At 33.7% G+C, this 65,116-nt stretch overlaps 13 protein-coding genes across 19 annotated transcripts; 6 read left to right on the forward strand and 7 right to left on the reverse strand.

Annotated features, from left to right (window-relative positions):
• Window positions 1-1,960: 1,960 nt before the first annotated feature.
• On the forward strand, window positions 1,961-8,291 carry NPY2 (Phototropic-responsive NPH3 family protein). Its single transcript, XM_022293563.2, has 4 exons — window positions 1,961-3,145; window positions 5,312-5,381; window positions 6,050-7,231; window positions 7,383-8,291. Exons 1-4 carry the CDS (start codon window positions 3,084-3,086, stop codon window positions 7,950-7,952), a joined length of 1,884 nt encoding a protein of 627 aa, XP_022149255.1. The 5' UTR covers window positions 1,961-3,083; the 3' UTR covers window positions 7,953-8,291.
• Window positions 8,292-8,904: 613 nt separating this feature from the next.
• On the reverse strand, window positions 8,905-10,556 carry LOC111017627 (small ribosomal subunit protein uS14z/uS14y/uS14x). Its single transcript, XM_022293442.2, has 3 exons — window positions 10,395-10,556; window positions 9,196-9,295; window positions 8,905-9,102 (listed from the first exon to the last, which is right to left on the reverse strand). The coding sequence occupies exons 1-3, from the start codon at window positions 10,454-10,456 to the stop codon at window positions 9,094-9,096; spliced, it is 171 nt and encodes a 56-aa protein (XP_022149134.1). The 5' UTR covers window positions 10,457-10,556; the 3' UTR covers window positions 8,905-9,093.
• Window positions 10,557-11,958: 1,402 nt separating this feature from the next.
• On the forward strand, window positions 11,959-14,021 carry LOC111017700 (histone deacetylase-like protein). The gene is made up of 4 exons (XM_022293536.2): window positions 11,959-12,092; window positions 12,304-12,446; window positions 13,389-13,514; window positions 13,610-14,021. The coding sequence occupies exons 1-4, from the start codon at window positions 12,054-12,056 to the stop codon at window positions 13,737-13,739; spliced, it is 438 nt and encodes a 145-aa protein (XP_022149228.1). The 5' UTR covers window positions 11,959-12,053; the 3' UTR covers window positions 13,740-14,021.
• A 234-nt stretch (window positions 14,022-14,255) lies between these two features.
• On the reverse strand, window positions 14,256-16,811 carry ERV1 (Erv1/Alr family protein). The gene is made up of 6 exons (XM_022293534.2): window positions 16,507-16,811; window positions 15,843-15,914; window positions 15,187-15,234; window positions 15,026-15,090; window positions 14,763-14,840; window positions 14,256-14,517 (listed from the first exon to the last, which is right to left on the reverse strand). The coding sequence occupies exons 1-6, from the start codon at window positions 16,711-16,713 to the stop codon at window positions 14,394-14,396; spliced, it is 594 nt and encodes a 197-aa protein (XP_022149226.1). The 5' UTR covers window positions 16,714-16,811; the 3' UTR covers window positions 14,256-14,393.
• Window positions 16,812-19,450: 2,639 nt separating this feature from the next.
• Window positions 19,451-21,445, forward strand: LOC111017698 (transcriptional regulator of RNA polII, SAGA, subunit). 4 transcript variants are annotated; one of them, XM_088118970.1, is made up of 3 exons: window positions 19,451-19,648; window positions 19,764-19,859; window positions 20,026-21,445. In XM_088118970.1, the coding sequence occupies exon 3, from the start codon at window positions 20,096-20,098 to the stop codon at window positions 21,164-21,166; it is 1,071 nt and encodes a 356-aa protein (XP_087975096.1). In that variant the 5' UTR covers window positions 19,451-19,648; window positions 19,764-19,859; window positions 20,026-20,095; the 3' UTR covers window positions 21,167-21,445. The 4 variants fall into 4 exon arrangements, with proteins under 4 accessions (XP_087975096.1, XP_022149223.1, XP_087975095.1 ...); XM_022293531.2 differs by having other exon boundaries at window positions 19,451-19,859; XM_088118969.1 differs by having other exon boundaries at window positions 19,764-21,445.
• A 584-nt stretch (window positions 21,446-22,029) lies between these two features.
• Window positions 22,030-23,970, reverse strand: LOC111017770 (uncharacterized). Its single transcript, XM_022293640.2, has 4 exons — window positions 23,529-23,970; window positions 22,795-23,023; window positions 22,595-22,719; window positions 22,030-22,511 (listed from the first exon to the last, which is right to left on the reverse strand). Exons 1-4 carry the CDS (start codon window positions 23,871-23,873, stop codon window positions 22,431-22,433), a joined length of 780 nt encoding a protein of 259 aa, XP_022149332.1. The 5' UTR covers window positions 23,874-23,970; the 3' UTR covers window positions 22,030-22,430.
• Window positions 23,971-25,787: 1,817 nt separating this feature from the next.
• On the reverse strand, window positions 25,788-28,729 carry LOC111017741 (uncharacterized protein At2g23090). Its single transcript, XM_022293596.2, has 3 exons — window positions 28,522-28,729; window positions 28,320-28,360; window positions 25,788-26,173 (listed from the first exon to the last, which is right to left on the reverse strand). The coding sequence occupies exons 1-3, from the start codon at window positions 28,592-28,594 to the stop codon at window positions 26,054-26,056; spliced, it is 234 nt and encodes a 77-aa protein (XP_022149288.1). The 5' UTR covers window positions 28,595-28,729; the 3' UTR covers window positions 25,788-26,053.
• Window positions 28,730-29,936: 1,207 nt separating this feature from the next.
• On the forward strand, window positions 29,937-32,662 carry LOC111017697 (mediator of RNA polymerase II transcription subunit-like protein). Of its 3 annotated transcripts, none has more exons than XM_088119070.1 (5): window positions 29,937-30,193; window positions 30,566-30,745; window positions 31,948-32,016; window positions 32,093-32,205; window positions 32,305-32,662. In XM_088119070.1, the coding sequence occupies exons 2-5, from the start codon at window positions 30,568-30,570 to the stop codon at window positions 32,437-32,439; spliced, it is 495 nt and encodes a 164-aa protein (XP_087975196.1). In that variant the 5' UTR covers window positions 29,937-30,193; window positions 30,566-30,567; the 3' UTR covers window positions 32,440-32,662. The 3 variants fall into 3 exon arrangements, with proteins under 3 accessions (XP_087975196.1, XP_087975197.1, XP_022149222.1); XM_088119071.1 differs by having other exon boundaries at window positions 31,948-31,998; XM_022293530.2 differs by lacking the exon at window positions 31,948-32,016 and having other exon boundaries at window positions 29,942-30,193.
• On the reverse strand, window positions 32,637-36,021 carry LOC111017696 (myosin-2 heavy chain-like protein). The gene is made up of 5 exons (XM_022293528.2): window positions 35,673-36,021; window positions 35,157-35,315; window positions 34,897-35,069; window positions 33,012-34,752; window positions 32,637-32,900 (listed from the first exon to the last, which is right to left on the reverse strand). The coding sequence occupies exons 1-5, from the start codon at window positions 35,805-35,807 to the stop codon at window positions 32,844-32,846; spliced, it is 2,265 nt and encodes a 754-aa protein (XP_022149220.2). The 5' UTR covers window positions 35,808-36,021; the 3' UTR covers window positions 32,637-32,843.
• A 963-nt stretch (window positions 36,022-36,984) lies between these two features.
• On the forward strand, window positions 36,985-39,838 carry SSN2 (zinc finger SWIM domain protein). Of its 2 annotated transcripts, none has more exons than XM_022293435.2 (6): window positions 36,985-37,126; window positions 37,275-37,296; window positions 37,399-37,504; window positions 38,078-38,185; window positions 38,301-38,452; window positions 39,150-39,838. In XM_022293435.2, the coding sequence occupies exons 1-5, from the start codon at window positions 37,066-37,068 to the stop codon at window positions 38,400-38,402; spliced, it is 399 nt and encodes a 132-aa protein (XP_022149127.1). In that variant the 5' UTR covers window positions 36,985-37,065; the 3' UTR covers window positions 38,403-38,452; window positions 39,150-39,838. The 2 variants fall into 2 exon arrangements, with proteins under 2 accessions (XP_022149127.1, XP_022149128.1); XM_022293436.2 differs by lacking the exon at window positions 39,150-39,838 and adding an exon at window positions 38,693-38,959.
• Window positions 39,839-44,049: 4,211 nt separating this feature from the next.
• Window positions 44,050-47,333, reverse strand: LOC111017730 (uncharacterized). The gene is made up of 3 exons (XM_022293575.2): window positions 46,510-47,333; window positions 45,617-45,964; window positions 44,050-45,514 (listed from the first exon to the last, which is right to left on the reverse strand). Exons 1-3 carry the CDS (start codon window positions 46,966-46,968, stop codon window positions 44,891-44,893), a joined length of 1,431 nt encoding a protein of 476 aa, XP_022149267.1. The 5' UTR covers window positions 46,969-47,333; the 3' UTR covers window positions 44,050-44,890.
• Window positions 47,334-58,616: 11,283 nt separating this feature from the next.
• LOC111017729 (Gibberellin-regulated family protein) lies at window positions 58,617-59,429 on the forward strand. Its single transcript, XM_022293574.2, has 2 exons — window positions 58,617-58,865; window positions 59,001-59,429. The coding sequence occupies exons 1-2, from the start codon at window positions 58,781-58,783 to the stop codon at window positions 59,183-59,185; spliced, it is 270 nt and encodes an 89-aa protein (XP_022149266.1). The 5' UTR covers window positions 58,617-58,780; the 3' UTR covers window positions 59,186-59,429.
• Window positions 59,430-59,582: 153 nt separating this feature from the next.
• On the reverse strand, window positions 59,583-62,982 carry LOC111017727 (pumilio homolog 12). Its single transcript, XM_022293570.2, has 5 exons — window positions 61,921-62,982; window positions 61,645-61,810; window positions 60,976-61,145; window positions 60,625-60,892; window positions 59,583-59,879 (listed from the first exon to the last, which is right to left on the reverse strand). Exons 1-5 carry the CDS (start codon window positions 62,871-62,873, stop codon window positions 59,736-59,738), a joined length of 1,701 nt encoding a protein of 566 aa, XP_022149262.1. The 5' UTR covers window positions 62,874-62,982; the 3' UTR covers window positions 59,583-59,735.
• Between the last annotated feature and the right edge of the window lie 2,134 nt (window positions 62,983-65,116).

Consider the following 65,116-nt stretch of genomic DNA (forward strand, 5'->3'; position numbering starts at 1 on the left):
ATATACCATGCAGCTTTGATATTATTATAATATATGTAACATATGTCCTTTTGCTAACCCTAATTAAGCCGTTGACCCTCTCTCTCATGAATGAATGAGTGACTTTTGGCAACAGAAGTTCAACAAAAATCTCATCTTTTTTGAGTTTGAACATAGAGAAGTTCATAAATCTGCAGGAATCTTTTAGGGTTTTACATATAATTATATTATTAGTTTGAGATTAGTTGGTACAGTCAGCACCATGTGCTCAAGCTTTTGAATGAGCTAGCTTTGTACTGAGTGACGTCTTCCCTTTCAATTTTTTCAAAAAAATATATTTGAATAAGAGTTCTATATCCACCCGTTGCTTTCTCTCCTTCGTGAGGATTTAAACACACGACATTTTGATTGAATATATCCAAACGGGGGTAATTATAATGATATTATGCTATAATTGAAACTCTATGTATGATGTTAAGCTATAGTCTGAATTAATACACGAGGAGTTCCACTAAATACTACATTAATAAAGGTTCGGATGTAATATGTCAAACTTTTGGATTACGAATAAAGAATGAAAGTTTAATTTGGAAAAAGTGAAGAGAGATTTTTGAATTCTTGATGTACAAGTTCAACACATTGGTTCATTTGCTTACGGTTAAGTGTTTAAACGTCTATCTTCATGCTTACGACAAACAAAAAATTTGACACTTTTTCTTAATTTTTTGAAAAATAGAAAAAAATATATCTGTTATTTTTCTGTATTATTTCTCTCACTCTTATTTGTCAGTAATAGAACGATGGTGACCTTACCATCTCTTTGCATAATTATGTTAATTTTATGATATTTGAAAATACATATAAACCAAAGTTAGATAAACATATGTGTTTACTATTTTCTAATGTAGGGGGAAGAAATCATCCTATCTTATGCTAACTGCAATTAAATGTTTTAGAAATAAATAAGAGAACTGTAAAATCAGATAATTTTTTTTAAATAATAAAACCTAAATTTTTTTAATAACGATTAATATAGAGATAAGTATTCACCCGTCAGCACCTTATTAGGTTAAATACAAGAAAATATTAACCTCTTGTGTCTACCATGTGTTCCATTATCATAGTGCAAAATGGATTGAATGTTTCTTTTTCCTCATTTTTACTTTTCATTTCTTGGGAAAGTTACTAAAGGAAAACCAAATCCTCGCTAGAAAAAATCTGAACTTCCGATATTTTTTAACCCTCTTCATTCTTAATAGTCGAAATAATCTCATTCATATCTTCAAAACTTCACCTTTTTTCTGGCGAGAGAGAGGATATTTAGTGGGAACTTTGACAAGTATTGTAGCAAAAGGACATTGAATTTAGCAATTCCAAGCAAATGGGGGGAAACAAAATTGTGAAAATCCCCCATTTTACCTCAAAAACTGAATGATATGTAATTTCAAGAACTTTCTCGGGAAAATTGCAGAGAAAAACAATGTAACCTTGAGACAAACAACAGAACATGTACTTGTGGCACTGGTACAAATACAATACAACGTAATTTATTACATATAACAGCTTCGTTCAAGCAACATTGGTGTCCTTTCTTCTGTTGGGTTCCAAAATTGAAAACTTTTCATTCAAGTTCAATTAATCTTCCTCTTTTCTCTGGTCCCTCTGAAAGATTTTTGACCTTTTCAACAACCCTCTGTTCTCCAGACTTCAACAATTTAACAGTTGTCATATTAGATTTCGAGGTTTTGATATTACATACACATTATTGAAAACCCATCAAAATGGTTATTTTAGGAAAGTTGTTGCTTGAAAATTCTTACACGTGTTGAGTTTTTAATTGCTTGCTTCTCCTGAAAGGTTTCATCTTTTTCTAAGGCTTTGGTCTTGTGGGTATGAGAAATTCTAACTGTTCATATTGGCATTTGTAAATCACAAATTGCCATTTCTGTAGGTTTTCTTTATCTTGGGTTTTGTTGGGATTTACACGGAGAGTGGCTTGTGGGGAAGTTGTCTTTCTGTTTCCCATTTGATTAGGAGCCAATTTTATTCATGTGGGTTTATTGAGTACAGACTATACATAATTAAAAAGAAGGGAGAAGAAAAGATTGATCTTGATTCTTGACCCCAAATATTTTACTAGATTTTCCATGATATATTCTGGTAGATTCCTTAGATTTTCAGTCCAATTTTTAAACAGATTTTGTTGTTCGGTAGTTGATGTTTTGATTCATTCAATACTGTTATTAAATGACTTCTTTTCTTTTTTGTGATCTTGCTCATATTCTCACACTTGGCCAAATAAAAGAGAAGATACTTGTTGTCTACCGTTTTGGTGGTTCAATTAAACTGATACCAAGATGCTGTTTTTGGGTTTTAAAAAACTTGAAATAAGCTGAAACCCCATTGGAAGAGATTAATATTTATTATCATGTGAAACATAGCAATAACCAATAAGCAGGCATATGTTGGGTTTTGCAAATTGAAAGCTTTAAAAAAAGGGCTTTAAAAAGAGGAGAAAACGCACAGAGACAGAGTAATCAGAATTCAGAAATGAAAGAAGGCAGTGAAGATTAAAGAAAAGGAGAAAAAGGGGTGAGAGAGAGAGAGAGATGGAGAGTCAGATTTGCAAATTTTTTAGTGTTTAGAAGTCTGTTGGCTGTGTCTCCAGGGCTGACCCGGGCTCCGTGGGCTTTGCCGCCGACCAAGGAAACAGCCACTTTCTTAGCCCTCTTCCCATTTAAGAGAACCATTTTCTTTTAGAAAAAAATTCCACAAGTCCCATCTCCCAAGTCCCGAGTCCTATTTCCCCCTTCCCCCTCTCTCTTTTATCTAAGCCTTTGCCTCGGTTCCTGTCAAGATTCCATTACACCCCACAAGCATATATCCATTCCCCTCTTCAGAAATTTGGTCATATTCACAAAAACTTGGTCCCCACTCTGTCTTTTCCTTCCCATTACAGGAAGTATTTCTCTCTATCTCAGAGTTTTATGCATGTTTTCTCATTGGGGTCGTGCTGAAATTGAAGCTCTGAGCTCTTCTTTGCTGTAAGGGTTTTTTTTTTTTTGGGAGTTTGAGAAACTTCAAGCTTCTGCTCGGTCGCCGAGATGAAGTTCATGAAACTTGGATCAAAACCTGATTCTTTTCAGACTGATGGGACCAATGTTAGGTGAGAGATCTCTTCTCCCTTCTTCATTTACTTTTCTTTAATTCTAATTTCTCCACTTTTTGGTTTCATGCATTTCATTTTTTACTCCACTGTAAACTCACTCCCACCTCTCAGGTTTTTGCATTTTTTGGATGAGTTGGGGGTTCATCAACTCAACTGTATTGATTTGGTTTTCTTTTTTTCTTTTTCAAAGAAATGGCCTATTTGAAAAAGTGGGGGAAGGGTAACCGTTTGAAGCTTTGGTTATTGTTCACTTTTTGTTTTTTTTTTTCAGGATAACTGGCAAAAGCTTTCCAATTCATTTCTTTTTACTGCTTTCTATGATGGTATATTGGTTTAAATTTCTTACTTTGGGTCTCCACTGACTAAGTTCATAATTGGGGTCCTGATACTTTTTAATGGATTGATTTGAGTTCTCCTTTGTGTTGATTGTGTGTGTGACAAGCCCAAGTGCTCCTTGCTTTTCTAATCTGTCACTGTCATCAAGTCCAAATTAGTCTTATGCATCTCTGCTTGTATTGGCTTCCATTTAGATGTAAACAATTTCTTGATTTATAATTTGTTAGGTGGGTCCAGAAGAAATGGAAGTTATTTGATATTGTTTCCATTTTTTCTAACTAAATAAAAATGAATTAAAAATTTTAAAGTAACCATCATTGGAGCAGGTTTGGAGGCAATATGAGCATGAAAAATATTGTTTTTTTTTTTTTTGGATAAGTGGTGTTATCAAACATGTTTCGATGTTGCAGAGTAAAGTACAAAATCGTGGGGTCTAGGAAAAGCAAAAAATATCAATTTCTCTTTTTATCATCTTTGTGGGTGTCTAGCCCCCTCAATTGATCTCACAAGATAACCATCTGACTTTACTACCTTTGGTCGCCAATAAAGCTCATAGAGTATTTAAATCCTAGGTAGTTGGTGGTCACTATAGTTTGAACCCATTACCTCTAAGTTCATTTATTCTTTTCATTGGCCCCATTAATCACTAGCCCAACCATTTAAAAGAAAAGAACAATATAGTAAGCTAAAATGATTGATGTTTTATAAGAAAAGGCTAATACATTAAACACAATCCAAATTACCAAATACCAAGTAGCGTTGATATAATAAGAGGTTACTCTAACTTACAGCCAACTCTATCAACTCAACGATATGATCTTGTTGACTTGGTCTACTCAGCTGAGTCATATTTGGAATGAACAAACATATATCACAAATCGGAATCTGGCAAGATGGATATGACTCAGTAGTTGCTACTCAATTGTTTGTTACTCTGGAGCCTGATATCAAAAAATGATTATTATTTGAGATAGCTCTAGTTCAAGGATGTTACTCTTTTGTTAATCTAATTTAACCTCTACACATGATTGATATGTTGGTGTCCAAAATATTTGTTCCCACAAACTTGGAAACTGATTATAGATCGTTTGACGGTTAAATATATGTCTAGTGCTTATTTCAAGAAGAATACATTTACTTAAAGGTCGTCGTTATGTAGCTTAGAATGTGTAAAAATCTAAGGAGAGGCTAGATGCTATAGGAACGTAGCAACTCTCTAATATACATTTACTTAAAGGTTGTCGTTACACCTCTATGCCTACCATCCTTTAGGAAAAGAATCGCATCATATGCGATTGAATTAAGTTCACAACGCTTCTAACTAGTTCGAGCGACCACACGCTAGAAAGACATTTTGAAAAAGAAGTGGAATCCTGAGAAAAATGGCATATTCCCTTGCTGTGCGTCAAAACAGTCGAGAACACAATTATATAGTTGAGAGATTCCACATTTCATACAAGCTGTGGTATTGAATGATCTTTTAACTCAAGAATCACCTTTTTATCTCTGTTTTGTTATGGCAACAGTAAGAATCTTGTCACAATGGAATGCTGAATGGTTGTCTAGTTACAGCTCTCACTTCTTTTTTAAGCTTCAATTCATGAGAATTTTCTGTAGTGGATGGCTTAATCTGATGTATAGTAAGTTACTTGCTAATGCTTTGGATGGAATTTACTGCTATCTGTAGTATGCTTTTAAAGCTTAAACAAAATGCCTTCATGGTACTGAGATTCTAGAATTACCATTGAATAACATACGGTTAGATTGAAACAATCAGAACCAGGAAACTTTCTCATCATTTTAATAGAAGTCATATTTATTTTGCAGGTATCTTGTAAGTGAATTAGCCACAGATATCACTCTTATTGTTGGGGATGTCAAGTTTTATCTCCATAAGGTTTGCTATTTCTTAACTGTTACCGATATTCTTAGATTGTAACAAATTCTGTTTGGAATGGAACTAGGTAGTTGAACGAAGAATTTTTGCAAAATAGGCGTTCTGTCACCATTCTTATTGTGTGAAATTTCATTATTCTGTCACCATTCTTATTGTGTGAAATTTCATATTGCAATACAGTATTAAGTAAAAAAAGGGTAGTTCTGACTTGTATGGGGTACTGAAGAAGAACTCTTTCTGCTTACCCCAACACGAAAACGAAGCAACCCCTAAAAGTTTTGGCAGGCTAACATCTAATACACAACAAATTATCATGCTAATGATTCTCTTGATGTGCAAACCAGAACTGGCATGTGTAGAATGTTCAGTGAATTTCTATCTCAGGCTAAAGAATTCAGACAAAAAAAGAAGTTTGTACATACAGAGAGGGATAAAGAACTCTTTGTACAACCACTTTCATACCATATAAACATCAATAGTAAAATGTAATAACATATTATAGATGTTATCTTACTTGCAGTTTACTTACTTTAACTGCACGCTCTTTTGAAAATTAGCTTTTTATGCATCTAGACAGCCATAATACTGCATATCAATCTGTTATTCCTTGCACATAGCTTGTTGTGCTGATTACTTGTCTATATCGGTTTTTCTTTTTTTTTTGGCAGTTTCCCCTTCTGTCAAAGAGTGCTCACTTGCAAAAGCTGGTCACAGCTGCCACTGAGGAGCACAGTGATGAAATATACATTCCAAATATCCCGGGTGGTACTGCAGCATTCGAGATATGTGCCAAATTCTGCTACGGTATGACAGTTACTCTCAATGCATACAATGTAGTTGCAGCCCGTTGTGCTGCTGAATACCTAGGAATGAATGAGACAATTGAAAAAGGAAACCTCACCTACAAGATCGACATTTTCCTTAGTTCGAGCATCTTCCGGAGCTGGAAGGATTCGATCATTGTTCTTCAGACAACAAAGGCATTAATGCCATTATCTGAGGAACTGAAATTAGTAAGCAATTGCTTAGAATCTATTGCTGCAAAGGCCTCTGCTGATGTTTCTAAAGTTGATTGGTCTTACACGTATAACCGTAAGAAACTTCCCGAGGAGAACGGGAACAATCCCAATTGGAATGGTGTTAGGAATCGCAGTGTGCCGAAGGACTGGTGGGTTGAGGACTTGTGTGAGCTTGAAATTGATCTATATAAGCGTGTTATAGTGAGTATAAAAAACAGAGGAATAATTCCTAATGATGTGATTGGAGAAGCCTTGAAAGCGTATGCTTACCGACACCTTCCAGGCTTTAGCAAAGGCATGCTTCAATGTGGGGATCTAGTGAAGTATCAATCAGCAGTGGCAACAATTGTCTGGCTGTTACCTGCCGAGAAAGGCAGCGTCTCGAGTAGTTTCTTGTCCAAATTGTTGAAGGCATCCATTTTCCTAGCTTCCGAAGATGGGACCAAAGAAGAGCTTGTTCGGCGAATGGGACAGCAGCTGGAGGAGGCATCAGTGACTGATATTTTGCTGCGAGCACCGGACGGCGAAGCTACTATTTATGATGTTAATGCTGTGCAGAAAATGGTAGAAGTGTTTCTTCTGCAAGATCATAATACAGAAATCGAATCACTTGAGGAAGAGGGAAATGAGCTTCAAGAGCCAAGAGGGCCAGGAATTTTATCGGATGCTGCTAAATTGATGGTGGCAAAGTTGATCGACAGTTACCTTGCTGAAATTGCAAAGGATCCCAAACTACCATCTGTAAATTTCGTCAATCTTGCAGAAATGGTGTCTGGCATCACTCGGCCTTCCCATGACGGGCTCTATCGAGGCATCGACATGTATCTGAAGGTACTAGTTCCCAAGACTTAAAGCCTGAAATTATTCTGAAAATTTTGATTATCTATTCATTTGATGCGGTTATGCTAATACACTATAAATATTTGTTTTTCCAACCAAATTTCAAATAAAAGCTCGTTTTGATTTTGGACTTAATTTACAGGAGCATCCGGGGATCAGCAAGAGTGAAAGGAAGAGAATATGCAAACTGATAGACTGCAAGAAACTATCTGCTGAGGCATGCATTCATGCAGTACAAAATGAACGTCTCCCTCTACGAATGGTTGTGCAGGTACTATTTTTCGAGCAAGTCAGGGCCTCGGCATCGTCAGGCAGCAGCACTCCTGACCTATCAAAGGGCATCAAGGATCTAACAAGTGGGTCTCACGGAAGCTCAAGATCAGCCACAACGAACCCTGATGAAGAGTGGGATGCTGTTGCCATGGCTGAGGAGCTGAAGGCCCTCAAGGGGGAGCTAGCTTCCTTGAGGCTTGCAAATGGTGCAGGAGGAGGCAGTGAGAGAAATGGTGATGTTAAAAATGGAATCGACAAAGCAGCTCTAAGTAAAATGAAAGGCTTGCTCAAGTCAAAGAAGCTTTTCACAAAACTATGGTCAAGCAAAGGAGGATACGGTGAAAACAGCGGCTCGGATTCGTCGGAGAGCCTTGGCTCTGCTAACCAGGAGGAAGCTAAGTCAACACCTTCCAGGAACAGAAGGCATTCAGTTTCTTAGAAGTTCCATTTTGGGAATTCAGATCAGAAGAATTTTGTTTCCAGATGGGTGACCATTAGTGGCTAAAATGGGCAAGAATGAAGTATATATAGGTTCAAGAGTCTGTAGATTATATCAAATTAACATTACTATTTGAGGCCAGTGGCCACCCCCCAACAAAGAAAAAAGGGAAAAAAAGAATTGAAAAATCAAATTTCTTTCATGAATGGGGTTATTAAGAAGTAGACAGAGGCTTGTTTACACAGTAAAATCCCATCAAAGATGGATGAAATCATTCTCTAATATTATTCAGATGAATCAAATAAAGATCGTCTTTGCTTTTGAGAGCATTTTGAATTAGTCTATTGCCCTATTGTCTCCTAAAGAAGGTCCTACGCTTATTGGGTGCAAAGAATTTGTTTCAGAATTCAAGTCTCTTCATTCTCTTAAAAGAAAAAAGGAAAAGGAAGGCTTCCATTGGAGGAATCACAAAAATGTTCATTGAGATGCCAAATGTTCCCTCATGGCATTTTAACCAACCCCCTCGAAATAATCTTTAAGATTGCATAAATTGAAAATACAATTCTTTTATCTACTAAACTAAATCATGTCAATATATTCTTTTTGAAAATCAAACTATATGATTTAGAAATTATGGAATTCTTTGAGATAATACAAAATAAAAAGACGATTACAAGATGCATCTCGTATTTCGTTTACTATATAAATCAATATAGTACCTATATATTTAATAATTCAAACACCCATATAATTTAAAATTTTGCAACCCATGTGCTTTTTACATGTACCAACACCATCAGAATTAATTGGAATGGTTGCAGACTATAGGAGTGTTTGAAACGATTTCTAAAACACAAACATGATTTGACAAACAGTAAATCACAAGAATGACATTGTTATTATCTCGAGAATAGATCTAATGCTCAAAAACTGAAAAACAATAGAAAAAATATTAGTCAATAATATCAAAGGGGAAGCTCAATTAAGAAGCGTTAAATAAAGTAGTTCTGAACAAAAGAGTCACAATTGTCTTTCTAACAGTCATTTCATATTCAATGTAAACAAGCGCAAAAACATTGCAAAACATGGGAAAATCTTCATCAAATTCAACCCATCTTCTCTTCTAGGGGTAATTAGCCTCTTAGCGGTACTGCACAAATGAGAAAGTTGAAAATTTAGAAAATGGAGGACGAATCTGTGGCGCTGCAAATAATCAACAGTGGATACCACAAAAATAACTTGCCTTAATGAAGCCAATTTCCTTGGCATTGCTACGGAAGCATTGTCTGCAACACATTAGTCCATACTTCCTGATCAACCCATGGGGATTTCCGCACACACGACTGAGAAGAGAATTCAGAAGAAAGGAATTATTGAAATTCAACTTTCTCAAAATTCAATGATACTAAATAAAAACATTAATCACTAAGACATCCGTGAAAGATAATAATGTGTTCCATTTGCCAAATAACTTATGGGTGATTGACAAAAATGATCTAATCTTAATGGGGTTATAGCCTTTCAGGTTTTAACCCACCCTTCAATAGAATAAGAGTATTAGGCTTTTTTTTCATGTAAAGGTATAAATTTACTATTATGGCAAGCATTTAGGAGGAACGGTTCTTCATCCAGATAGACGTGAACATTCAAAATGACTCAACCAAGCAAAGAACAATCATTTTAGTTGGTAGAATAGATAAAATGCTAAAAATCCCAGCTGCTTATAATGAAGTAAAGAAACTTTGTCTAAGAACATAGAAAACAAAATCCCAGGTCGGACTGCGGGTCAATGAAAAATTTAAGGCAGAATAGATTAAGACCATGATCACTCCCTAGATTTAATATCCTACAAGTTTCCTCCGCGACCAAATAGAGTGACCAAAGATTAGTCAAGAAAGTAAAAAAATCCCATAATCAAATAATTATTATTATAACTTTTCACCCGAAACTATAGCTTAAATAATCTCTGATAAAGTCACTCCATGTAAACTCAGGTTCATACTAAAAAATTCGCGAGCAATTGTAATGAATATTATAAGCAGTAACAGAAGCCCCATAAACATGTACACAATTTAAGCGTCTCGAAATATAATTCAAATTGGGAAAACCTCAAGGACGATAGCTTAAATTTGTGTTAAAATAAAGAAATCAAAAAAAAAAAAGGTATCTGATTTTCTGTTTGATCCTAATAAAACACGAAAAGTAATACGTAATACATAATACATTCTCAACCGCACCATATTCTTCAGGTCCCATTACATGTTGCGCAAGAACTCACTTTAGCAAGGGAAATATACTTAAATATCGGTTACTCAGTAGATGAACTCCCAATTCATAAAAAAAAAAAAAAACTGACAAAAACAGATAATAGTAGTGTTTCAGTTCCTTCCTTCATGAATCAATTTCCTTGGGGAGCAGACGAGTGAGAAGATATTTGCTTACCAGGTGCGGGATCCAGGGCCGTAGTTCTTGGGGTGAGAATTCCACACGTTGGAGTGCCCCATAATTGTGAGCTATTGAAACGCTTCGAAATCCCAAAATGAAGCAGAAATTTTGCAAGGAAGAACAAGTCGGCTAAATGGGTTGATTTTATATGAGAATAAACCCTAATTCTGGCTATTTGAAAAAATATAAAAATACCCGACCTTGTTGGGCCGGGTTTTCACAGTTCGGCCCATTCTGATTTTCACCCACTTTAAAGAAAAAATGAGAGCAAACAATTTCTTTTTTAGTTCAGATAACAATTTTTTTAAATATATTACGTCACAAATATAATATAATGGTAGATTCGAACTTTTTTTTTTGTTTTGTTTTTAAAGGGAATTCGAATCTATCACCCTTTCAAAATTAAAATAATAATAATAGTTTGATTTGCTTCGAAAAAATATTATTATTATTAATATTATTCTTATTATGAGCGATAAATTGAACGTAGACATGGACAAATCACCACAGAACTAACCCTATTGACGAAAATCGGCCGATCCAGAAGTCCGCACGTGTCTGGCATGGAGCATGGTAGAGAACCCACGTTTTTTTACAAGAGCATAATCGCGAGGGACATGCTGGCAAATGGCGGAGCACGATCCCGCGCTTGAAATGTTCCCTAATGACCTGTCAAGGGATGTACAGAAGAGAGGTCCACCACGTCCAGCATAGATCATCTTATTTGAATACCTTCACCACCTATAAAATGGAGGAGACATCCATTCTACTGGTAAGAGGAACACACTACTAGAATATACTAAAGCTCTCTATATCGTCTTCTATCTCAACTACTAATTTGAGCGTTTGAGGATATTTGACAAGGCACTCCTTGCATGAGAATTTCTTCTGATGTCGTATTTTGTTGGATACGTCAGCAGACTATATTTCGGCATCGATAACAATAATAAATTTTGGTTATATTAACTATATATAATGTCCCCAAATATGGCTTGGCTAATTAGAGTATGAGTATATTTCACGAGTAACCTATGGAGTAACTCAAATTTTTGTCTTAAAAAAATAAAATTTTGAATGTTTATTTCTATATTTGCGTTGTTGAATTTTATAAAAACAATTTTAAAAAATTAGATTTTTTTTAGGATGATAGGATGTTAAAATTATTTTGAAATAGAAAATAAAATAAATTTATTTGAGCAACCTTCGAGGGATAAAACTCTTGAGTTATATTAGCTTTGATAGTTGATTGTGAATTAATAACAACAAAATCGTTATATTTAACCATAATAAAATGCTCATAAGTAGGTACAAATTATTAATTATAAAAAAAAATTAGAACAACTTATAAAACAAATATGTTCAAGTAAGCTCGTAAATGAAAATTTAACTAAACAAAATATAATATAACATCATATTCAAATTTAAAATTTACTTTAACAGATCAGAATTTTAAAATTAAAATTACATTTTCCATTTGTTATTATCCAATTTTTTTTTAGTACATTTGTTATTATCCAATTAAGTATGCCTTAATTTCTTAAAGGACTATATATTATATATATAAAGTGTAATTATGAAACTATGCATAAACACAAACACAGAGTAAAGATTCTGCAAGTCGAAGCAAGCAACTCTTGAAATTCCGTCTCCTCTTCCATGGCGAACGAAGCCGGCTCCTCCTCTTCGAACCTTCCGGTATCGTAATCTCTCCGACCAGCTCTTTTTTGTTTGTCGGAAAAACTCCCAGTTCCGATATTTCTTCTCAATTTCTTCTTCTAGCTCTTTGACGCAGTTGAATCGCTGATCTTGGCTAATGTTGTGTTCTCCGTAGTTTAGGAAATCAAAGAGAAAATTCATCTTTTCTTTACCATTTTTGGCTTCTTACGAGGATTTTCGTCTCCTTTAGCCATGCATAATTGAAGAAGAAGGTGAAGAGCAGTTATTCGGCGCCGAAGCGGGATGGGTAGAAGCCCTGACTTATTGCGATCACCTGGCTTCGCTGTCTTCCGACCTCGCTCACATTCCGACCCCTGATACTGCCTGCAGCGAGTCAGTTTTTCTTCTCCCTAAACCGTGATATGAACACCAACGCCATTTCTGTTTAGTTCTTATTTGCTATTAGGCTTGGCCTTGGGGTTTTGGAGCTCTCTGTAGGATTTCCATTTCTATAGTGGACATTGCTGGAGGGTTGTGTGCTGAATTTATGTTTTGATTTGATAGTTTTGGGGTGTCTTTCTTCTGGAGATTTTGCTTTATTAATCTAAATTTGTTTTTGACTGATTGGTAAGTGTGTTTGGGTTCAAGATGAAAGGTTTGTTATGACTTATGATCACCGGACATAGTAATCCAACCAATACTAAATCTTGGTGGGTAACTTGTTCGTCATTACAAACACGAAATAAAGGATGCAAGGAGTCGTACCCTTTGTCAAGTCCATCTTATACATTGTAGTTTTGACCTCACCTCCTTATTTACAGTGGACCTTAGGCATCTATGACTGAAATTTGGTACCTATCTTCAAAACGTTTTACTTCAAAGTCCTGAAATAACTGTGTAGCCTGTAAATGGGGCCATGGCCGGTTTTGGCAATTTTCTTTTTACAGGATTCAAATAGGAAATTAAAAGAGAATTGCTGATGATTACATTTATTCTAACCCATCAACTTAAGCTTAACTTAAGCTTTTGGCTTCATTGGTGACTTAATCATGCTTAAGATGGTATTAGAGGTCTTGTGTTCGGATCCCTAATTCCATATTTGATGATTAAAATTTCTTCTCTTTGGTGCTATCTCTAGTACGAGTGATAACGTAGGCAATAAATGTTTGTATGCCATTACTTGTAAATGGTATTATAACTCTGTTCTGTGCCTTCAGACCCATTTTTGTGTTTTTTTTGTTTTTAGTTTTATACTAAGTTACTAACTATGATTTGGAAAAAAAAAAAACCCTTTTATTTGTTTTATTAATTCATGGAACAATCTTCATATGCAAGATGTCAGAATCCCAAGGAGAACTGGTTGTGCTTATGCTGCAAGAATATCCTCTGTAGCCGTTTTGTGAACAAGCACATGCTTCAACATTATCAGCAATCAACTCATTGCCTTGCACTCAGCTACAGGTGAATGCAATATTGTTCCTAAAGTAGTTCTTATGCTCTAAGTTTTCTCCTATATAGGCTTGTCTTGCTTATTAATAGTTTACATTTGGTAACAGTGATTTGTCGGTTTGGTGTTTCTCCTGCGATGCGTATTTAGATGCACAAGTGATTCAAGAACTACGACCAGTATATGAAGTTGCCTATATATTGAAATTCGGCGAGGCCCCACCATTTCGTTCGTGTTAATCATCCTGCAGGGAGGACTGAAACTTCGGACTAGTGTTATAGTTTTGATAGTCTTGATATCTTAGATGTCTTGGTCTCTTGGTTTGCAGAAGTGAGAATTTCAAGCAAATTGCAACGATCTTCAATATGGATTGGTTTGGGTTATCAGATGCTCATGATAAGGTGTTGATGGTTTCTTTTACAGAAATTTAGGGATATATTGGAATCTCCTATCTTGTTCAAGAAAATTGAAGGGAATTTTTACTCAATAACATTAATGAAATCAGCCCTCCATTTTTCTCATTCTTTGTTTTCAAGCAGTTTCAAGTGTTGGCTTTTTGGACTGGAGAAATTCTGCTTCTTTTTTGGCTGGAAAGAAATTTCTAGGCAGTTTCAACTATGCATCTAGCAAATTATTCTACTGAAATGTTGCTTTCATGTCGTTCTCCTCAATCCAGCCTCCCTTTCATTGAAGGCCTTGAAGAAAATTGAAGAAAAACAAAAGAAGATTATGAAATAGAGACATCAATTGATCAATGAACGCAATAGAAACCTCCATCGATTTGGCCACATAAAACCATCGTTGTTGCAGCATTGCATAAGAATTAGTACGATCATCTTTTCAACTGTAATTACAATTAAATATAGACCTCAACAAGCTAGTTGTAGCTAGTATCAACGTCTATCATCTTCCCCAAAATTTGGCAAGCTTCCCAGCACATCACAGGCACGTTGCTCGCACTCCAATTTACCCCATCTTGCATCAACTCGTTCGCACGGGAATATTGGTTTTCCAAGACTGCAGTAGTAGCCATTGAAACAGGGGTAACCAGATTAACACAATGTAAAAACACAGGTTCAATTGGTTCAAACATGACTTATATGTACATATATATTTTAATTCTATTTTAACAACAGTACATCAATGAAAAATAAAAGGGATTAATGGAAAGTTGTGTTGTGAATCAACTAAGTGAAACCTAAAAGTTACATTTACCGAGTTGAAGCTAAAAGTTACATTTCATACCAAATTTGAGACATTACCTTCTGTTGACAACATTATGTACACGGCATAGCCATCGGGAGAACTCAGCATGAGATCCAGTCTCTACGGGGTTTGCTCTGTCAAACAATCACCAAATGTTACCACTTGAAGATTTATTTTAAGGGAGCATACACTGACACCAAGTCAAAAGAATAATAAAGATCAATTCTTCTACTTTTTAGTAACCAACAAGTATTAAGCGTCTAATACGTATGAGACACGAACATGCTATCCAAACTAAGGGAAGGGATAAAAAATGTACCTCAGAACTTCTTTGAAGTGGTCTGCACATTCTCCACAGGGATACATGCGAGATAATATCGCCATCTGCACACGAAACACAAGTTGTTCCATATAGCCATTGTCACATGCTTTGTCACAAGCTCGAGAACAAGTCCGTCTAGGTTAAAAAGTGTACCTTACCAATTCTTTTACATCCTTCTTCTGCTGCCTCGTTGGGTGATCTGGGTACTGACAAAATTAAAGATCAACAATTCAATAGATTTGAATGGAAGGCATGGAATATTATATATTGAATTGTTTTCTCTTGATGCTTGAACAGGGTGGAAGGGCAGAAGATTGTTGTTTCAAATAAGAGATAGACTATTCATACATAGGAAAAACTACACAAAAAGAAAAGACCTCCCTCAAAGCTAAGGAGATTACAAAAACAACTTCAGTTGGTGAAAAGCATCAAGAAAAGGAATAATTGCAAGGTTCTCTTAACAGTTTCACGGTGAAGAGGCCAAAAATCTCACTAATTTCCAAAAATCAGTGTCCTGTTTTATGCTTTCCTTGACAGTTCTTCTATGTCTTCGTAACCAGGTTTCCCATATCAGAACCTTAAACAAACTAATTTGAAAAAAAAAGACCAGCCTTGCATTTGAAAGGATCAAAGGAGTTGATCCAATAATTCCTCAACGATTATATAACAAATTCAAGAGCATACTTTTAGTTTTGTTCAAATGCGGACCTAGAGAATAATACTTGGAACATTGCATGTAGAAATAAAGGGGGGAAAGGATTCCACAGGTCAATGATGGAATACAGAATTAAAAAGGTAAACATTGTTGAGAAACCTGAGCAGCAAGGATGTGAAGAAAAGTCCAGGTAGCTCTTCCAAGCGCTTCCTTAGTTACAGGGGCAGCAGGCTTTCCTCAAAATATATGAACAGATCAAAACCAAACCAATATGAAAATTCAAATTCAGCTGCATGGGCACTGAAAAAAGAAGTTGATACATGGCTGAATGATAATTGCAACTGAACAAGTTTAAATTTTTCTTTACAGTAACAAGAAGTAGCTACCGCAAGATGGATTTCTTTTCGTTTTTTCAATCACTCTCTTTTTATATCCAACGTTCTTGTATACCAAGCTCCATTTTTAGACTAAGTTGGAAATTAGCATCCATTTAGTTATGATCATGGGCAATAAATCTTATTGTGTTCTCTTGTTCAGTTCATGAAATCCATGAAACTGTTTTATTTGATGCTAAAAGCTATTTCTCAAGGAATTATAAATTAGATGGACATGCAACAAGTTACAATATACAATAACCTGGAAAAATAATAAACGAACAAAAAAAAAAACCCCATTGCTTTTCTTTCAGAACTTTTATCAAACACTTACAGAGCATCAAGTCCATCCACGAAAACTACAGCTCCAGCGACCAAAATTTGAATATTACGATACAATAGCAGGCTACAGAAGTAAAGAAATGAAAAGAAAAAACACAAAAAAGTACCTTTTTGAAAATGTCATTCGATTGCAAGTAAGCGGTGTCGGTATTCGATGGAGTTGCATGGGATGATGAAGACGGAGAGGAAAGAGGTTTGAGGCTGGGCCGTAAATGGTGGGGGGGCTGCGCAAGAAGATTCGAGAGATGGGTTTGAATGGAAATCGAAATTTTTTGGGCAGTTTGAAAGAGAGCTTGCAGAGGATTCTCAGGCATGTTCGGAATCTGCGCGGGAAATCACTGCGAATGTTTTGGGATACCTTCGACGATGCCTTCACAAACAAGGCAATAAATAAATATGCACCGCATTATTTTAAGTAAATAAAATCTTTAAATACTATTTTGCTTCCCCGAGTTTTAACTTTGATTTATTTGGATCATATTTGATTTAGTATATGTACTCTTTATTTTTATTCATTTTAATTATTATACTTTAATTTTTTTATCTATTTATTTTTTTAAAAAAATTATTTTATCTTAATTTTTCGACCATAATTTTAACATGACACTCTATTTGTTAGATTTTTTAAAACATAGTAATAAATTTATATTAAAACGTTTCTATTGTATATAAAGTTTATTTTAAAAGTTTTGTAAATATGAATAAAATTAGTCATTTTCTAAAAGTACAAGGATCAAAACTGATATTTTAAAGGTAGAATAATTAAAATGAACAAAGTTTTAAAGTACTAGTGACAAAATTTAATATTTTAAAAATACAAAAACTAAAATAAACCAGCAAAAGGGTAGAAATCAAAATAATATATAAACCTAAATAAAATTTTAAAAAAAATAATGAAGACCTTCTCAAATTTATAATTATCACACTATTTAAAATGAGAATTTAAAAATAGTTGATTAGATTTTTCTAGTACAACATGTGGGACTAAATAATCGAATTCACAATGGTTTGATCGAAAATAAGTATTTTAATTGGTTGAACTATGCTTAAGTTGACTATAATAATTGATGTTGTGTCTTTTTCACTTATGCACTAACAACCATTTATGTATAACATATTATATATATATATATATTTTGTTCTACCGTGTCAATGTCATTACTTTTCTTTATTAAATGTGTGCCACCAAATACCAATATATTTGAAATCAATCTACCACATAACTTTTAAATAATATAATCATCGTCATACCACATGAATATTAACCTAATTAATTTAACCATTCATAAATTTATTAAATTATAAAGACTAAATAAACATAAGCTAGGACTACATTTATATCTCAAATTTGAAGATAACATAATTTCAAAATTTATGGTGGTGTTTATCGTCCAAACTTCAATTACTTCACATATTGTTTGGAGTAATATTTATGTTTGTACTATTACTAGATAGTGTTCGTTCTAGAAACCCAAATTTAGATAAAATTTGCTCGGGATTTATTTTCATAATTGAATTCGTTCTGGCTTTTATGTTTATGCATGTGATGTTGTTTCTTCTTATTTTGTTTTGTTCTTGTCTTTATTGTTTGTGTTCTGCTGCTTTTTTTTCGTCAAATTAACTTGTTTATATGGTGTCTTGATCCAAATATGAGATATTTGCGAAAAAAAAATTGTTGGAGATATTTTAGAGGGTACATTAATTTCACAAATAATGTTATTAAAAAAATTAAGAAACAATGTAACTTTCACAATAATAACCATAAGAAATTATAAAATTAGAGCATGTATCCAAATTATTTACAAACTTGAATAGATTTAAGGGTGTCATATATGATCTGAGTTGAAGTGAGAATTGACATGGTGTGGAAATTGTGTACATTATAAGCCATTTAAAGAAAATAAAATTGTAAGTGCTTTGCTTCTTTTCCCAAATATATTTTTTTTCCTTTAATTAATATAATAAGCCTACATGGAACATTTTCTACCCCTTTGACTCTTTGAGTTCCAACTTTTTGTTTGTCGATCTTATGATTGTGTTTTTCAATCTATGATTCCTATAAATATGTCAATAAGGAAAAAATAAACCATAGAATTAATTAATGATTCCTACAAATGTATCAATTTTTCAAAAAGAGAGAGAAAATATACGTTGATGGGATATTTAGGCCATAATTAAAATAAAATATATATGGATATAGGCTTTGAATATCACACCAACATATATTTTCTTTCCTTTTATAAAAACTATGAAATATTTTATGATTTATTTTCTTTATTTAAACTTAACATATTTATAAAAATCTCGAATTACATAATTAGAGTTTAATATCCCCTAATATATATATATTTTATTTTATTTTATTTCCTTTCTTAAAAGTTGGCATATCTGTAGGAACCATGAACTAATTTTGCTATTTATTCTCACTCTTTAAAGATTGTGACATATTTATGGGATTTTTTAAAAATGGACATATTTGTAGAAATCCCATGGCAAATTTAAAAAAAAAAAAGGAAAAAAAAAAACAAAACAAAGGATTGAAACTCTTGGGTTTTTAAGAGGACAAGCATGCCACTAGCTAGTAAGCCAATAAGAAAGTTTGATAAAAAAAAAGTATAATATATATAAATATATATGTATATATATTATAATTAAATTTAGTAAACCTTAAATTATGTGTATTGTACAAAATTTATGTATGGCAGCTACGTGGTTCCGTTGGAGCTAGCTAAATAAAGTTACTGACAGACACATGACTTATGGTGAAAACACGTCTATCATATGCGATTTATTTATCCTTTTTAAATTATTTTCAAAATCTCAAATAGACACAAGATTACGAATGTATAACCTAACAAAACTTTTAATTTTAACCCATAAAGGGGAAAAAAAAGAAGCATTAAACATTACACTGAAAAAGTGAGTAAAAATAAAAATGACGTGTGTTGTGGAGTTGTAAAAAAACAAGAAACAAACATGCCCTTACCTTTTGATTCTTGATAATGTTTTTCTTTCTTTCCGTACCAAAAATATAAAAAGGGAGGCGCGCACGTGCGAATTGACACGCGATGCGATTGGCCGAGAAGAACACATTCGCAAGAACTCTCGTCGAAGGTCGCTGTTCGGTCTCCCATCTGCAGATCACCAAAAGCTATCCAGAAATTTAAGAATAAGAGAAAACAGTGCTGATTTCAATCACAACAACGGACAAAACCCCCAATCATTGATTCCAATTACTTCCTCAATTTTGTAAGTATCTCAAATTTTCATTCCCTCCTAATTAGGTTTTTTTTTTTCCACTTCGCTGTTTCAGTTTGAAGTCGCTGTCGAATACTTTACGTTGTCATCGATTCCTTTCTTTTAGGGTTCTACTTCTCATTGTTTCGACGGAGGTAAAAACCCTTGTCGGGTCGGGGCGCAATTTTGCTGCAATCGATGTTTTTGTTTTGAACGTAATAAGGTTTGGTTTGGGCCGTTCTTCAGTTTGGGGATTGTTCGTTATGATTTCTAAGCCTGCCAATTGGTGATTAATCGTCTAGTACAATAATGGGACGGTTGGGGACTTTGGTATGAAATTAGGGTTTCTGAGTTTCTGATGATTGATGAAAGATTTCTTGCCCTTTCAGTCTACTTCTTGGTGGGGGATTCTGAGGGCTTTGTCTCAGTTCAGGCATTGGTGAGTTTGGTGAAGTGAAAATGCTCCCGAGGAAAGACAGTTCTCGTATAGACACTTTGGAGCTGAAAGCGATGATCTATCAGAAGCTTGGACATCAGAGATCGGAGAAATATTTTGATCTGCTCAAAAGATTGTTGAGTTTAAAGATTAGCAAAAGCGAATTCAACAGGTTTTGCATTCAGATCATTGGGAGGGAGATTGTACCTCTCCATAATCGGCTTATTAGAGCAATTCTTAAGAATGCTTGTGGGGCTAAAGCTCCACCTGTTTTTAGAAGTTCCAGGAAAGTTGGAGGCAATCTCAGTGTAAAAGTTTCGAATGGGTATCAGCGGAGTTGTCTGCAATCACTCCACGGAGATGCGTTCCTTTCTTCCCCACGGAAGGGGAGGTCACCGGTCAATAGAGACCGTAAGATTCGAGATCGCCCGAGTCCTCTCGGGCCATGTGGGAAGCCCCAGAGTCTTGCACAGGAAGAATTTGCTTTCAAGGCACAGGAACAGCAAAGTGCAACTGAGTTGCATTCTCTTGGCAGCCGTCCTCCTGTCGAAATGGCGTCGGTAGAAGAAGGGGAAGAGGTTGAGCAGATGGCTGGAAGTCCAGGAGTTCAGAGCAGGAGCCCGGTTACTGCTCCGCTTGGTATATCCATGAACTTCATTGGATGTGGAAAAACTCTGTCTAATGTGTCTGTGGGAAGAAATTACCATATAACAACATGCCAGAATGGTGGCGAGCTACCCGACACGAGGTCATTAAGAACTCATTTGAAGCAGAAGTTGGAAACAGAGCAGATGGACATATCTGTCGATGGTGTAAATCTTCTGAACAATGCACTAGATGTTTATTTAAAGAGGTTAATAGAGCCATGTTTGAGTTTCTCTCAGTCAAGGTGCGAACGATCGAGATTTACAGGCCATCAACTGATAACTGGCTCAAGATATGCATTCCAAGAACAACTCAAACATAGAGCTCAACAACCTAATAATGTATCCTTGTTGGATTTCCATGTCGCAATGCAACTGAATCCTGAACTACTCGGGAAAGACTGGATGATACAGCTCGAAAAAGTCAGTTTACAAGCTTCGGAAGAGTGAAGTAGCCAAGCTGGTCTGACCATATCGCATCTAAATCAGAAAGTATAGTAGCTGAATATATTCAAAAGGTGATCATATATTGTGAATAATTTTGATGGTTCTGCGGTCTCTGAAAGTTTCTTGCAATTTTTTGTAATTCTTGTTAGTGAGGAGGATAGGTTTTAAGATCCATTAGGAGCCTTAAATCAAGTTGATTAGGTTACATGTAGATAAAAGGCTCCAATGATCGTTGTCCTGAGGAATATGTTTATGATATAATAAAGCATACAACTTCAGATACTCTTGTTTCTAATCTTCACAATTTTGTGTTTATGATATAATAAAGTAGACTGTGAAGATTTCAACAATATTATTTGATTCTAATCTTCACAATTGCTAACTCCCAGAAACTATTCAGTGGCTATTTATCCAATCAAATGATCATCGCTCCCCCAAAAATGCTTCATAAATTCTGCTGTAAGCCGAAGGCCGAAGAAAGGCAGAGATCTGATTAACCAACTTATTAACCAACTTTAACATAGGGATCGAACTCATAACCTCTTGATTGAAAATATATATTAATTACTACTGAACTATACTCGCTTCTTGATTGAAAATATATATTAATTACTACTGAACTATACTCGCTTTGACTATTTAATTATTCCATAACAAGACATTATAAATATAATGAACCTTTATAATAGACTCTACATTCTCTCGCAAAATTGGTACAATGACATAAAAAATGGTTCATTAAATTTGAATTATCTTATTCTAAGAAATATGATTCTTAGAATAATGATTTCCTTAATCAACAAGTAGATTTCCATAAAAAATCAATCCAATTAACCCACTTAAGTGTTAAACATCTGCCCCGAATGTGAAAGAAATAACCCATTACACTCATTTGGAAATTAAATCAGAGTTGCAGCTATCGGTAACCCATTACAACCATTGGAAATACGTGATTCCAAATCACCAAGTAGAAACAAAAATAAAACCGAAATATATACACAAAGCAAATGTTAAAACAGAATCCCAGAAAGGTTCTTCACTAATAGACTTTTTTCTCATAAAAATGTGTACAATTATATCGACTGTTCAAAGAATCATCTCTCTCTCCTCTTTCTCCCTCTTCTGCTTATAAGCTGCTGCCAATTTCTACTTCAACAATCAGTCAATCGCCCTATGATGGGCCAACGTGGGATGATGCAGCCTCCAAAAGGGACTGTCATCCAAAATTTTCAACTCTGAACCATAAATTATGGGCCTATTGGGATGATCATGAGGCAGCTTTCTCAAGGCTCGCCATGTATGTCATATAAACAGTCCACACATACGAAAATGAATTGCTCACCAATGCCTGCACAAACCAAAACAACACTCAAAAACCACAGCCAGAGGATAAGAGAAGAGGGAACCAGATCAACAGAGAACAGAACATACTTGAAGATGAACAGGGACGAATCTAAACGTGATGAAATCGCAAACTGGCCAGTACATAACGCCATTGAGCAGCGTAGGAAGCAAGTCTCTTTTCAATCGGGCAGTAATTTCAGCACCATTTTCACCTGTTGTCAATGAGACAATTCTCAGTTATCTTGAGTTTAAGAGACTGAAGCAGGCTGAGAAAAATGGCGTCGTACCTTGGAGAAATGCGTTCAAGGAGAAGAAAACAACTGTCATGGAAGGGCCATAGAGGGACTGGCCCATGGCCATTTTCTTCAAGGTGGAGAAGAGGTCTTTCTTGGGGAAAAGTTTTGACATGAAGTTGAACCAGTAGTGGAGGGATGGCCCAAGGATCAGCATGCCATATCCAGCCATTCGTAGTGTTCGAATAAGATCATACGGCTCTGAAGACGAAAGTGCGATGGTCTGAAGAAAATTTTGATTCCAAAATCAGAGCACCATTCAAAAGGACGATCTCCAATGACCGCAGTGATTTAATACTTGATAGTAGCAAACGCGATGAAAAATGCTATGAAGAACAATCCAAGAACAGACAAAAGGACTCTTCAAAACTTGCTGCGCATACTAACCAAATGAGGGCCCAAAGAGAGTTAAACATCAACAAGTCCCCACAAGAAGAACTCAAAAACAAAGCAGCAGTCATACCCAAAAATTTGATCCCCAGACCAGAGCAGCATTCAAAAGGGCGATCTCTAATGACCGCTGGGGTTTAGTAGTAGCAAACAAGAAGAGAAATGGCTATTATGGACGATCCAAGACAGATAAAAGGACTCTTCAAAGAAAACGAGCCAAATGAGGATCAAATAGAGATAAAACATTAACAAAGACCCACAAAAAGAGCCCAAAAACAGATAGATTCCACAGCAATAAACATATCATGAACACAATTACAAGCTCGAAAGTCATTCACCTGAGACGACAAATCAGCAGCCGTGTAAATAAGCGCAGAAGTGACACTCTTCGTAAGAACAGGCCGGCATTTCACCATCGCCAAATACCATTCAAGAAACTCGACCTTCAGAATCGAAGAAAACAACGAGAGAGACGAGGACAGCAACGAGGGAGAAACACCAAAATCCTTCGTTTTCCTGAAAGAATCCGGAAAACGAAAGTACGGCCGAATGGGTTGTGATTGTGATTGCTTCCTCAGGATCGCAGTGGCTTCGAAAGTCTTAGAACCATTAAGCTGGGAAAAATGGCGAAAATGCAACAGCCCAGAAAACCCAGAGCTTCTCCGGAGAGCGCCGATCATCATTTTAGGGTTTTCGGCTGCAAATGGGAAGAGGGTTTTGAAATTTGAAGCGAAACAAACGAAGAAACAGAGAAAATTTTCCGCCTTTACGGTCCCATTCGAGACGGGGCTTTATATTACAATTGTAAAGTAACTTTGTTGTGTTTTTTTCCCTACTTGCTCGAGTATGATTTTGTCGATACTCGCCATCTTTGTCACAAAAATTAATTTATTGTTTTTTTTAGAAATGAACTTCGGTGGCGGCGGGAGAGTGTGGAAATTATTTTGATCACTGCGAGTGGGTATGGATTCCGGCAGGGGAAGGGGAACACGTTTGGTATAAGGGCCATTGTTTTAGTGCCACGTGTCTTGAGAAATCGACACGTCGGTTGGAGCGGTCGGTTCTCTTTCTTGTAAATTGTAATAAAATAGAAATTTCGCCACGACACTTTCCTAGCCTTTCGTTCTTTACTAAATTTGAAAATGTCGACTATATATTTCGAAAATGTATATAAAATTTTACAATTTTTTTTAACTAAAATATTATTTTGGTCCAATATTTCTCATTTTTTTTTCATACTTTCAATTATTTTATTCCCTATACTTATAAAAAAAAATGTGGTCCATTCATTTTAATTCTGTCTCGTTTCTTTTGATGCAATTTACTCTTTAAATTTTAAAAAATGTAACCATAAATTTGTATTTAAGAGTTTTCATTAGGTATAAAATTTATGATAAAATTTTGTAAATAAAAACTAAAGTGGTTACTTTTCAAAATTACGTTGACCAAAATATACATTTTGAAAATACGATTAAAATGAATAAAAATTAAATACATGAATCAAAACAAACATTTTGGAAGTACAATGATTAAAATGAATACATGTCATGGTATTAAATATCTGTCGACACGTCGATATGTCTATCAACATTTTATATATGATATATCAATGAGTTCGACATCGATATTTTCATCCTATTACAAAAAAATTGACAAAATATGAAAAATATCCATAAAATCTCACTAATATACATATAATATTAATATTAGTCATTTTTAATTCATTGAGAAATAGGAAAATGTTTATTTGTAAATTTAAATATTTTTTAGGATTTTTTAATTTCTCTAACTTTTACAAAAATTTCCATCAACAACAACATCGATATGTCCTATATTTAAAATCATAATACATGCTCAAAATATTATTTAAACCTACTTTTTTGAAAGCTTCGGTTATGACTTTAATTCCTAAATTTTTAGATTTTGAAAGTTTCGTTATAATTTCTCTAATTTAATTAAATCTTTTGAAATGTTATCACTATCAAATGGTAACAATTTACTAAAGTGATACCATATCAAATGAGAAAATATTCAAATCTTCACAAGCGTTTATTTATTTATTACGGTCACTTATCATAGATTGAACATAAGGATAAATATAATAAATTTATATTATAGTCATTAGTATTTTAAAACACGCCCAAACTTACTTGACATTACATTTTTTTCGCAAAATAAAATCAAGTGAAAATATGTATTAAAACTTTCGAGTACTTTTTTTAATAAAAAAAATTTAACATTCTCACCTTGATACATCATATTGTTCATTAAGAGTCATGTCAAAATCAATATTTAAAACCATCTCCAACCATCTAAATGAGTTGTTTGGCCTTGGCAATGATTCTGAACTTTGTAAAAGTTTACTATTCACAGTCTCCTGACATTAGAAGGAAAGCCAGCTATTTCTTTCCGTTTAACATAAAGAATCGAAACTTCAACCTTGAAGTTGAGGATATATGTCTTAATCAGCTAAACTACGCTCATACCGACAAGGCATGACAACTCTAACTATCCAAAAAACATGTAAGCTGAAATTAAAATATCCAAACACGGGTTCACTAAATTTTTGTTCTAAAATGCAGAAAACAACACTCCCATACAGCCCTAAAATTCACATCACACCACTTTCATTAATATAACTTGAAAACTCCTACCAAAGTTAATTGGGACATACAGGGACATACTATTAAGCAAATACCAGTTTTAATAGGCAGCAGCACATTGCAGCAGAGAACTATAGAAAGTCACAAAGCGTATCAGAAGTAAAAACTTATAATATAATATTTATGGTCCTATAACCACCCACCTTGAATAAGCAAGAGCCATCCATATCCATATCCTGCAGTTTGATGTAGAATTATTGTCACTTCTGAAGATGGGGGAAACAGGTGGAAACATCAGCTTTTGGGTGTTTTGCTTCAGCATGCTCCCTACATTTCACCTCTGAGGTTGTACACATAAATGTCTGCATGCACACCTTGCACTGCACCATCCAATGTCAAAAAGTTATAAACTAAGAGGCATTCCACGGTAGTTCGAGCAGATATCGATGTCGGAGGGCACAGTTCAAAACAAAATGGACATAAGAAGTTGAAACTTTAAAAGTATGGATCGAAATAGAAAACAAAGAAAATTCACTTGTGAAAGTCCCCCAATGGAGTGGTGTGAGAAGATGTGAGAATGATTTCGAGATGGAACTTTTTGTTTGAAAGCCCTTGTGTATTCGGTGAGAGGTTTGACCTCATTGTTGCTCGGAAATGTGATATCATTAAGGGGATTAGGGATATAACTGCGATGAGAATAAAAAACATTGACCAAAATGTGAATAAAGTGTAGGAAAATGGTGTTTAGAAAAAATATCTTATAGATTGCCTTCTGTCTTTTTGAAAATTGATGTGTTGCTATGTTCATGGTTGTGCTTCTTTGATTGTATGATTCTCTGCCAAAAGAACTTCCAAACATAGCTAGGTTAACCGTTTTCTAAATGACAAAACCTAGAATCATGCAGCCAAAGGAACTTGAGTACTGACATTCAAGTAAAGAAAGGTACACAAGTTCATCATAAAATCACTGATTTACGGAGAGGAAGTGAAAGTGAGACCCCGCAATCTTTTCTACCCCCTACAAACAGTTTCTCTCTTTTTTTCCCAGTAAGTAGCCAACATGTAATGAAACTGATATCCAAGACATTTTATAGTAACAGATAGAAGCTACAATAAGCATCATTGCCAGACGCAGCTTATTTTTCAAGATATCACTGATCTCTCTTGACTTATGGAGCACGTAAACAATATTTATTTTAAACATGTCATGTCTGATGTAGTTTATATCAACATCAAAGTACAGAATATCAGGAAAATTGCTGTCATAGTTCAGATTCATACACCGTTAAATTTTTTTTTGAGTATAATGTTTGATACTCCCAAATGTGTCGAGAGTAAATGCTTCCTTAATGACTTGAGAATTATAGGCTATTCCCTAGTTTGCTTCCAGCTCAGTAACACTATTGATGGTTATAGAAGAAGACCAGCCAAAATGTTAAGGTGCCAATAAAAGATTTAGACAAGGTAACTGTTGTGAGAACACTCATACTAGGTTCATAAAACTCGGAACCCGAAGGAGACTTGGGTAATGGCAGATGTAGTGAGTTTACATTATCCACCTCTACATGTTACACAATTGAATCGAACGCTTGTAATATGCTCAGGTGATGAGCACAGGTTGCCACCAGTTGAATGGAAATAGATTATGAATATAATATTCATGGTAAGTTATGCTATATTCTAAACTCCCGGGTCTTAATTTAACCTGTAAGCATGACAACTAAAGGAATTGATGCACGTATTCCCTATCAAAAGTCATGCTACAATGATAATTCAGCAAGATGGAGTAAGAGACACTGGGATACAACTTTTCAGGGTACACATAAAAGCGAATGCTGTGATCTTACAACTACTAGCTGCAACATATGGAGTTAGTTGCTTTGCACATTTAAATGGCACTTGATCCTTTCCCAAGGACACAGGCACGCTTCTTCCCTTGATAATGGTGGGGCATTCCTTCAAAAAAGAGACAGGCAGATCCTTTCCTAAACTTTGTTAGAGCCCTTTTTCTGGACTCTTTTGGCTCAAAAGGAACTTGATTGGTTTATAAAAGTCTTGATCCTTTCAGGCTAAATAGTAGTGATGAAGGATGTCCTTTTAAAATTTTTATTTAAGCGGCAATTGACAGGCGTGATTTTTATTTTTTATAATTCTATATAACTATTAAGTTCAGCAATACTTCGATCATACAAATTTAGGATTTGTATTGCCTCCAAGCTTACACCTAACATCTTTGGGAGGAAAAGCCTCAGGGTCGCCTTTACCCTTTTAAAAGGTTAAACTAAGTCGAATTAAGATGTATTCCTAAAAAGTGTCTTATACCCCGTAAGGGCTGTTCATTTTCATCCACAAGACTTCGTGCCGAAATCAAATTAGCTTACGGGTCAATTAGCAAAACTATTGAGAAAAAACCCTTTCTCGCAGCCCATTAAGGAATAAAATTGCACTAGATATTGAATAGATAAAGCAGATAATGGAATTCCGAGAACGAAAAAGAAGACGGAGAACTGCAATCAACGACACTACCTGGATAGTCATGGCTTTTTTGTTGGAATCGAGCTGGCTTCCTGCACAAGATCAGATCAACAACGAGATCAAAATTTAAAAAAAAAAACCCTAAAACAGATCAAGAAAAATGGAAAAACTGAAGAAACCGATTGCAGATTGAGAAAGAAAAAAAACAAGAACCCAATGGAAGTGACTGGAACAGTAAGGAAAGAGAAAGTACCCTTGGCGCCTTTTTGCTTCTCCAAGTTTCTCTCGCGAGCCATCTTGGCCTTCTGCCCGTTGCCTCCTCCCATGGCGGAATCGATTATTGAGAAAGTGGAGAGCGGATAAGGCGAGGATTTTTCCTTTCTCTTGCGTTGCGTTGAAAGGAAACAGAGGAGACCGCTTAATAAAAAGTTTTTTCGACTGGCAACGCGGAATGCACTCAGGAGATGAATCTATACAACCAAAAAGTTGGTTTTTTTTTTCGAAGTAAATTGGAGGGAGAGAGAAAAATCACTTTTTTTTTACTTATTATAAGAAATAGAAAATAATCGATTAAAATACTAGTTTTATTTTCAAATTACATGATTAAGATAGAATGAAAGTTTAAAGTATAATGATTAAAATGAACTTATCGTAAATAAATTACTGATAAATGACATTGAGAATAGGGATTTAAACTCATGATCTTTTAATCATGAGATAGACATCTTAACCATTTGAGCTTAACTTCGATTTGACAATAACATTTACTTCTTTAATTAAGATATTCAAATATTTAAACCTTATATTTATGCTAAAACAAATATTACAATTTTTATTATATATTTTTTAATACAACAAATGGGTGATTCGAACTTGTGACCTATTGGTCAGAGACAACTGACAATTAAAGTTGAGTTAAACCCATGTATTAAAGTTGAGTTAAACCCATGTTGGCATTATAATGACTAAATTAAAATCAACTAAATAATAAATACTATTTTGGTCTCTATATCATTTTAGTTAATTTTTGTTCCTATAATTTCAAAATCAACTAAATAATAAATACTTTAAGCTTTTGTTTCAATTTATGGAATATTTTAGTGCATTAATTATTATATTTATCTAATTTCTTTAGCAGCATTTGTTCTTTTAATTTTGATTATTTTTTAGTCTCTTTATTTTCAAAATGTTTGTTTTGATCAATGTACTTTTAGAAATGGATCATTTTGGTCCTTAATTTCAAAATTTTAACACATATTCTATATATAACGGAAACTCAATAATATAAAGTCATTGTTATACATTGAGTATAGTATTGTGTTAAAATTGTGATTGAAAAAATGAGATTGAAAATAAAATGAAGAGATGTAGTCACTGTTTAAAAGTATAAAGAAAAAACAAATATTTTGAATGTACAGAGACTAAAATAAATTAAAGTTGAGAGTATAGAAATCAAAATGAATATTTTAAAATTACAGAAACCAAAATGAACCAAAATTGAAAGTATAGGAATCAAAATATTATTTGAACTTAAAAAATATAAAGATCAGAACAGTTAAGATACGATTAAAATGCTGTGAATTCGAATATCGCAAAAAAAAAAAAAGTTAGAATGTACATAAAAGAAAACAGTATTAGATTATTTATAATTTATTTAACCAAACAAAACCTAGAAACAGAAAATATTTTAATATTGCTCAGCTGCCTCGGCGGGCTCAAAATCCACGCTAAAACCTGAAGAATTCAGGTGACCCAAGTCCATCCTTCACTTTGAAATGGTTTTGTTTTGAATTCCATCTGAAAAGCAATCCTCATCTCAACTGCACATTCCCATAATCGATCGAGGAACTCCTGAGTAGTGGCCAAATTCACGGTTAGGCGTGGTATCCTCTCCAGCTCATCGTTCGTCGAATTCTTCTTCTTGGGTATGTTCCTTCTTCTTCTGTGTCCAACAGATTCTTGCCCCCAAAAAGTTCTTAGCTTAAACTCCTGCGTGTAAAAATCTCTTTTCTATATTGCAAATTGCAACTTCCCTAGTATTGAATGTTGATTTTGGACTTTTGGTAGTACGTAAGAACAGGAAATGCAGTTTTCTTTCCTGCTTTAGATAGAAGAACTTCTGACCTATATAGAATTCTGGGTTATGAAAATGAGGTATTTTCACGCCATTGTGTTTAGAGTTACAATATTTCGTTCCTTTGGTTGGCACTCTAAATAAGTACAGAGTTAGTTGCTTTATATTTTTGTTTAGTATCTTTTTCGAAGAATTGAAATGGAGATTTAATTTTTGTGAAAAGATATGGCTGATCGACAACCAATGGATCAACAGCATCAACTTGATCCACAGTTGCAATCCCCGCAGTCACCGAGAGAGGACATGATTGCATATGTGATGGCCTTGGAAGCTGCTCTGCTTCCGTGCTTGCCTGCAAGAGAGTTACAAGCAATAGACCGATCTCCTCACCCTTCTCATCAAAGTCAGTGACTAATCCCTCTCCTGTGTTGCCTGAGTTTCACTAGATTGTGGAGAACATTGGGAACTAGTAATTGGGCTGGTTCCTTTTATATCATTAACATATTTTCTTGCTCTATCATATTCCTCCTTATGATATGATCTCTTGAATTGAATAAGTTGTGTAAAAGAGTTTTATGTGTATAATTGTGGTCAATAACAATATTGCATGAATAACTGGCCTATAGCTTCGGTCTTTGTTGGTGTTGCACTGATTTTCAAATTGGTTATTTGACAAATAAAATTAGAAATCAGAGAAACTCGTAGATCAACAAATAATAAATTGAGCCTCTTCCGAGTTTAGTGCCACTCATGTAGACTGTTCAGTGCCAATTGCTGTCTGCAGGTCTATGTGTTAAACATGCAAACCACGAAAAGTCATTCTTTAGTTTATTTTCCAAAGGAGCCAAAGGAGAGCTTTACTAGCATTTGTCTACAAAACTGTAGAGAGTGGTAAGTTGCCGCACTTCTAAGGAAGTGGTAACTGATGTAGTACTGAAACAAGGTGGGTTGAGATTTGGGCAGCATTTAGAGTGCATACCTTTTGTTTTAATTGAGAAAGGGCTTGGCGTTTCACTCTTTCTCATGGGGTTGTCATGGATTGTCGGCCATACAGATAAGGAAGTCCAAGGAACAATTGTCATTTTATGTTCTTTTAAGGAAGTTAGGGTCTTTAAAGTTCTGAAAAACTGATGTACAACTACAATCCAGATCTTAGTTTTTACCAAGCAGGCAGATGTCTTCAGTTTCTTCATAATATGTAGCATCATATGCATTTCTATGTTTATCAATGGATACTTTAGCAAGTGCTATCTGTTCTGTAGACAACTATAGAGGGACTGTCTCTTGGTATTGTTTCACTCAACCAATTCGTGCTTGTTTGGTTTGCTTTCATCTCTCAAGCACGACAGTTTGTGAAGCAACTTGCTTGACGGTAATTCTTCATGTAATAATCTATGCCTAAACTGTTGTTAATCAGCTCTCTTTCTGAAGCCCATGTTTCTCATCATGCTCTCCCCTATTGCATTTTACTATGGGTCTGCACCTCGACTAGCTGGATCTAATGACTGAACTTTAGTCTTTGATTTTGTTGCATTAAAATTATGTGGATGAGTGATTTTCATTAATTTGTTGTATGAAAATATGTGGATCGGAAGTGACATTTAGATCTAGAAGTAGCAAGACTGTCTGCAATCTGCAACTCTAAAGGCGTTCAATGTAGGACATTTGTAAACAGTGAGTTGAACCAATATTCCTCTGGCTGGGCATTTGTAAATAGTGAAAATGACACCCGATTTTGTTAATGTTTCAGTTGACGTGGAGAGACATGCTAGGGATTTTATGGAGGCAGCTAAAAAGCTTCAACTGTACTTCATTGGTTTACAACGTGAGGATCAACCAATCAAAGTGGAAACACTAAGAAAGGTAAGTTAATCAAGCACCGTCCTTTTCAGTTCAAAGAGGAGTGACTCTTGTGATAAATGTAGCACAATTCCTTTTTTAACATTCTGTGTTACTTTTCAGGAGATATCCGCCATTGAGGAGGAACTAAAATTAAAGAATGACATTATCAAGAAGCATGAGAGGCTCATTGAAGGGTGGAAGAAGGATTTGAAAGACCAGTTAGCCAAACATAACAATGAATTAGAGAAGGTTTAGTAGCTCCAATAGTCTGCACTATCCAATACTCTATTGTTAAGTTAATTGTAGATGCGATCAATTAATGGGTGGGGTTTGGTGTGGCATATATTGTTCAGTCTCCTTCTTCAGTTGGATCTGTTATGAGTCCATATTTCATACTGACTAGAAAAACGTGGAAAAGTGTAGGGGATTGCAGAGAATGCAATATTGCCAAGTAACTAATATGATATGTATTCATGAAGTTTTGTGTTTCAAAGAAAGCAGTGGACACTAAAACTGCAGAATAGCAAAACGCTGCTATCATAACTGAAGATAATATTCAGGTACAGATCTTAAAGGCTTCCAGTGATTTAAGGCAGAATGTAAAAACAACTGATTTGTGTATCTGGGCAGGTAATGTACAGTTGATTACGTCAAGGAAATTAGACCTCGCTCAAAACTTGCTTCCTTTCCTCCTCTTCAGCTTTGATCCAGGCAGCCTGCAGCATGAAAAAACAATAAGCAAAAGCAACTTCATAATACAATAAGTTAGTGCATTCAAGTCGAAATATCACATATTTACAAACAATTGTATGCAATATTATGTATACCTTGTCTCGTTCAAGTTTGGAGAGATGTGGTTTCATGGAATCTCCCAAACCCAAGCCTCCCCAGGCTGCCTGTAGGTCTCTCTCCCTTGCTTCACGGCGGGATAGAAAGTTTTTGTTCTGATTTTCTGATTCCTGAGAAGACATCAGCTTCTCCCTCTCGAGTCTTGTTCTGTGTTTAACCAGAATTTCATCCAAACCCCCACCAGCTCCTCCATTGGTTACTGAATGCATATTTTTTTCACTTCTCTTTAAGTACTCTGGTATGCATCCCATCTTCTCTTTCTCCAGTTTTGAAACACGCTTTACTAAAATTTCGTCCAAGCTTTGGCAACTAGGTGTACTGCGATTATCCACCTGTTTCTTATTATGTCTTTGCTTATCGTAGTTGCTTTCAGCTAACACGGCTAGCATCTTTTCCCTTTCGAGTCTGTGCACCGGTTTCACTAAGATCTTATCTAAGCTATCTTCCATGTCCCTTCCCATTTTGAATGAAGACTTTGGCATACTAACATTCTCCTTTTCCTCTGGTTCTGTAGCAGAAAGAGATGATTCTTCTGAAGCAGACTTGTAACTTTTCTTCTTCAAGTCCATATCCCGATGTCCTCCTTCACGCAGCTCAATTTTTCTTCTATTTTTTGCTTCTTGTACTTCTTTTTCAAGCCGCGAGACGTGTTTCACAAGATACTTATCAAGACTGGGAACTGCTGGAACTTCTTTATGACTAACAAACGTTTGTCTTGCCTGCAACTTGTTGCTACGAGTTTTGAATTCTTCTCCACCCTTGCGTTTGGTCTCTTGAACTTCCTTCTCAAGATCTGAAGGTGGCTTTGTCAGTACAGTTTCCAAGTTGGGGACAACTTTCTCATCCTGAACACTGCTCAATGGTGGAGGATTTTGTGACGGAGCTTTATCTAAGTCGATCTTCTCTTCCATGGTTACTTCAGAATTCTCTGAGGTCAATTCCTTCGCTTCGTTCTTTCTGCTATTCTTTGCTTCAAGCACCTCTCTTTCCAATTTACTCGTGTGCTTTACCAAGAACTTGTCCAGGCTTGGAAGTCCTGACTCGGCTTGCTTCCTCCCATTATGCGAATTCGATAAGTAGTTTCCAGAACCAACTGACGACGTTCTTCGATCATGAAGCTTGCCACTTTCTACTTCAGCCAAGGCGGCATTCAAACCACAAGTTGCAACTATAGTGGCAAGAGAGGAAAGTTCATCTTCTTTCAAACGCCTAAGCCTTTCATACATCAAGTCCTCGATGTTTGTTACCTTCTCAGAAGTTTTATGTCTCATATGTAAAACCAGCATCTTGCAATCCGAGTTGTTAGAGCTGAAATCATCCTTTCGAGATGCGTCATCAAGTTCCGAGCTGTTCTCTGATTCACATTCGGAAGAATGTTCGGATGAGTCTACATTATTATCACTGTCTGGGTTCTGTGAGATTTTTCGTAGAAGTTCTTTAAAGTCATCTTCTCTTAAAGAAGAGCAGTTCGCAAGCCTAATCAATGCTGTTTTTACTGCAGCAGCCACTTCCTTATCAACCTCAAATTCTGTCTCAAAAGATGCTGTAATGGTGTGAGTTGTAGACCCACCGCCACCAGAAGACAACGTTTCCATTTTGTTCTGTGGACAATTGGGTGTATCATACATGATCACTCCCATAGCTGCAGCTGCTTCGCAAGCTTCAGCTGCGATTTTCTCAGCCCTAAACATCTGGCCTTCAGCTTCTTTACATTGAATTCTGAAGAACAATGAAGAACAATGCAAAAGATGAGATATCAAATAAGCTCAACAATCATGACCCCTCCCTATAATTCAAATGTATGTAACCCAACCCAATCCTATTCCAGTTGCACATTAATAAAACGAGTATATCACAGTATACCTAGCTGCTCGGAGTATTCTGCACCAAGAGGTTTCGACCAATGCTGCTTTTCGAGCTTCCATCGCTTTATGTGCTGCCTCTCTTGCTGCCATTTTTTCTTTCAAAACTCTCGAGTAATGAGGATTAGAATCACCCAGAGTCTCATCTAGTGTTAAATTGAGGCCATCTACTTCCTGCAGAACAGTGAGATTCCCAGTTTTAGTGTGGCAAAGATAATATGAACTTGAAATGATATTACAGAATGGACAAAAATACTACACCTGCAGCATTTTGATTTTCCTCTTCAAGTAAGAGTCCACTTTCTTGCGTGGGAACCAATTGATAGGGGAAACCTTGCGGTGAGGAGGCTTCTTGATTTGCGATGTAAATTTGTTAAGACCATGAATTGTTGATTGGTTTGTCTCTTTCGAAACTTTACTCTGTAATCAGTGTATACAGAAATTAGGTTAAAATCAAATTCGATGCACTGAAGGTTGTTGATTAGATTCAACACAGTTTCTACTTCAAAAGAACCGAATTAAACTTTGAAACACAACTCTGGAATAGATTTATATAATGAATCGAAAGAAAAATATCGAATTTGATTCAATTACATCGATTGCAGATTCTAGATTCGAAGTCATAAACAATCAACTTCGTCTAAAAGCAGTGAAATGATCTCGTGGAATCCGAGCCAACAAGAAAGAAAACAGAATCAAGAAATACTGAAAGAATTCATCAAGAAACGTGGCCGGAAATTTTCCGAACTCGTAATTTCTCTGAAAAAGAAATTTTACCCTTCCACTTTTCGAGCTCGCAGAAACAGGCTCGCCGGAGTCGTCATTCTTACTCTCTGAATTGACAGCAGTGATTTCGCGTGCTCGCTTTTCCGACGCGGAAACAGAGTCTACGTTCGAGCAGCCCAAATCCATGGTCGATCTTCTCAGAAATGCGAATAGAATATGATCGGAACTTTCAGAAATCAAACAGATTTGATGCAAAAGATTCAGTGTTGGAACGAATTGCGGGAGGTTAATGGGATAGTTCACTTCTTGCGTTGAAATTGTCCTCTGAAGCTATGAGAGAGAAGATTGTGTCCTTTAATTTTTGTTAAAATGGAAAGTAGCCGTTACGCCTTCAAAGGGCGTCTCTTTTGAAGTCCCAACGGTCCTTTAAAAAATTTGAAATTATCCTCTGCGTTGCTGTAACCAATTAATGAATGACACGTGGGCATAAAAGAATTTAACGATTTATAGTTTGCTTTTTCATTTCCCGTACTATGGTTAATTTTTAGTTTTGGTTCATTTTGATGTTTCTACTTTCAAATGGTTAGTCTTAGTCTCTAAAATCTTTGTACTTCTAAAAATGTGATTATTTTAGTCTCTTCATTTTTTTATCACAATTTCAACACGACAGTACAATGAATATATTTTTTAAAATGTTAGTATTAAAAAATTTTACAAAGAGAGACTAAAATGATCTACAAGAACAAAAATGAACATTTTCAGGGTATAGAGACTAAAATGAACCAAAATTAAAGATATAGGAACTAAAATTAATATTTTAAAAGTATAAGGATTGAAATGAACCAAGACTGTTTTTTAGTATAATAAATTAGTTATCCTCTACATTTTTTTAAATGTTATTTTATGAAAAAAGCAAAGCAAAAATACTACATAGCCATTCAAGTTATAACAAAAGAAACATTAGAACTAAAATCAGAAAAACAGGTTGCACGAATTTCATTTGAAAATCCAAATCTCACCTCCTTCTACATTACACTGCTATGCTTACTCCAAAAAGAATATAAGATAATTTCAATAACGACCTTGAAACAACGTTAGTAGTTGTTATGAATTGCCCATAAATATAAGAAGAAAATAATTTTACTAACCATCAACTTAGACCTAGAAGAAAAAATCATTGACTTCATCACAATTCAAATAGTCAAACACATGCATTTGAGTCAAACTGAGCGTAGGTCAAGTGTTTAAGATAAGGGATTTAAAAAAAATCATGTTTAAGGATAAACTTTGACATTATTAGTATCATAGAAAATTTATATATATATATATAGTAGAAGAAAAAACTTTACATTATTAAAAAAGGGATACAAGTTGGAAATGTAAGTTATAATTGTTGAATAATTTGGGGGGTGAAGTGGGAATTATTATCATCCAATCCAATCCAATGAGTGCGAGTGCTATGGTTGCTGAAGCGGTGTGGAAGCAGATCAAGTCCACTCGATCAGGTTCCTCTCTCTCAATTTCAATTTGGGTTTTTTTTTCCTCCACTTATCCTCGGATTCCCATCTTCACATTTCCATTTTTAATTTCAATCTGGTGTTCAATTTACCCCATCTTTGCTAAAGGAACTCAAACTGATTTCAATTTCCGCAGTGACTGATGATCAGCTTTCAGTGTGAGTATTCTCGATTCTTTTCATTTGGAAAAAAGTTCTTCTTCTTCTTCTTTTTCATCTTGTTGTGTTTATACTGACTTGATTGGGTCGGTGCTTGTACAGCTTGCATTTCTTGTTCGGCAAGAACTTCGAGCGAGCTACTCGAATCGTGGATCAAAGAGGGGTAAAAAAAATTTATGGGGAGCCCAGCGGACGGTCCATCTTCCAGGTCGCTTTCTGTAGTTTTCATCTTATTTTTGTTGAAAACTCCATAAAATATGGAGATACCATTTGGGTTTGCAGAGTGTGCCCTAAAACATAATTGTGGTACTGTTCTGTTTAAAGCCTCATTGATGAAGGGTTTTTTGGAAAATTAAGCCGTGTTGACTCCCCTCAACTGGAGATTTGAAAACTAGCACAAAAGTTTGATGGCTTGAAACCATGTTATGAATAAAAGATTAAATATACAGTAACCATATAGTATTAGAGCTGGAAGTCATATGTTCCGATGTCTTTTCCTCTCCAATTTATATTGGTAGCAACTTGTTGAGTTTTGTGCCAACTCTCAAAATTGCCTACAAGCGAAGGGAGTGTTAAGAAAATGAATATAAGATTAACTATACCATAATCTAATTTTTTTAATGCACTGGTAGTTTAGTATAAATTTTAGTATATTTAATCTTAACAAGATTTTCCCTTCATATTCTGTTTCAAGATTCAATAACAGCGAAATTGTTTATTTAAACAAATAACAACTTAATTACAGTTCAGACAATGAGTTCAGTTTTCTTTTAACTGTTAGGTTGTGGGAGAATCTCGAAGGAAAGAGGAGTATTTCTGTTTCCCAGAAAATTTTTGTGCCTGTTATTCCTTTTTCTACGACACTGTGAACAGAGGAGAACAACTTTGCGTAAGCACTTGTTATTTCTTATTAGTATGTAGTGTAGCTGAGTTGAGGCTTGAAAATCAAATCCTGTTCCTTCCACTTGCCGACCATCTTTAATTTTTGTTTCTTTCTTTCGTAGTGCAAGCATCAGTTAGCTGCTAGGCTTGCCGCTTCGCTGGGGGCTTTTATTGAAGCTAAAGTATCTGATGAAGAGCTGGCCTTATTATTGTCCAATCTTTAAGACTAACCACTTTATTGAAGCCAAAGCTCTTATCACTAAAAGCTTGAGAGGTAATTAAACTTCATTATCGTATGAACACCAATTTATCCTGCTCTACTCGAATAGGTTCTATACCTGATCTTGATGTTGAGCTCATAATGAAACTTGCATAAGAACCATTACAACATACTAGGTTTCATAGGTGAGGTGGTAGTTCTAAATTGGTTGTCTCCTGCTCATATGTTCTCTTCTCGTTCCTCCAGCTATGTCCTACAATTTTTTCATCATATGATAATTTCTTTTTTCTTCAGCATCCTGAATAAATTTGAGGGGAAACCATGAACATGGAGTAGAGAACAACTACCTTAGCATAACCTTGCAGATTGGAAAATTTTGATGATGTACAAATGCAACTGAAAATGTAGATTTTTATCCCTCCCTCCAGTTGAGATCAAATCAATCTTATTAGAATTTGATTAAATCTTGTTAGAGAATTGACATTTTGGTAAAATCTGACAAGCCGTTTGGATCATTATGGTGTATTTGGGATGAGTTTTGAAGGCTATTTTCTGGCATGAGATTCAGTCTTTCATGATATAGTTTAAACCAAGATTGTTGCTGTAAAACGCTCTCCTCTGTGCCTCTTTCTTCAACACAATTGTCAGTAGTTTTAAGGTTATTACATACTCAGATGGCTGCTCAAAGAAATGGGTTAATGGATGTTTACCAGAGTATTCTAATTTTTGTGTCAACTCTTGTTTGCTGTAGTTTTCGATATACTTGGGTGCACAAGGATAGCCCCGAGCCAATCGAACCGATGTTGGTCGGTTCTCCTAGACCTATGAAGACCAATCAACCCACCAAACATTATACCGAACAAAATATATACATATATTATTCTTAAGGATGAATAAACTACCACGCAACTCAAAATGGTAAGCTAAGCGAGGGGGTTTTGGATAATTGTACAAGGCCCAACAAGTGGAAATCATTATCAATGGAGATGAAGCAACAATGCAAGAGTTCGAACTACCACTCAACCCAACCCAAAAGCTTATGCTGATCGGTTGGATAAATTTAATTCATATATTAGATCTCTAACAATTGCTACAGGAGCTAGCTCTCTACGCCACTCTCTGCTCTTTCGATTGGCTAAAACCTGGAAAAAAAAGGTTGGTTTTGATGCCAAATGATGGCTGAACACCCTTGTACTTCATACATAATGTTGGACGTAAATTACAGGTTTTATACCGTTTAAGCTTTTGTTTAGGATCTTTTGTGTTGGGCTTGTCATTTTTTGGCCTGCTTGTATTATTTCATTCTTCTATCCTTGAAAGCTTAGTTTTCCTTTAAGAAAATAACGTATATATAAATTTCTGTCAAGGTTTATCATTGGTGATGTACAATTGTACTTGATGAATATTATAGTTATTAATGATTGTGTTTCTTCTGAGTAAGATGTATATATCTATTAACATGCTTGCATATTAAGTTTTAATCATAGAGGGCTATTGACCTCTAGATGTCAATTATTATTCTTAGAAGTCGGGGCTGTACACCATTCGTCGTCTCGTGAAAATAGATATTCGGTAAATTCTGGATACCATGACGAAATATCAAGTCTCCTATTACAAATAACTCTAACAAATATTATTAGTTACGAATGTATCATTAGTAATACATTTTAAAGTATTGAGACTTCAATCACTATTAACTTAGAGTTCGAAGATTCTATTAATAAGAGTTTGGATTGTTGTAACATTTTATTGTAAGGATGGAGTTCAAAAAAGTTCGATTGTAACAGACTTGAAAAGAGTTTGATGGTGAGAATGACACATTTTGGTCTTTCTATTTTGTATTTCACTTTTTTTTTAAGTACAACGAGATTCAAACTTAAGATCTTTAATCAGTTGAGCAAGGTTTAAGTTGACATTTCGGATTTCACTTTACCTTTTATTCTAACCAATAACACATTTTGATACTAATTAAAGCACATAGACAGCCAAACTGGAAAATAATTGAACCCTAACAAAATGAATAACATTGAAGAGCCTAGATGAACCCTAACAAAATTAATAACATTAAAGAGGCTAGTTATGTTGGAACTAGGAAGTTGTTAACAAAACAAAGTGACATACCTACGTCTCAATGAATTTTCCCATAATTGAAGCAGATATGAACAGATACCAAAAAAAAAAAAAAAAAATTCTTGAATACACAACATTTATTGGGGGTAGGCACCACAACAATTTGGACCACTGTATATCTAAGAGGGGTCGTATTTCTTTGAGTTGATAGTATTGGAATGACTTCATTATCTAAAATAAAGAACATTTTAATAATACCACTCATCGGTAAATAGCAAACTAATCAAAACTTTAATATAACCTCAAAAAGGCAAATCTTAATGCCGTCCAATGGTCTCTAACTTTTTCTATCATAAGTTTTAGCCCATTTCTAACTTGCCTCGCACTCAGGTTAGCCCAAGAGGCGGGATACTGTCCCATCTTGTCTTGACTAGTAAGAAAAAAGGTTCATTTTCTGTCAAAGAAGCATGTTATGCAGGGAGGTTTCAGAAAGAAAAGCTCCACGTCGTTTTAGAGGTTAATCTTAACAAGCTATCTTATGGCTCGAGCAAGAAAAGATATGCACACGTGCAAGCAGGCTGGACTGTTTATGTAATGTCAAAATATCAAAATGGTGACGGTTTTGTAGAAATGCACTTGTTTTTACGAAAATCAGATAAGGTACTAGTTAATGTCAATTAATAACTGGCATCATATGGTAGTTCAAAAAAAGGTGTGTGCATAAGGAATGAAAGTTGATGATATAAAAGTTGGCGCCTATGTTTACGCTGACATCGTTTTGAATTAATTGTTTATCAGTGATGGAAGAACGCATGCAGTAACAACAAAACGACGTTGTTTTAGTACCTGTCGTTAGAAGAATCAGGACTTCAAAACGAGCCATTTTTCTTCAACCTCCAATTGCACAGGTAAAAAAGTTATGATAAGGATAAACGTGTAAGATACATCGACTTTTAAAAGAGATACACTAATATCTAATCACTGGAGTTACGCTTAGATTGATTATATGAATCGAAACCGAAGAGGTGGATTATTGGAATTTGAACCGAAAAAACATGACATGCCTAAATGTGATTGAATCTTCCATTATTAAAGCATGGATGAATGAGTACAAAAGAATTGAATCTTCTTGAACACATCCAATTTATTGGGAGTAGGGTATGGTGTGACACACCCACTTTTGAAAGCTCAAATTAAATAAACAAATATGGTCACCAATACATTATATTATATAATATAAGGATGCATTGGTAGAACCATAGCTTCATAAATGTGCATCATTTTCTAGGTAATTATAAAGTCCCCCTTGGAAACTTCCTTTGCCGACATTGCTAATGGAAATTCAGAGACACTCCCCCAATTTTTAGGGCTTCTTGCCCTTTCTTTGCCACAAACTCATTAAATTATTTGGGTTTTATTTGAAAAATTGTGGGGCTTATTTTGAGGATTAAAAAAAAATAAAATTGGGGAGTCTTATGATAGTCCCTTTTTTTTCTTTCCTTTTAATGTGGCTTTTAAAGGTAATAAACAACCACGAATTTCGGTGTTTTTGTCAAAGTAAGTATAGTTCAACGTCAACTGACATATATATATAATTAAGAGGTTGTGAATTCAATCCTCCATCCAAGTATTAATCAAGTACTAGCACATTTTTAATATTTGAAAAAAAAATTAAATCACTCTTGAATATATAATCAAATATCATGAAAATTTTGAAAAATATTTTCAATGGAGTTAAAACTCACCGCAAACAATATTAGGAATTACTTTTTAACTAATTAAAGTGCTTTTAAAATGTATCATAATATTTGGCTATAAATTAAAAACTATAAAAGACTTACTTTTTTAACCTCACATTTTGGTTACAATCTTAGAATCAGCTTCCCAAAGACGTAATTCATAAATGTGAATGGTCCCTGATTTTAATATTAATGATTTTTTCATTATTGGGATTAATTTGGTGCGACTCATAAATAAAGCTATGCTAAGTCACATCCATTGATCTATCCTATACTTTTTAGACCATTCAATTCCATTGTCAAATCGAAAACGATTGCCAACAACTTTTTTATTTGGATTTTTATATATAAAAAGAAAAAAAAAGCCATGTTCATTTGTATGAAGTAATAAAAATAATGAGAATATAGTCTTTTTTAAGGAAAAAAAAAACACTATATCAAATAAAATATCTCCTTTCCCTCTCAAGTTGCTATTTTTTATAGGAATAAATAAGAAAAAGAAACCTACAAAATATTTCTCACTCACTTTTGTTTGAAAAATTGCTCTCAAGATCTATTTTCTTTCTAACTATCACGGCAATCTAGTGGTTAATAAGGACCAATTATAAATAGCGAAAGGTTTAGAGGGAATGAGTTCAAACCATGGTAGCCATCTATTTAAGATTTAATATCAGATATCAAAATATATATATATATATATATATATATTATATATATATTTTCTTTGTAAAACTATTTTTTAAGAACTACCATCAAATTATTTGTAAAGGTTAAAACCATGGTGTATATTGAAATCATTATTTTACAAATTTGTGTTTTTTTTAATAAGAAAAAAAAGGCAGTGGTTTTTATTGGAGATATTATCAGAATGGTGTGCATAAACATTATGAATACTTTTAAATTATAATATTTTACAGATTATGTACGTATTAGGAAAAAAAAAAGAGTGTATAGACTTTAAACTCGTGCAACCTGCAATGATGGTGTGGCATTCCTCAGAGCTTTTTGTATAAACGAGGCAAAGTGAAGCCATAAGCCCATAACTAACCAATTTCCATTCCCATGTGATTGCTTCAAGTTTTTTTTTTAGCCTCTCAAATTTGAAATTAACTGACCCTTTGGCTTATTGAGTCGAGATTGAGCCTAATATTTGATACGCGGGTTTGTATATTTTAGGCCGTAGAGTTACTCATTTTATGAGTTGAGTAAATTCAGCTCTTGTAAAGTTGCTTCAATAAATTACAATCTCAAACTAAATACAAGTTACGTAAATCTAAAAGCCTTGTACGACAAGTGTTAAGAACGACGAGCCAACTTGAACATAGCTCCAGTCTAAAATGTTGTATATTCGATTTCTTCATATTCACATGTTGCACCGAAAAAAAGTGTTAATGACGATGAAACCTGTGTACTTCTATAATAGTATGATATTGTACACTTTGAGCATGAACTCTTATGATTTTGCTCTTGGTTTTACTCTCAAAGCTCGTACCAATAGAGATATTGTCTTTACTTATATACTCGTAATCTTTTCCTTATCTAGCCAATGTGAGATTTTTGACATATTTTCAACAACAAAAATCAACATACGCACTAACAGAATCGAAAACTCGAACTCAGTTCGGTTTCTAAATTTACGAAACGTTATCATGGCTCGGTAGAGTTGAGATCATCAATCTCTCATTATAAAGAAAAATAAAGGGAAAGATCCATAGAAGATTAGAGGAGAAGCTATAGCTTTAGTGAAGAAAAAGTAGGTGTAAAGAGTTGTAAAGATGGAACAAGTGGGATGGCAGATTTAAGAACAAAATGGTCAGAAAAAAACTGACATATCCAAAACACTAACCAACCAAACCAAGCATCTTCAACTTCAATATTAGAAGGTCAAATACAAGGAGCATCTCATCATCAGACTTTGCCTCTTAAAGCTGCTCTCTCTGCTCCCCCACCCTTAACAAATCATTACAATAATAACAAAAAAAAAAAAAAAAAAAACTCTCAGAAAATAATGTCAAAGAAAAAAAGAACAGAATGGCCCTCCTCCTCCATGATCTTTTCCAACAAGTTTCTGTCAATGGCATTCAGCATCTGGACATGGTGATGCTCTTTTACCAGCATCCATGGCTTCCTTTCCACCACTTTTACCAGAAAGAATCCTCCTTTTCAGTTTCTACTAATCATCAAGGTTACTGCCTAATCATCGTGAAGAGTAACGGGATTTAGGTGTATCGATCGATTATCGTTCGATCTCAACTGGGCAGGTGGGTGTTTCCTCAACACTTACCAGTTACCACCTACAGGCTACAGTGTTTTTCATTTAAAGCATGAAAAATTAGTAAGATTAAAGAAGGGTAAAGTTGTTCTGCCTTACAAAGCTTCACCGCGTTCCTAACTTGCATCGAATGTGAACCGAAAAAAAATGGACCTCCATTCGCTCTATCCCTAACTGGAAACCCGAGCTCCAACTCCGCAGTTGGATTCTGCTACCGAGTATAAAGATTCATTCAGGCTTGTTTTTGAAGCCTGAGAATATTTATCTCTATTTACAGATTAACAGAGGCATAACATGAACTTGTAAGAATCTATATTATAAGACTCCTTACTCTATTGCTTCCTAAAATTATAGAATCACCTTCTGAGTATAAACAACTGCTCTAAATGCGTCCTTCTTCTTCCACAATGGTTAGAATTCCGACTTCCATGTCATGTTATCGGTACTGTCATCATCGGGATTTTCCAGAGCAGCAACTTTAGCTCGGTATGCTGCTAGTGCAATTGCACCTTTTGCCCTTTCATCCTGAGGGAGCTCACTGGCTTCACTGATGGAACATGATCTCAAGTCAGCTGGGGGGATGAAACAGTCTATTGATAACCCCGGGATGTTGAATGCAACCTCTTCGATTGTCCACGCTTCTTCCATCTTCGTTTTGGTGTGACTCATGGCCATCTCACCGAATCTGAAGAGGGTGACCACAGAGCGGCCAGAGTGCGCGATCATGATACCTTCAACAGACCGGTAATCGTCGAGAAACGAATTGATTGTGGTTTCCCAGTAAACTGCATCACCGCCGTTGGACTGAATGCGGGTCAGATGAGAATCTTCCATGTACACCAGCAATCCTGTTTTCTGGCTGAAGTAGCCAAACAAGACATGCCTGATAATCTCTGCCGGTCCTTCGCTTCTTGACTTCAACGTTTGAGGGTCAGCACAGAGCTTTAGGATGAAGCAATCCTCACCGTTGATTTTCTTCTCTCCTATGCATTTTGCATCAGCAAACATCCTGGCTATTGTTCTAGGATCAAGACCCTGCAAAGACATAAGATATTGCATCTCAAACAAAATCAAGCAGAGTGAACACTCTGATAAAATGTCAACTTATAACAAAAATTTGGCTAACCAAAATCTTACCTGAAGTGCACGGCGCAGAGGTCGAACCGGCCCTTTGGCAGTGTGAGCACCAAGCCAGGGCGTGTGCCTCCAAACGAGCTTTCCATTGCACCCTGCATGAACTTTACTGCCTCCAACTGCAAGCTCTACATACCACATGTCTGGATTCATCTGCCAGAGCACAAAGCCACCCGACTCGGCTCGGGTCGAGGCATTTCTGCTCTTCATCACCTTTGTTGCTGTTTCAAACTCAGAGGCTACCATCCTAAGCTTCCCCATTGCATATGCATTTCTAATGGAGTTCTGAAGCTTCTGCCCACCAGATGCTGCTGTGTATTGTTGCAATATGTACTGAGCTGATGAAGTTTCCTGAAAATAAGAACAACCCACAAAAGATTAGCTCACTTGACTGCTTCTAGTTCAAGTACAAACTTAGACAGTAAAATTCCATAAGCAGAAGACAACTTATATGCTTTTATCCCAAATTTACACAACCAATCATTCACATTCAGTTCCTTCTTGAAGAAACAGAAGCAGATCTCAAGATTAGTTCAGGTAAACCCATCTGGGAAGCAAGAAGAAGGGTTTTGTTTCATTTCTCATGGCCAGCCAACAGCCATTTGATTATAAGCAGTACATCTCATTTAACTTCAAAAACAGAGAGAAGAGAGAAAAGAAAAGAAAAGAAATCTTTACTTCATTGTAAAAAAAGAAGGAAAAATTCATAGATGGGACAGAAATTTAAGTTGCAAAGTTAAATTCAGGATCCATTTCTGCGTTAACTTGCTCAAAAACTTGAAACAGAAGACAAATGAAAGAGAAGAAGAGAAGAAGCTTTCAGAATTAAGGAAGTGAAATGGTTTTTGAGAGAGAGAGAGAGAGAGAGAGAGAGAGAGAGAGAGAGAGAGACTGACAATGGGGGTATCTTTAATACTGAGGTGGGGTAGAGGATCGGAGGTGCTGACATGCACCGGAGCAAGAGGAGCTCCCATGACGCCGAGCAAGAGCCTCAAATCAGACCTCTTATTCGCCATGGAAGAAGCTATGGAAGGAGTTCGCGAGAGCTGGCCTTTCATCCACTGCCCCAACCCCGAACTCATCCTCTTAGATTCCCCAATTTCGCCGCCGTCCGGATCCGGCCCCTCCACCAGCGGCGTAAGAGCCTCCCCCACCGGCCGGAAACTGCCGGATCGCGCGATGAACTGCTGCGGAACGACCCCGCCGTGGCTGCCGTACTGATGCTTCTTCCTCCGTAGCAGGACGGAGAACGGCGACCCAGTTCTGGCCGGACTTTTGGCGCGAGAACGCGACGGCGACAGCCCGCGAATTACCTCCTCTTTCAGAACAGAGAAGAAGCTAGGTTTCTTCTCCATTGGAGAGAAGGGAAAAGAAAACGAAGAGAATGAGAAGAACCCAGAACTCGAAAAAGGACGATTTCGATTTCTGTAACTCGTAAGAAGAAGAAGAAGCCGAAAGAGGGAGAAATTTACAGAATGCAATGAAAAAGACTGATGGGTACTGAAGAATTACCCAAAACGAAAGCTAGAGAGAGAGAGGGGAGAGATTAGAGTGTAGGAATTAGGCAATGGAACAACTGCAGGGTGCCTGTGCAGCTTTTGCTTTTCATAGCATCAGAGAAAGAGAGAGAGAGTGGATTGTGATTCTAGAGAGAGAAAGGAAAGTGAATTGTTTTCTGCCATTAGAGAGAGCAAGGAGTGGAAAATCAAAATCAAAAACAAAAACAAAAAAAAGTCCATATCGCATATCGATTTCATTACTAATATCAGAAAAGAAAAACAATTTGTAAATAAAGAAGCTAAGTTTGACCACGTTTCTGTTCTTCCATTACAGTTCTTGTTCAAGAAAGAAAAACCCCATTTTTGGAGTGGGTTTGGGATTCAACCCATGATTAGAATTTGAACTCATTAGGGTTTTTGAAAAGTTCGAGAGAATTTAATCCTGTTAACATTTTTCGAACAAAAAAAGATTGATCCAAAATATTGTTAACTAGGTCAAAATTTGTGATTAGAAAATGAGAGCTTCAACAACCCTACAATACATTTCTTTCTCCAATATTCTTTTCTTTGGAATATAATATTAGAGATTTCAACAAAAAAAAATTACTGATCAAAACGAGAGAATTACAAAAACAATACATTACTTTTATATATAACATTATGTTTAGAATTTTACAAAAATGACTTAAATTCCAAACTTATACAATTACAATAAACTAACCAAAAATCAATTTTATGGTATTTTTGAAAAACAAAAACAAAAAATAACTATATTTTTTAAAATAAATATTCCTAAGTAATCCTCTCTACCGATATACTATGTGTTGAAAATAATAGGTTATATTACATGCTTATTCTCTAAATTATAATTGTATTTGATGTCAGGGGCTTATTAGATACAATATTAAAAGTTCAAAACTTTATTACACACTTCCAAAACGATGGAGCCAACAATTTCATGGATTAAACTTATAATTTTATAATCAAAATAATTATATTATTTAAATAATAAGTTGGAAATTTGTAGATATTTTTGAAATCTGACAAAATTTTCATATTTTAAAATCTTAATGTACAAGATTAACAAACACATATGTAGAAGTTTATATTCTTTTTTATTTTTGGAAATATGTCGTATAATCACACAAATAAAGTACCTGCATACACGCACACATGCACGATTATGATAAAATAAATTATATATGAACATAAAATGAAATATTTTAGTGAAAAAAAAAATCTTCTTTGTTTCTATTTTTGGAGTTTTTTTTTTTTCATTCTTCTTATTATAATATATTTAGTCTATTTAAGCTTACATCAAACATGGTTATTCTTAAGAATCTATAGTACAAACATTGAATATTTAAAGTACTGAAATCTCTAGGATTATTTAAGGTAGTAATTCAAAATTATGATCTTAAAATTTAAAATTTGCATCAAACATAGTTGTTCCTAAGAATCTATAGTCCAAACATTTTATGTTTTTTTTTTTCTTTTTGTTATTAATACCATCAAAACCATCGAGAATGATCATACTAATTTTTACGATTGGGAGGAATTTACTTTTTAGAAACGAGAGAGAATGAGAAGCATGATAGTGTATTGTTAGTGTTTACCTGATTCTCCACTCTTCTTTTTTATGCCAAATCAATAACTAAATTTTCCTTTATAAATAAATTTTTTTATTTTTTATTTTTTTGAGTACCAGAGTGGGGATTCATTTCGATTTCCATTTTAGAGTAAAAATGGTTAAAAGAATTTGGATCTCGTGATCTATATAATAAATTTTTATATCTACTTTTATGATGCTTAATTTAGATTTATTTTCGTTTTGGATACCAATGAAAAAAAGTCCATCATAATATATTTCTTTTTTGTTTCCATAAAAAAAAAACATTTAGAAAAAAAACACTATATGAGGAATTCTATTCATACTTCATAAATTTTTATTTCAATCATATTCATTTCGGTTTTTCCTTAGTAAGATTGTATTCGAGAATGCTTATAGGATAAGTATTCTTTTAGCACAAAATGCTTTTAAAAAAATCATTGGTTCTACACTTTAAAAGTTATTTCTAAGTGCAACTTGGTCAGATACTTTAAAGCTAAAAATACCCTAAAAGTCCTTCTTTTCACAAAACATTTTACAATACTTTTTGACTTTTTTTCAAAACACTTTATATATTACTTAAAAAATTCGTCATGTACTTTCATTGAAATAACGAATCAATCACTTTAGTTTAAAATTTGTAGCGATTTCATTTATGAACTTTAATATAGAACATTTAGTATCTATAGTTTAAAATTTGTAACAGTTTTTAATTTCTATATTGAAAAATTTTGATTTTTAGTTAAACAATTCTGAAATTCTGGGGGAAGATCGAACCATAAATCTTTAGATGTCTTTATCTTTTTTCTTTTAACTATCAATTTTTAGATGTCTTAATCTAATGAGATATCTTATCTACTAAACTATAAAAATTTTAAATTGCATGCACTAAATAAATTAAAAAAAAAAACTAAAAATAGACACTTCACATTATTGATAGAGATTTTTTTTAACAACTAAATGGTTATATATAAATTTTAAAATAAGAGTAGAATAACTAAATTTGTAATTTTACAATATTGAAAAAGTAATCGTTACTTTAATGATAAATGTAGTATCGAGGGCTTTTTTAGCCACCAAAATATAAAAAGTGATTTGATCAAGTCATCGAAATTTTAAATGTCGATGTAGATGAAAATATTGCTGATAAAACGTCAATAGATAAATATGGAAATGTTGTAAAAATAAAAAATTCGTAAAAAATATTTAAATTAACGAATAAACATTTCACCATTTTTAAATAAGCTAAAAATTATTAATATCAATATTATGTCTACATTAATAATATTTGTTAATTTCTTTTACAATACTATGAAAATCTCGATTTACTTCTTTTATGTGGATATCAAATCTATTGATACAAGAAAATATAAATGTTGACATGTCGATGGGAGTTTAATACCTTGCCGACTGTAAACACACTCAAACATAGGTTAAATGTAGGAAGTGAAGCAAACGCGCTAGGGAGGCGAGTGGGAGAAAATACGCGTGGAGTGGGTTTTTTGTGGAGTCCACCACTAGAAGATGCCACTTGAGTGAAAGCACTGCCATGTGACTGCACACTATCCGCCACGCGCTCACCCGCGCGTCCCAGTCCAATATACTTTTCCAAAACTTCTGACTTACAATATAATTTCAAAGTAATTTTTTATTTCCTTAAATTCCTAGGTTATATTATACAATCCCACTCTATATATTATAATAATAATAATAATAATAATAATAATAATAATAAGTGAGTTTTATTAAAATAATTAATAGTCAAATGATTATAAAAATAACCATGATTATTTAGTTGGAGTTAAAAAACTTTATTCTCTAGCTATGTTTTAATATGATTCTAATTTTTCTTTAGAATATCAAGTCAGATATGTATTAGTAAAGAATAAAATTTACGTGTCATAGCTTACTGTTAATTATTATTTTTTAATTATTTAAGCAAAGTAGATGTCCTTGTTGAAATAGGAAATTTATGTTATACGTTATTTCTAGATGGGGCAATTGTGACATTTTGTTTCAATGACATTGGAGTTCGTCCAATCGTATTAGTTTGAAAGACATGAATGTGAGTCAAATTTCAAAACGTTATTTCGATGATTTTAGGCTTTAATCCTATTGTGAAATGTAAGCAATAATATTTGTTTATTTTTTATGACTCGCCTCATAGGGCAAACTGTAATCCTATTTTGAAATATAAGCAAGAATATTTGTTTAATTTTTCGGACTCGCTTATAGTAACTAGGTTGCTTTTGTTGGTATTGATTTTTTAGCTATACTATACCTCTATTTTAAGTAAAACGATTAAAACAACACATCTTTCTTATAATTTTAAAATTATATGATTTTGTCCTATTTTAAGTTTAAACCTACGTGATTTTATTTTTAGACTTTATATATCGAAAAAATATCTAGTACCAAAATAATTATCAATTCTCTCCGTTCACACCATAACTTTTATTATAAATAATGTTTTAATATTGCTAGACCTCACGTTAATTTTAAATAATGCTGACATTACTGACGACGAAACAGATGAATATGTATATTTTCGTACTACTAAAATTTTGATTGCTTTTGGTCCATTTTAATTGATGTGATTTAAAGATCATGACACCTTTAGCTTTTGTTGATTTTAATTTATTTATTTTTGGTTTTGGTATTGTTGAGAATTAGCCAAATGTGAAGCTAAAAGTTGCTGCATTCGAATAGTCAAATAAACGCGTTTTGTTTTTAGCTTTTGGTGGAATCTTAAAACTTGGATTACGAATATTTTTTAAAATAATGCAATTTTGGTTCTTCCAATGAAGTTGCTCCCTCATATTATCCTTTTTATTTTTAGTTTTAGCCCATTATATATGTATATTATTGGAGGAAACCTGTCGAGAACCGACCTGAGGACTCCGACTTGGAACCTATAGTCTGTAATCGTTTGTTGGAACAATTCCAACGATCTTATCCCCTGTTGTCCATAAAAGAGACACCACTCCACTCACTTAGGTACGCAATTATGTCCAACTACGAGTACCTACAATAGTTTGAATCACTACTAATTTGAGCTTCATAGTGTTTGTTCCTTTCGTGTAGCTCACTTCTCGTGCAACTTACTTCTTCTTAACTCTCTCTGGTTTGACGCAGATCGATCTACTCGGTGGAATTTAGCATCATCAACTTATATTATTTTATTTCTTAGTCTAAGTCCAAATTTTCTTTGATAATGATCCTAAGCAATATAGTTTTTAGTTCATAGCCAAATCTATCTAAATATTAGTGGAAACGTAAATTGTTTTTTATTTAATTCGATGTTTGATTTTGACTTTAATATTTTAATTCATCGCTCATATATATATATATATATAAAGAAAACTCATATGTATAAACAATAAAATGAACTAAAAGAAAAAATTAACATGACACCTTTTTTATGGAGTAATGAGTACCTTATATACTGAGTCACTCGACAACACTATAGACAGAAATCTTATAACCAATTAACGACATAAATCTTATAACCAATTAACGAGATCTTCCTCCTCTCACGAAAATATCTAAACTCATAATTAGAAAAAAAAAATGATGTAACTTTAAAATCAATGCAACTAAACAAATTAGTTAAATTTAATGGTAGATGCTTTGATTTTAAGTTGGGTAGTACAAATCATATAAATCAATTGGTTTTGTTTCCAAGTTTTGAAGAATTTGAATGGAGATTAGAAATTTTATTTTGTCATTTAGTTGAATGGAATTATCCAAGATTCAAGTTTTTCTTCTTCTTCTTATTAATTTTGACAATATTTAAATGAAGAGCCATTCATTTGGGACATTGTCTCCTTCTGCATTCGTTTTAGATTAAAAAGTTATATAAAAAGATCAAGCAGGAAAATTTTCTATTTAATTTACCTCAATAAATTTTCATAATTAAAATATTATAAATAAGAAATGTTATAACATCAAACTTTGTTACTTTCCTATGATAATTTATGGCTTCGTCCCATGCATAATTTCTAATTTTTATTTTTCACTTTTCTATAAATAAACTTGATATTGTAGTCCAATTTCAATTTAGAAAAAAAAATTGAAATATTTTGAAGAGACTATTGAAAAATATAATACATTGTCTTATTTTACATTATAAATAAAAGAAAAAGACATATTTGAAGAATAATAGGATTTTTTTTTTTTAGAAAAAAAAAACTAAGCTCACATTTCAAAATCATATTGGATCGCCATATTTCTATGATAGGATTGTGTGTGTTTTTTTTTTTTTTGTACATTGGCATTACATAGGTTGAAAGTCAATAATGCATTTGAATTCTTATAATTCCTTTTTTATCCAATATATCATATTATTTAATAGTACTATTTTCATTATGGCTTGGAATTATAATGTCCTTTTGAACCCTATCATCCATACAAAATATCTTAAACCTTCACTAGCTTTGTTAATATTCAACCTAATATTCAAAATCCCATCACTTTCAATCTTACCTTTTGATCAATCAATCAATTTAAGAAGTGGGCCATTATGGTTGCATTTGGACAAAATTTTATACCAATTTTTAAAATTGGGGGGTTTTTTTTTTCCTATGTAAAGTGGGTTTTAGAAAAATAAAATTATTGGAAAAAGGTAGATTTGAACATAGTTCCAAATTTCATAATAATTCATTTTCTAAAGATACGAATTTATCCACAAAGTAGTTTTTCAGATAAATTTCTTCTTGGTCATATCTTGATCTAAAAATATAATGTTTCCTTCATAGGTTAAAAGGAAGATTTCAAGATTTATTTTATTTTAGAACTTTAGTTTCAGTTTCTTCTTATCAATAATATTCGTGGGGTTAGCCTAGGGTCCGAGGACTCTTGCGAATCCTAAATTTCAGGAAGCATGTCACACCAAAAGGATGGTCCCTATGCATTTCATTCTTTCAAAAGGATATAAAAGGGCGCTGGTAGGGGACTTTAGTGCTCCATTTTGCTCGATTGGGGAGCAGAAGTAAGCTTGACGATGGCTCTTTTGGACTCACCAATCTTAATCAGATCTAATTTTTAGACGGTATGCCCATTTGAAACCTTTTGATCTTTGATATACCATATCAATATTCATTTATATTATAAGCTTTTGGTAGTGATCATATATTTTTCAATGTGGAATCCTTAACCGATCCAGATAATTTTAAAAGTTTTATTGCCGTTTTTATTATTTGATTAAGGTTTATGAGAAGTGCAATTCAAGAAGATAAACAAAAACTCAACACATATGAGAAGTTATTAATTTGTGGTTATGAACTATTGAACGTGACATTTTGTTATAATTGATGTAGGGGCTTGATAAGTCACGTTGATCTAAAACCATAAAATATGGGTTAGATTTTAAAACATTATTTTGATTGTCAACCTAAATATAACTTTAACTGGTTAAAGTATTATACATTTTTTCTAAAAATTTAATGTTTAAGTTTAATTTCCACCTCACATCGTTGGGTAAAAAGAATTATTTTAATAGAGCAATCAATAATGCACTTTAAATTTCTATGACTCTACTACTTGTTTTTATTTGATTTTTAGGATCTCTAATAGATGACGAAGACGCGAGTTTTAATCAAATAACTTTTTAAAAACATAGGAATTAAATTGAAATGAACTAAAATTATGTAACTTAAAAGAGTTCTTTTATCCAAGAATTAAATTGGGTCCAAAACAAGGTGTATGAAACTCTTGTTTGCCCCACCACCAACCTTCAATTTTGGTCTCAAAAGCATGTGCAATGTTAATTCAATTTGGCCAAAAATAAATAAATTATTAGAGAGAGAGAACTTTGGTGAGAGAAAATTCATTAGAAAAACTTTGGTGTGAGTTAGAAAAACTAATTTTTTCATTCCCCCCCCCCCCCCCCCCCTTCCTTGTATGTTGAGATAGTGTTTCAATTATCAAATAATAAATATATGTATTTACTATTACAAATTTGACTTTAATTCACATTTTAAATTTGACATTTTATTTTAAAAAAAGCTTCCGCGGTTCTGGGAGAACACCACAAAATTTGAACCGTCCATTTTAGTTGCAGCTGCCAATTTCATTTGATGGCTGTAACGGTCAGTTAATTTGAATTGTTTTAGATTTGTTTAAAACGGCATCGTTTTTCGTGATGTGATTTATAAGTTAAAATAACATTTATAATATTTGTAAACAAAACATTTTCAATTGAAAGTTTGAACAATTATCCCCTCCAAGGAAGGACTAAGGTATTACTTTAATATATGCATTTTATATATATTTGAGTTCAATAACGTGGGAGTAGAGATTTGAATATCAACTATTATATAATGTTGTAACATTTCAATAATGTAAGATTGTCAGGCAAGAGGTTTAGGCAAGATTCAAGTTCGAGCCTTCCTGTATCCCGAATTAAAAAAAAAAATGTAAGGTTGTCTATTTTTATACTTTATATTAAAATTTCCATATCAGTAAGAATGTCTTTTTTCTAATGGATTAAAATTCAAAACATATTTTTGTAGTTATCTTTAGATTAAATTACTACTTTGAGCTTTGGTACATTGTAGTTTTTATATTTTCAAAATGTTAATTTTAGTCACTGTAATTTCAAATTTGGTTTATTTTAGTCCATATACTTTCGAAATATTTGTTTTGATCCCTTAATTTTATTTTTTCTAGTACGATTTCAACATGACACCAAACTCTTTATATTTTATTTTTGGCCCCTGTAACCATGACTTTATATTATTTCAAAAAAAAAAAAAAAGAAATCATAACTTTATATTAAAGAGTTTCCATTAGGTATAAATTTTGATTTTTGTAAATAATGATCAAAATGATCACTCTTTTAAAATAAGGAACCAAAACGTTCACATGGACCAAAATGAATCAGAGCCAAACATAGACCAAAGTAGAATTTTAACCTTATATTTATTAAAAGAGAAAAAAGTAGCATTGAATTATTAGATTGGATTGAAACATGATTAGAAGAAAAAAAAAACAAAATACAACAATATCTGTTTTAATAAATGGTAGTAATTATACTTAATTCTATCAAAATTCATCCATTATTTTTTTTTTCTTAATTTTAGTAAAAAAAAATATATATATATAACCTTTTTACATGCAAATGGAAAACCACTTACATATCCTTAGCGGAAGCTCCTTTTTATGTTTCAATAATTAATTTTAAGAAAAGTGTGGTGAAAAATGAAGGTCAATGAAAAAGTTGCTTTCACATGAGATTTTGGAGGGAAGATTTTCCTTTTTTCAATCATTAGATATTTTTTTTTGTTTTTTTATTTTAAATCTCTTTAGTTAATATGTAAGACATGTAAAAAGTGAACTTTTATTTTGGCCCTTTCTCACTTTACTTCTATTATTTTCAAAGTTTAATTAACAATGTTTTGTTGAAATTTTCTCCCTTCTAATAAGATTTTCCTTTTCAAAGATTTTAATTATCTTTTTTTAATAAATAAGTTATTTCAAATAATGGGTTGAAAAAATGTGTATCTAATATATTTGTAATATTTTCTCTATGTGCGCGTGCGTAAATATTAGGTTATTAATTAGAAAGAAAAAAGATTTCATAGCTTGAGATCAATGCACGAAAGAAACAAAATATAGACCTACCAAAAATACTACATGAACACGAACAAGAAAAATAACAACAGAAACATAACTAAAGTAGACAAATAGCATAAGAATGATAGCATACATAGGAAAAACTTGAAAAAAAAAATCAATTATGAAAGTAAATCCCAAGAAGACCCTATCACAACCCGGGATCTAAAGGGAACGCTACCCCGCTAAATGGTAGCATGAGCATAAACATCACTCTCAACAAGGTGTAAAATAACTAAAGTCGAACAACAAATTATACATTAAAAAAAGGATTTATATCCTCACTTAGAGAGAGAGAGATTCCTTTTTAAATAGAAATGATCAAATAAGTGTCTTACCAATAAGTGTGAACATAATGAAATTTTGAATTGGTACAAATAGTAAGCTCTAACGGATGATGGAATTAAATAAGATGAAAAGTGAAGATTTGAAGTCTCCACTTTGGATTAAATAAAATGTGAATTTATAAAGATTCCAAAAAGGGCATCTTTTTGCTAACTGCATTTTCAAAATTTATGGGCTGTGGCGGAAAGTAAGTTTCCACATTTTAGGATGGTCCATAAGTCTTATTTAGTCGGCTAAACTAAATTTAAATTTGTTTATCAGGAAATTTTCCTAAAAAATGTCACAAACTTGACTTGTTATTCGATTTAGTAATTTCTTTTGTTTGAATACAAATAAAAAAAATTATGTCATTTTAGTAATGGGCCGGGAATCGGGGGTCTCTCTAACTCAAATCTGCAGCCCAGAAAATGGCTTACAATTTCGGCCCAATATTGAGGCCCATGACAAAAATCATCGGAAAATTCACTAAAATTGCGTGAATATCTCCAACCAAGAGATTTTGAGTTAGACCTCCATGTTCTACCACAAAAAGTAAAAGTGATTAGCAAAATAAAATCAAAAGAAATTGTACTTATAACCTTTTCAATTTGTTAGTGATAAGTGATTTATTTACCTATGGCTTTTCATGCTTTTGTTTCTTTTTAGCTGTTAGTGATATTTTGTATCACAATTATATTAAATGTGTAGTTGTCACGAAAGTAATTACATCCGAGAAAATTTAATACCAATATGTGCAACCAAACATCACCTTTTCAAGCCGAGGATAATATAACTCAACTGGTTAAGTCATTCAAATCCTTTCACTCTTTTGGTCTAATTTGATTTGAAAAGTAATTACTCAGACTCAGTTTGATAATCATTTTATTTTCATTTTCAGCCTTCTATTTTTAAAAATTATACTTGTTTGCTCACAATTTCAATAATATGTTTTTACATTTCTTAAAAAACACATTTGAATTCTTAGCCAAATTTTAAAAACAAAAACAAGTTTTTGCAAAATACTTTTTTTTTTCTATAAAATTTAGCTTAGATTTTGAAAATGTGATGGATACATATAAGTGAAATTGGTGTTTACCAACTTAATTTAAAAAAAAAAACAGAAAATTAAAAATAAAATGATTATCAAACACCCTTAGTTTCCAAAGTTTAGAAAATAGTTCTAGATGATCCGTTAAATGTATCGACTAATTATTTGACAAAATAGATAGTTGACGTAGCAGTTGCAAGTTTATTAGTACATAAACTTCAAACGATAAAAGCATCTCTTTTAGAGGCGTCAGATTTTCCCGTCTCGATTTCCATCCTTAATAACTTCCATCTTTGACTGATACACCAAAAACTTTTTTTTTTTTTTTTTTTATTTTCGCAAAAGAATACACCGAAACTTAAGAGAGAAGCAATGCATTGCACATACTAAAAGGTTTCTGTTGGTAGCAAGACAAATCCAAAGGTGAGACCTTTTTGTTTTTGTTACCCATTTCCACATGACTTCTCATTTATATTTTTGCCTCCAAAAATCACATTGATATCTGTGTTATCCATGTGCTGCCTGCAACTCCGTGTAAAACTTTTTCCATATTTTATGTTTAATTTGTGTCTTAAACCCTACATGTGACTAGCTCTCTAATAACTCCGTGGCCTCGTCAACATCTTCCACACATAACACATATATATAAGTAAAAGACGACATCTTAACGAACTTAAAATCATTTGAGGAAATTTGAGTTCAAAACAAATAATGTTATACTGTACTATTCTAAAAATATAGAAAGACTTCAAACTTGATGAAAACAATAAGACTGGAGAGGACTCTCTCAGTAATATCTCCCGTGGATGTTGCTTGATGAAAGCCACTCCAAAATCAGCCCTCGCACCAAAAATACAGCTGTTTTCTTTGTCCTCAATCTACAAAATTTTAATACCAATTTGAGATGCTTCTTGTAAATTGCATCCACATGACAACAAAGTTCTTAGCTATAATAAATGCCTCTCATTCCTCAAATTCATCTCATAGTGTGTTTCAATATTTCCCAGCTTCCCTTTTCTCATTCACTTTTAACACCTTCTTTAGCAAAACAACTCGAAAAACACTAACGACCGATGAAGAAGCTTTTCTTTTCGACGCTCTTGCTTTGCTTCCTGCTCTTCACTTCTTCCTTCATAAACATTGTCATCGCCAAGTCTGGTAAGGTCGTGTCCAATATCGAATGTGTCCCTCTTCTTTTTCATCCACTTAATAATTAATGATGTTTTTTAATTGGTTTGGATCTAACCTCAACCCTTTTTTTTTTCTTTGGTTTGTTTGTTTTTGGTTGTGAAGTGTTTTGTGACAAACAGTGCAAGAAGAGATGCTCAAAAGCAGGAGTGATGGACAGATGCATAAAGTATTGTGGAATTTGCTGTGGCTATTGCAAGTGTGTTCCTTCTGGGACTTATGGGAACAAGCATGAGTGCCCTTGCTATAGGGACATGAGGAGTTCTAAGGGTAAGCCCAAGTGCCCTTGAGATGAAGATGCTTCTTAAAGCTATGTCTTCAACTAAAGGAAAATGCATACATTTGATCCCATTTGGATTCTTAGATTTCTCGTGTTTGATAAGGAAGGATGGCTGGTACGAGCTAAGTTTATAAGTTTGTCTGGGTTGATTTAGGATTATTTAACTTATCTTCTGGTGAGAGTTGAGTTGATCCATAGATTCTTCTCAAACCATATAATTCAAATTCAAATGAATCAAATATGAGTTTATCTATCGATATTGTTTTCCAAATATAATTTTATAAAATATATATATATATATAGAAGTAATTAGTTTTTTATATTATTACATCTCATGGAAAAATCAAGGCCCAAACTTGGAAAAACAATGATATCCAAAGAAAGAAAAACAAAAATTGAAATTTGCAAGACAACAATAGAAATTCACGTGCATGTTCTTTACAACTCATTTCCAAATAATCACTGAATTAACTGATCCTATAAAACATTGCAGAAACATAAAACATACATAAATATAAATTGAGAAAAGGAGAAGAGGGTAATTTCCGTAGCTCCATGAGCTATTGGAATTTCTTTCCAGACTTGTTTTGATGTGATAGTTGACGGATTTTATAGAACACTTTTCTCCCATACGGGTGGTTGGAGAGAAGTAGAGATTGATCGGTGATGCGCTTTACCAGAGTATGATACAGTTTCATAATTCCCTGAAATAAAAAATAACACAGAAACAAATGTTAAAAGAATTATACGATTTGAAAACATAGGAGACTTTATAAATATTATAATATAAATAAGTTACTTCTCTCATTGCTAGTTCAAACGAACATCCAATCTAAAAATGAGATTCGGACAAGATCAATAAATCAAAAGAATCATGATCTTGATGAGTCATTTTAGGATCCCACGTTAAAAAGATAAGAAATGTTTATAATATAAGTTGACTATTCCTCACATTGTCAATTGATGTTGAGATAGAATCGCATGAATATTAATACAAAATAATTATACGTTTTTAACGTCGGGACACCCGTAAATCTAGTCACACATTTTTTAAAATAAAAATAGAAACTTCAACTAATATCTTCAACTATCAACTATCTTTGATAGTGTTTGCTTTTGACAGTGCAGTTTTGGTTTCACTCGAAAAGTTTTGTAAAGTTATGATCTTCCCTCCAACCAACGTGAGATTTTGGTTGCATTCTCAACGGAACGGAAGGTTTTATAAAGCTTAATATTGAGATTTGACTCACCCACCTGAATTTAGGGGTATGAGTTGAACCTTTTCCTACTTTAAGGAGTTAAAAACATTTTTCACCCAACTAAAAACCATCCAAAACTCACCACAATTAAGCTACTTGTGTGTGATATGAATCTATGATGATGAGGAGGAGGCAATTCAAGAAACAGAGAGAAGTTAATATATATATATATATAATCAAAATCACTTACCCGCCGGTGGAGCTGTTCAAGAGCAGTTTGAATAACAAAGTTGCCAAAAGCATCTTGAACAACATTGGGAACAACTGTTGGGTTCATCAACAGTTCCTCAACAATCTTCTCAACTTCAGAATCTTCACACAACCTCAAGCACTTCTCCACCACATTGCTACCGCCCATACTCTTCGAAAGATCTTTGAATCTCCCCTGCAGCCGCTCCGCAATGCCTCGTTTTACACAAGCAATGCCCGACGAAATTGCACACTGAACCACATAGTTCCTACACAAAAAACCACCACACATATATAAATAAAGAGTTTGTTTAATTTGGTTTGGTGTTTTTTGGGTGGAAGAACAACAGACCCGTGTAAGTTTTCTGATAAATAGGGTGAGTTTAATACGATGCTGTGGAGTAAATATGGTACAAGCTTGGCTTCTATATAGGCTGTGCAGATACAATCCTGTAGAACATAACAACCCACTCGATCGGTGCCGATTGCTACACAATTACTTGCCATTGCGTTGAAAAGAAGCTGCAGTGTAAAACCATAAGCAGAATAACAGTTTTTACATGATCATGTGCTCTTGAGTCTTTGTGTCTAGAAACTCACATGAATTCAGAACAAATCAGAAAATATTGCGCTCACTCTTATCTACTTTTACACTTAAATTAGTCATCATTCTTAAATCACCAATCAACCGACTAATAGATAATAGGTGAAGATCTACTGATACCATGTTAAATCATCTGTCAACCCAAAAGATTAAACAAATGAGTTATAGTAAATTTAATCATCCATCATCCATGTAGCATGATAGAAGATTAAACAAATGAGTTACAGTAAATTTAATTATCCATCATCCATGTAGCATGATAGAAAAACTTCGATGGACTCCCCATTTTAGAACAGGATAGAAACATGCTTAACACAATCTTAATCAGAATGTCACATTACAATTATGATAAATGAGAAATCAAACTGAAATACCTTAATTATACTTAGTCGAGGACATATAAGATAAGATATTTACCTGTCTGGAGAAATTAGTAGAGGCTTTAATGAAGAATTCCAACACTTGTTTAGCATTAATAGAGTTGGTTAAACTGCAAATGTGATCTCTCATAATGTACAAGATAATGTTCATTTGCTCATCGTCAGTTTTTACATTCTCAATTAGTGCTTTGGCCGACTCTTTCCTGTGAAATCAAATCAACCCAAAAAAAAAAAAAAAATTGTAGATTTAATTAAAAATAAAATAACACAAATAAAAAAGAGTGAGATTAAACAGAAGTTGTTGTGTTCATACCCGTAGTAATCGCTACACATTGTAATGAAGAGCGATTCATTTACGAGCACTACCGAGTGCAGAATTTTGCTGAGTTGCTGTTTATCGCATGATTTGAACAGAGTCTGAGCAAATGCAGAGCCATTCTGGTGCATCATTAGGATTGGAAGATCGGGCGTCACTTTCGTAATAATCCAGTCTTTTGTTTCCGAATTCCCCTCCTTTTCCAGAGTTTTCTGAAGATGATTGCATCCCCAAACACTCAACGCAGATCTCGAGACCAAATCAAGGCCCTGAATTAGGTGTCGTTGAAATCCTGTACTCGATCTCGTACTTGGCTGTCGATGTCGCAGGTCAGGTGAAGCCGGAGGAGGAAACAGTGATTTGGGCAAAAAATTGTTGCCGTTGGAATAGGAGGCGCCGCCGTTGATTGATAGCTGTGGATTGGCTCCGATGACGATGTTGTTTAAATTTGTATCAATTGTACTCACACTCGCCAATTGATTAGGTAAAACTGGAGGATACGCCGATTCAGGCAAGAAATTGTTCCCGATCGCTAAGCCATTATCGAATCCGTTCGATAAAGCACCGCCATTGATTGATAGTCTATTGAGGACAATCGCCATATTTTGTAGCAGAGTTTCGGAATCGAGGTTCTGGTACGTCGACGATTGATACATTGCTCTCGCCAGTTGTTGATAGCCGACGCCGCCATTGAAATTGTTACCGATCGAGCCGTTCTGCTGATTGTTCAAGAAAGAGGTTAAATCAACGGAATTATTGTTGGAGTTCTGAAGATTGTTGTTCAAGAACGAGTTGAAATCAACAGAATTGTTGGAGTTCTGATGATTGTTGTTCAAGAACGCGTTGAAATCAACAGAATTGTTGAAGCTGTGATGATTGCTGTTCAAGAACGTGATCAAATCATCAGAATTATTGTTGGAGCTCTGCAGATTGTTCTCTTGTCTTTCCATCTTTGAAGCAGGGCAGTCGTAATCGGCGACGAGAACGAGTGTTTGAATTGGTAACTAAAATTCCTCCATCTTCAGGGGATTAAATACCTTTCCAGTTGAAATTCGTTTGATGAAGAGTTTCCCGCCATTCTAAAATCCAATTGGGTATTAGATTGAATTTCACTGCAAAATTAGCGATTTTTTTTTAAGTTAAATTACCTCATAGTCTCTAAAATAATTTGAATCCCTTTGCAAAATAGTAATAATAACCTGAATGCTTGAATTTCCTAATATTTTTGCCATTATCTTTTATTTTTTCTATTTATCTTTTGTTTAAATTTTATTTTTGAATGTTATGATCATTCGCTTTGTGTATAGGGTTGATCCTACCAAAAAAAATTAAAGAAAGAGAGAAAAAAAAAACTCCTTAATTTTGCCTTGTTTTAAAAATATATGTATTGTTTCAAAAGTTTCAACACTACCGTCGACCTCTCAAAATTTTGAAGAAATATTCGTTAATATCTTGAACGACGAAAAAAGTTGACATAACGTGATAGAATCTATAACAACGTCACAATTAATCTACAAATTTACTTGAATTAAGTCTAGATAAAATGTGAAAGAAGCATCATTTTTAAAAGAGAGATCAGGGTAAAATTAAGTAGCTAATAAAAAACCAAACTCTTTTGACGATGGAAGAATTATACTTTTAGGGCAAAATCTAGACATTAATTGCCACATTGTTTTAGATTTTGACTCAATCAACTTTTCGTTCAAAATATTGACAAATTTTTGTATCTTTTTTAAAGGTTTATGAGATCAGGTCAACAGTAGTGTGGAATGGATAATGGATAGAAGTATTTTTGAAACAAATTCCAAATTTTAGGAATATTTTTTAGTTGATATTGTTTAAATTTCAAAATTGTAATTTTTCGATAAAAAGAAAAAAATAATAAAATTGCTCGATGCTTTTGTTTCAAATTCCTAATTTCCCTCAGATTTTGCTTCCAATCATTTGTCTCGTAAGTCGTACGGCAGTTTGGGTATATTTGATTTGAAAAACAAAAACCCCTTTCGTAGATAAACATTTTAAAATTATATTCTTTTCTTTTTAATTTTAAAAACGGTTTAGATAAATATATTTTCTTCCTGCCTTTTCATTTACTACTTTTTATATTAATTTAAAATACAACACACTAATTTAAATTGTTAGACAAGTATCTTAATTTTTATCTCCTATTAGATTTTCTTTTAAAAAAGATATATTATCTCTCGCATTAAATGGATTACCAATAGAGATCTCGTATGGAAACGATGAAATTTTAGAAAAAGTAATATACTAGGATTGAATTTTTGGATATTTATTCAATAATAAATAATATGCATGATTCATTAGAGATCCTTGTGTATTTATTTGTTATAGCTTGATTTTAATTAAATATAGTGATTTTTAGGAGATAATTATATAGTAAACTATAATTATTAATAATTTGATAAAATTGACTCGCTTGCCCATGCCAAAAGTAAAAATTGACTTTTTTTAAAACTGTTTTTGAAAGGAAAAAAAAAAGAAAAAGAAAAAAAAGAGTTATCAATAATGCACACAATGTGGTTCCCAACAAACTTTAGTCCCATATTTATTATACCAAGAGATTCCAAAATTTCATTTATGTCCATCAAATTAAAATTTGAATGGAAAGACAATTTTGTAGGAAGATTTGAATAGACTCTATATGGGAACATTAAACCACTTAATTTATTAAATTATTAAATTGACATAATTGCATTCAATTAATTTATAAAAAACTTTTTTTCCTGTATAATATTTAAGTGGTTAGTGGCATATCTCTATTATTTTTTAGAAATGAATGAATAAAAAAGGAAAAAAAGATAAATATGCGTGACCTTTTTTATTTTTTATTTTTTTTGTAAAAAAACAAAATTAACCGAATATTTCATGAATATGATATCTATCTAGTGTGATGTATGGAATATATGACAAAAGTGGAGTGTTAGAGTATTTCTATTGCTCGGTCATGTCATATAGGTTCGAGTCGGACATTCAATTACTTCGATTTGAATTATTCGGAGGATGTCTTGCTATTATATCAAAAAGATGGACAATCAAACCTATTTCTCGATTCAATAGAAGTCCAAAGAGATGAATAGAGTCCCAAATAACAAGAGATATGTAAAAAATAGGTCTGATTACGTCTATTCCTAATCCTTAATGGAATGTAGGACGTAGGGATCCATATGTTAAC

Source organism: Momordica charantia, assembly GCF_013281855.1.
Source record: "Momordica charantia cultivar OHB3-1 chromosome 10 unlocalized genomic scaffold, Mcharantia_2.0 BLBB01000010.1, whole genome shotgun sequence".
Classification (NCBI taxonomy): domain Eukaryota; kingdom Viridiplantae; phylum Streptophyta; class Magnoliopsida; order Cucurbitales; family Cucurbitaceae; genus Momordica; species Momordica charantia.

Coding starts and splice junctions, on each gene's coding strand:
- LOC111017770 (XM_022293640.2), bottom strand. CDS start 23,873: ATGATGATCGGCGCTCTCCGGAGAAGCTCTGGGTTTTCTGGGCTGTTG. Junction 23,024..23,528: donor CTGCTGATTTGTCGTCTCAG/GTGAATGACTTT, acceptor AATTTTCTTCAG/ACCATCGCACTTTCGTCTTC. Junction 22,512..22,594: donor TCGTCCCTGTTCATCTTCAA/GTATGTTCTGTT, acceptor TGGTTTGTGCAG/GCATTGGTGAGCAATTCATT.
- ERV1 (XM_022293534.2), bottom strand. CDS start 16,713: ATGCCTGAGAATCCTCTGCAAGCTCTCTTTCAAACTGCCCAAAAAATT. Junction 15,915..16,506: donor CGAATGACATTTTCAAAAAG/GTACTTTTTTGT, acceptor TTTTGAGGAAAG/CCTGCTGCCCCTGTAACTAA. Junction 15,091..15,186: donor AGAAGGATGTAAAAGAATTG/GTAAGGTACACT, acceptor TTTCGTGTGCAG/ATGGCGATATTATCTCGCAT.
- LOC111017729 (XM_022293574.2), top strand. CDS start 58,781: ATGAAGAAGCTTTTCTTTTCGACGCTCTTGCTTTGCTTCCTGCTCTTC. Junction 58,866..59,000: donor CATTGTCATCGCCAAGTCTG/GTAAGGTCGTGT, acceptor TTGGTTGTGAAG/TGTTTTGTGACAAACAGTGC.
- LOC111017698 (XM_022293531.2), top strand. CDS start 20,096: ATGCTCCCGAGGAAAGACAGTTCTCGTATAGACACTTTGGAGCTGAAA.
- LOC111017697 (XM_088119070.1), top strand. CDS start 30,568: ATGGCTGATCGACAACCAATGGATCAACAGCATCAACTTGATCCACAG. Junction 30,746..31,947: donor TCCTCACCCTTCTCATCAAA/GTCAGTGACTAA, acceptor AGTGACATTTAG/ATCTAGAAGTAGCAAGACTG. Junction 32,017..32,092: donor ATGTAGGACATTTGTAAACA/GTGAGTTGAACC, acceptor TTAATGTTTCAG/TTGACGTGGAGAGACATGCT.
- LOC111017627 (XM_022293442.2), bottom strand. CDS start 10,456: ATGGGGCACTCCAACGTGTGGAATTCTCACCCCAAGAACTACGGCCCT. Junction 9,296..10,394: donor GGCCCTGGATCCCGCACCTG/GTAAGCAAATAT, acceptor TTCTCTTCTCAG/TCGTGTGTGCGGAAATCCCC.
- LOC111017730 (XM_022293575.2), bottom strand. CDS start 46,968: ATGGAGAAGAAACCTAGCTTCTTCTCTGTTCTGAAAGAGGAGGTAATT. Junction 45,965..46,509: donor GTATTAAAGATACCCCCATT/GTCAGTCTCTCT, acceptor TCTTATTTTCAG/GAAACTTCATCAGCTCAGTA. Junction 45,515..45,616: donor CTCTGCGCCGTGCACTTCAG/GTAAGATTTTGG, acceptor ATGTCTTTGCAG/GGTCTTGATCCTAGAACAAT.
- NPY2 (XM_022293563.2), top strand. CDS start 3,084: ATGAAGTTCATGAAACTTGGATCAAAACCTGATTCTTTTCAGACTGAT. Junction 3,146..5,311: donor ACTGATGGGACCAATGTTAG/GTGAGAGATCTC, acceptor TTTATTTTGCAG/GTATCTTGTAAGTGAATTAG. Junction 7,232..7,382: donor GCATCGACATGTATCTGAAG/GTACTAGTTCCC, acceptor CTTAATTTACAG/GAGCATCCGGGGATCAGCAA.
- LOC111017741 (XM_022293596.2), bottom strand. CDS start 28,594: ATGGGAGGAGGCAACGGGCAGAAGGCCAAGATGGCTCGCGAGAGAAAC. Junction 28,361..28,521: donor GAAGCAAAAAGGCGCCAAGG/GTACTTTCTCTT, acceptor GATCTTGTGCAG/GAAGCCAGCTCGATTCCAAC. Junction 26,174..28,319: donor AAAAAGCCATGACTATCCAG/GTAGTGTCGTTG, acceptor TGGATGGTGCAG/TGCAAGGTGTGCATGCAGAC.
- LOC111017696 (XM_022293528.2), bottom strand. CDS start 35,807: ATGGATTTGGGCTGCTCGAACGTAGACTCTGTTTCCGCGTCGGAAAAG. Junction 35,070..35,156: donor GGAAAATCAAAATGCTGCAG/GTGTAGTATTTT, acceptor ACTGTTCTGCAG/GAAGTAGATGGCCTCAATTT. Junction 32,901..33,011: donor CCAAACTTGAACGAGACAAG/GTATACATAATA, acceptor TTCATGCTGCAG/GCTGCCTGGATCAAAGCTGA.
- SSN2 (XM_022293435.2), top strand. CDS start 37,066: ATGAGTGCGAGTGCTATGGTTGCTGAAGCGGTGTGGAAGCAGATCAAG. Junction 37,127..37,274: donor GATCAAGTCCACTCGATCAG/GTTCCTCTCTCT, acceptor CAATTTCCGCAG/TGACTGATGATCAGCTTTCA. Junction 38,186..38,300: donor ACAGAGGAGAACAACTTTGC/GTAAGCACTTGT, acceptor TTTCTTTCGTAG/TGCAAGCATCAGTTAGCTGC.
- LOC111017727 (XM_022293570.2), bottom strand. CDS start 62,873: ATGGAAAGACAAGAGAACAATCTGCAGAGCTCCAACAATAATTCTGAT. Junction 61,146..61,644: donor CTACTAATTTCTCCAGACAG/GTAAATATCTTA, acceptor TTTACACTGCAG/CTTCTTTTCAACGCAATGGC. Junction 59,880..60,624: donor TTGAACAGCTCCACCGGCGG/GTAAGTGATTTT, acceptor TTTTTATTTCAG/GGAATTATGAAACTGTATCA.
- LOC111017700 (XM_022293536.2), top strand. CDS start 12,054: ATGGCGAACGAAGCCGGCTCCTCCTCTTCGAACCTTCCG. Junction 12,093..12,303: donor CCTCCTCTTCGAACCTTCCG/GTATCGTAATCT, acceptor CGTCTCCTTTAG/CCATGCATAATTGAAGAAGA. Junction 12,447..13,388: donor CCTGATACTGCCTGCAGCGA/GTCAGTTTTTCT, acceptor TTCATATGCAAG/ATGTCAGAATCCCAAGGAGA.